Source organism: Numenius arquata, unplaced genomic scaffold (genome assembly GCF_964106895.1).
Source record: "Numenius arquata unplaced genomic scaffold, bNumArq3.hap1.1 HAP1_SCAFFOLD_857, whole genome shotgun sequence".
Taxonomy (NCBI): Eukaryota; Metazoa; Chordata; class Aves; order Charadriiformes; family Scolopacidae; genus Numenius; species Numenius arquata.
This window is the reverse complement of record NW_027414535.1, coordinates 1-54,484: the sequence shown is the minus strand read 5'-3', so window position 1 is coordinate 54,484 and position 54,484 is coordinate 1. Positions and strand designations below refer to the sequence as shown.

The following is a 54,484-nucleotide window of genomic DNA, read 5'->3' as shown; positions in this document are numbered from 1 at the left end:
GACAGCACTCTACAAGACCCTTAGCGACACAACAGAACCTCACTAAAACCCTATGGGCTCCTACGGAACACTGCAGGTGCCTACGGAACCCTACAGACCCCTACGGAATACTACCAGCCACTACGGAAACCTATGGCCCCTACGGAACTCTACGGAACCTGACAGAAACACTGTGCACCCCTACAGGCCCTTGCGGGCACTTGCAGAACTCTGCAGGAACCCACGGAACTTTATGGAAACCTACCAGCCCCTACGGAAGCCTAAAGATCCTTGCAGGCAGTTACGGAACGGTACAGGGCCCTACGGAACTTTACCAGCCACTACGGAACTCTACGGGCCCCTACGGAACCCTGCAGAACCCTCCGGAACCTTACAGAATCCCACACACTCCTACAGACTCCTGCGGGCACTTACACAACCCTAGAGGCCCCTACGGAACACTGCCAGCCCCTATGGAAGGAACCCTACGGGCCCCTACAGAACACTACTGGCTCCTGCGGTACTCTACAGGCCTCTAGGAAACCTACGAAGCTCTACGCAGCCCTGTGGATCCTTACGGAACAGGACGGGCCCCTTCAGACCTCTGCGGGCGCTTATGGAAACCTACAGGACCGTACGGAACTGTACGAGACTCTACAGGCCCCTAGGGAACACCACAGGCCCCTACGGAACCGTACGAGACTCTACAGGCCCCTAGGGAACACCACAGACCCCTACGGAACCCTACACAACCCTCCGGAAACATATGGCACCCTACAAGCTCCTACCAACCCCTGCGGGCACTTACACAACCCTACAGGTCCCTACGGAAATCTACGGGACTCTATGGGCCCCTAGGGAACTCTACAGATTTTGACGGAACCCTACGAGCCCCTCTGGAACCCTACAGAATACTCCAGGACCCGACAGCACTCTACAAGACCCTTAGCAACACAACGGAACCTCACTAAAACCCTATGGGCTCCTACAGAACACTGCAGGCGCCTACGGAACCCTACAGACCCCTACAGACACCTGCGGGCACTTACAGAACCCTGCAGGCCCCTACGGAACCCTACAGGTCCATACAGAACCCCACAGGGCCCTACGGAACTTTACCAGCCACTACGGAACTCTACGGGCCCCTACGGAACCCTGCAGAACCCTCCGGAACCTTACAGAATCCCACAGACTCCTACAGACTCCTGCGGGCACTTACACAACCCTAGAGGCCCCTACGGAACACTGCCAGCCCCTATGGAAGGAACCCTACGGGCCCCTACAGAACACTACTGGCTCCTGCGGTACTCTACAGGCCTCTAGGAAACCTACGAAGCTCTACGGAGCCCTGTGGATCCTTACGGAACAGGACGGGCCCCTTCAGACCTCTGCGGGCGCTTATGGAAACCTACAGGACCCTACGGAACTGTACGAGACTCTACAGGCCCCTAGGGAACACCACAGGCCCCTACGGAACGGTACGAGACTCTACAGGCCCCTAGGGAACACCACAGGCCCCTACGGAACCCTACACAACCCTCTGGAAACTTATGGAACCCTACAAGCTCCTACCAACCCCTGCGGGCACTTACATAACCCTACAGGCGCCTACGGAAATCTACGGGACTCTATGGGCCCCTAGGGAAGCCTACAGATTTCGACGGAACCCTACGAGCCCCTCTGGAACCCTACAGAACACTACAGGACCCGACAGCACTCTACAAGACCCTTAGCGACACAACAGAACCTCACGAAAACCCTATGGGCTCCTACAGAACACTGCAGGTGCCTACGGAACCCTACAGACCCCTACGGAATACTACCAGCCACTACGGAAACCTATGGCCCCTACGGAACTCTACGGAACCTGACAGAAACACTGTGCACCCCTACAGGCCCTTGCGGGCACTTGCAGAACTCTGCAGGAACCCACGGAACTTTATGGAACCCTACCAGCCCCTACGGAAGCCTAAAGATCCTTGCAGGCAGTTACAGAACGGTACAGGGCCCTACGGAACTTTACCAGCCACTACGGAACTCTACGGGCCCCTACGGAACCCTGCAGAACCCTCCGGAACCTTACAGAATCCCACAGACTCCTACAGACTCCTGCGGGCACTTACACAACCCTAGAGGCCCCTACGGAACACTGCCAGCCCCTATGGAAGGAACCCTACGGGCCCCTACAGAACACTACTGGCTCCTGCAGTACTCTACAGGCCTCTAGGGAACCTACGAAGCTCTACGGAACCCTATGGATCCTTACGGAACAGTACGGGCCCCTTCAGACCTCTGCGGGCGCTTATGGAAACCTACAGGCCCCTACGGAACTGTACGAGACTCTACAGGCCCCTAGGGAACACCACAGGCCCCTACGGAACCGTACGAGACTCTACAGGCCCCTAGGGAACACCACAGACCCCTACAGAACCCTACACAACCCTCCGGAAACATATGGCACCCTACAAGCTCCTACCAACCCCTGCGGGCACTTACACAACCCTACAGGCCCCTACGGAAATCTACGGGACTCTATGGGCCCCTAGGGAACTCTACAGATTTTGACGGAACCCTACGAGCCCCTCTGGAACCCTACAGAATACTCCAGGACCCGACAGCACTCTACAAGACCCTTAGCAACACAACGGAACCTCACTAAAACCCTATGGGCTCCTACAGAACACTGCAGGCGCCTACGGAACCCTACAGACCCCTACAGACACCTGCGGGCACTTACAGAACCCTGCAGGCCCCTACGGAACCCTACAGGTCCATACAGAACCCCACAGGGCCCTACGGAACTTTACCAGCCACTACGGAACTCTACGGGCCCCTACGGAACCCTGCAGAACCCTCCGGAACCTTACAGAATCCCACAGACTCCTACAGACTCCTGCGGGCACTTACACAACCCTAGAGGCCCCTACGGAACACTGCCAGCCCCTATGGAAGGAACCCTACGGGCCCCTACAGAACACTACTGGCTCCTGCGGTACTCTACAGGCCTCTAGGAAACCTACGAAGCTCTACGGAGCCCTGTGGATCCTTACGGAACAGGACGGGCCCCTTCAGACCTCTGCGGGCGCTTATGGAAACCTACAGGACCCTACGGAACTGTACGAGACTCTACAGGCCCCTAGGGAACACCACAGGCCCCTACGGAACCGTACGAGACTCTACAGGCCCCTAGGGAACACCACAGGCCCCTACGGAACCCTACACAACCCTCTGGAAACTTATGGAACCCTACAAGCTCCTACCAACCCCTGCGGGCACTTACATAACCCTACAGGCGCCTACGGAAATCTACGGGACTCTATGGGCCCCTAGGGAAGCCTACAGATTTCGACGGAACCCTACGAGCCCCTCTGGAACCCTACAGAACACTACAGGACCCGACAGCACTCTACAAGACCCTTAGCGACACAACGGAACCTCACTAAAACCCTATGGGCTCCTACAGAACACTGCAGGTGCCTACGGAACCCTACAGACCCCTACGGAATACTACCAGCCACTACGGAAACCTATGGCCCCTACGGAACTCTACGGAACCTGACAGAAACACTGTGCGCCCCTACAGGCCCTTGCGGGCACTTGCAGAACTCTGCAGGAACCCACGGAACTTTATGGAACCCTACCAGCCCCTACGGAAGCATAAAGAACATTGCAGGCAGTTACGGAACGGTACAGGGCCCTACGGAACTTTACCAGCCACTACGGAACTCTACGGGCCCCTAGGGAACCCTGTAGAACCCTCCGGAACCTTACAGAATCCCACGGATTCCTACAGACTGCTGCGGGCACTTACTCAACCCTAGAGGCCCCTACGGAACACTGCCAGCCCCTATGGAAGGAACCCTACGGGCCCCTACAGAACACTACTGGCTCCTGCGGTACTCCAGAGGCCTCTAGGGAAGCTACGAAGCTCTACGGAGCCCTATGGATCCTTACGGAACAGTACGGGCCCCTTCAGACCTCTGCGGGCGCTTATGGAAACCTACAGGACCCTACGGAACTGTACGAGACTCTACAGGCCCCTAGGGAACACCACAGGCCCCTACGGAACCGTACGAGACTCTACAGGCCCCTAGGGAACACCACAGACCACTACGGAACCCTACACAACCCTCTGGAAACTTATGGAACCCTACAAGCTCCTACCAAACCCTGCGGGCACTTACACAACCCTACAGGTCCCTACGGAAATCTACGGGACTCTATGGGCCCCTAGGGAAGCCTACAGATTTCGACGGAACCCTACGAGCCCCTCTGGAACCCTACAGAATACTCCAGGACCCGACAGCACTCTACAAGACCCTTAGCGACACAACAGAACCTCACTAAAACCCTATGGGCTCCTACGGAACACTGCAGGTGCCTACGGAACCCTACAGACCCCTACGGAATACTACCAGCCACTACGGAAACCTATGGCCCCTACGGAACTCTACGGAACCTGACAGAAACACTGTGCACCCCTACAGGCCCTTGCGGGCACTTGCAGAACTCTGCAGGAACCCACGGAACTTTATGGAAACCTACCAGCCCCTACGGAAGCCTAAAGATCCTTGCAGGCAGTTACGGAACGGTACAGGGCCCTACGGAACTTTACCAGCCACTACGGAACTCTACGGGCCCCTACGGAACCCTGCAGAACCCTCCGGAACCTTACAGAATCCCACAGACTCCTACAGACTCCTGCGGGCACTTACACAACCCTAGAGGCCCCTACGGAACACTGCCAGCCCCTATGGAAGGAACCCTACGGGCCCCTACAGAACACTACTGGCTCCTGCGGTACTCTACAGGCCTCTAGGAAACCTACGAAGCTCTACGGAGCCCTGTGGATCCTTACGGAACAGGACGGGCCCCTTCAGACCTCTGCGGGCGCTTATGGAAACCTACAGGACCCTACGGAACTGTACGAGACTCTACAGGCCCCTAGGGAACACCACAGGCCCCTACGGAACCGTACGAGACTCTACAGGCCCCTAGGAACACCACAGACCACTACGGAACCCTACACAACCCTCTGGAAACTTATGGAACCCTACAAGCTCCTACCAAACCCTGCGGGCACTTACACAACCCTACAGGCCCCTACGGAAATCTACGGGACTCTATGGGCCCCTAGGGAAGCCTACAGATTTTGACGGAACCCTACGAGCCCCTCTGGAACCCTACAGAACACTCCAGGACCCAACAGCACTCTACAAGACCCTTAGCAACACAACGGAACCTCACTAAAACCCTGTGGGCTCCTACAGAACACTGCAGGTGCCTACGGAACCCTACAGACCCGTACAGACACCTGCGGGCACTTACAGAACCCTGCAGGCCCCTACGGAACCCTACAGGTCCATACAGAACCCCACAGGGCCCTACGGAACTTTACCAGCCACTACGGAACTCTACGGGCCCCCTACGGAACCCTGCAGAACCCTCCGGAACCTTACAGAATCCCACAGACTCCTACAGACTCCTACGGGCACTTACACAACCCTAGAGGCCCCTACGGAACACTGCCAGCCCCTATGGAAGGAACCCTACGGGCCCCTACAGAACACTACTGGCTCCTGCGGTACTCTACAGGCCTCTGGGAAACCTATGAAGCTCTACGGAGCCCTGTGGATCCTTACGGAACAGGACGGGCCCCTTCAGACCTCTGCGGGCGCTTATGGAAACCTACAGGACCGTACGGAACTGTACGAGACTCTACAGGCCCCCTAGGGAACACCACAGGCCCCTACGGAACCGTACGAGACTCTACAGGCCCCTAGGGAACACCACAGACCCCTACGGAACCCTACACAACCCTCCGGAAACATATGGCACCCTACAAGCTCCTACCAACCCCTGCGGGCACTTACACAACCCTACAGGTCCCTACGGAAATCTACGGGACTCTATGGGCCCCTAGGGAACTCTACAGATTTTGACGGAACCCTACGAGCCCCTCTGGAACCCTACAGAATACTCCAGGACCCGACAGCACTCTACAAGACCCTTAGCAACACAACGGAACCTCACTAAAACCCTATGGGCTCCTACAGAACACTGCAGGCGCCTACGGAACCCTACAGACCCCTACAGACACCTGCGGGCACTTACAGAACCCTGCAGGCCCCTACGGAACCCTACAGGTCCATACAGAACCCCCACAGGGCCCTACGGAACTTTACCAGCCACTACGGAACTCTACGGGCCCCTACGGAACCCTGCAGAACCCTCCGGAACCTTACAGAACACCACAGACTCCTACAGACTCCTACGGGCACTTACACAACCCTAGAGGCCCCTACGGAACACTGCCAGCCCCTATGGAAGGAACCCTACGGGCCCCTACAGAACACTACTGGCTCCTGCGGTACTCTACAGGCCTCTAGGAAACCTACGAAGCTCTACGGAGCCCTGTGGATCATTACAGAACAGTACGGGCCCCTTCAGACCTCTGCGGGCGCTTATGGAAACCTACAGGACCCTACGGAACTGTACGAGACTCTACAGGCCCCTAGGGAACACCACAGGCCCCTACGGAACCGTACGAGACTCTACAGGCCCCTAGGGAACACCACAGACCACTACGGAACCCTACACAACCCTCTGGAAACTTATGGAACCCTACAAGCTCCTACCAAACCCTGCGGGCACTTACACAACCCTACAGGTCCCTACGGAAATCTACGGGACTCTATGGGCCCCTAGGGAAGCCTACAGATTTCGACGGAACCCTACGAGCCCCTCTGGAACCCTACAGAATACTCCAGGACCCGACAGCACTCTACAAGACCCTTAGCGACACAACAGAACCTCACTAAAACCCTATGGGCTCCTACGGAACACTGCAGGTGCCTACGGAACCCTACAGACCCCTACGGAATACTACCAGCCACTACGGAAACCTATGGCCCCTACGGAACTCTACGGAACCTGACAGAAACACTGTGCACCCCTACAGGCCCTTGCGGGCACTTGCAGAACTCTGCAGGAACCCACGGAACTTTATGGAAACCTACCAGCCCCTACGGAAGCCTAAAGATCCTTGCAGGCAGTTACGGAACGGTACAGGGCCCTACGGAACTTTACCAGCCACTACGGAACTCTACGGGCCCCTACGGAACCCTGCAGAACCCTCCGGAACCTTACAGAATCCCACACACTCCTACAGACTCCTGCGGGCACTTACACAACCCTAGAGGCCCCTACGGAACACTGCCAGCCCCTATGGAAGGAACCCTACGGGCCCCTACAGAACACTACTGGCTCCTGCGGTACTCTACAGGCCTCTAGGAAACCTACGAAGCTCTACGCAGCCCTGTGGATCCTTACGGAACAGGACGGGCCCCTTCAGACCTCTGCGGGCGCTTATGGAAACCTACAGGACCCTACGGAACTGTACGAGACTCTACAGGCCCCTAGGGAACACCACAGGCCCCTACGGAACCGTACGAGACTCTACAGGCCCCTAGGGAACACCACAGACCCCTACGGAACCCTACACAACCCTCCGGAAACATATGGCACCCTACAAGCTCCTACCAACCCCTGCGGGCACTTACACAACCCTACAGGTCCCTACGGAAATCTACGGGACTCTATGGGCCCCTAGGGAACTCTACAGATTTTGACGGAACCCTACGAGCCCCTCTGGAACCCTACAGAATACTCCAGGACCCGACAGCACTCTACAAGACCCTTAGCAACACAACGGAACCTCACTAAAACCCTATGGGCTCCTACAGAACACTGCAGGCGCCTACGGAACCCTACAGACCCCTACAGACACCTGCGGGCACTTACAGAACCCTGCAGGCCCCTACGGAACCCTACAGGTCCATACAGAACCCCACAGGGCCCTACGGAACTTTACCAGCCACTACGGAACTCTACGGGCCCCTACGGAACCCTGCAGAACCCTCCGGAACCTTACAGAATCCCACAGACTCCTACAGACTCCTGCGGGCACTTACACAATCCTAGAGGCCCCTACGGAACACTGCCAGCCCCTATGGAAGGAACCCTACGGGCCCCTACAGAACACTACTGGCTCCTGCGGTACTCTACAGGCCTCTAGGAAACCTACGAAGCTCTACGGAGCCCTGTGGATCCTTACGGAACAGGACGGGCCCCTTCAGACCTCTGCGGGCGCTTATGGAAACCTACAGGACCCTACGGAACTGTACGAGACTCTACAGGCCCCTAGGGAACACCACAGGCCCCTACGGAACCGTACGAGACTCTACAGGCCCCTAGGGAACACCACAGGCCCCTACGGAACCCTACACAACCCTCTGGAAACTTATGGAACCCTACAAGCTCCTACCAACCCCTGCGGGCACTTACATAACCCTACAGGCGCCTACGGAAATCTACGGGACTCTATGGGCCCCTAGGGAAGCCTACAGATTTCGACGGAACCCTACGAGCCCCTCTGGAACCCTACAGAACACTACAGGACCCGACAGCACTCTACAAGACCCTTAGCGACACAACAGAACCTCACTAAAACCCTATGGGCTCCTACAGAACACTGCAGGTGCCTACGGAACCCTACAGACCCCTACGGAATACTACCAGCCACTACGGAAACCTATGGCCCCTACGGAACTCTACGGAACCTGACAGAAACACTGTGCGCCCCTACAGGCCCTTGCGGGCACTTGCAGAACTCTGCAGGAACCCACGGAACTTTATGGAACCCTACGAGCCCCTACGGAAGCCTAAAGATCCTTGCAGGCAGTTACAGAACGGTACAGGGCCCTACGGAACTTTACCAGCCACTACGGAACTCTACGGGCCCCTACGGAACCCTGCAGAACCCTCCGGAACCTTACAGAATCCCACAGACTCCTACAGACTCCTGCGGGCACTTACACAACCCTAGAGGCCCCTACGGAACACTGCCAGCCCCTATGGAAGGAACCCTACGGGCCCCTACAGAACACTACTGGCTCCTGCAGTACTCTACAGGCCTCTAGGGAACCTACGAAGCTCTACGGAACCCTATGGATCCTTACGGAACAGTACGGGCCCCTTCAGACCTCTGCGGGCGCTTATGGAAACCTACAGGCCCCTACGGAACTGTACGAGACTCTACAGGCCCCTAGGGAACACCACAGGCCCCTACGGAACCGTACGAGACTCTACAGGCCCCTAGGGAACACCACAGACCCCTACGGAACCCTACACAACCCTCCGGAAACATATGGCACCCTACAAGCTCCTACCAACCCCTGCGGGCACTTACACAACCCTACAGGTCCCTACGGAAATCTACGGGACTCTATGGGCCCCTAGGGAACTCTACAGATTTTGACGGAACCCTACGAGCCCCTCTGGAACCCTACAGAATACTCCAGGACCCGACAGCACTCTACAAGACCCTTAGCAACACAACGGAACCTCACTAAAACCCTATGGGCTCCTACAGAACACTGCAGGCGCCTACGGAACCCTACAGACCCGTACAGACACCTGCGGGCACTTACAGAACCCTGCAGGCCCCTACGGAACCCTACAGGTCCATACAGAACCCCACAGGGCCCTACGGAACTTTACCAGCCACTACGGAACTCTACGGGCCCCTACGGAACCCTGCAGAACCCTCCGGAACCTTACAGAATCCCACAGACTCCTACAGACTCCTGCGGGCACTTACACAATCCTAGAGGCCCCTACGGAACACTGCCAGCCCCTATGGAAGGAACCCTACGGGCCCCTACAGAACACTACTGGCTCCTGCGGTACTCTACAGGCCTCTAGGAAACCTACGAAGCTCTACGGAGCCCTGTGGATCCTTACGGAACAGGACGGGCCCCTTCAGACCTCTGCGGGCGCTTATGGAAACCTACAGGACCCTACGGAACTGTACGAGACTCTACAGGCCCCTAGGGAACACCACAGGCCCCTACGGAACCCTACACAACCCTCTGGAAACTTATGGAACCCTACAAGCTCCTACCAACCCCTGCGGGCACTTACATAACCCTACAGGCGCCTACGGAAATCTACGGGACTCTATGGGCCCCTAGGGAAGCCTACAGATTTCGACGGAACCCTACGAGCCCCTCTGGAACCCTACAGAACACTACAGGACCCGACAGCACTCTACAAGACCCTTAGCGACACAACAGAACCTCACTAAAACCCTATGGGCTCCTACGGAACACTGCAGGTGCCTACGGAACCCTACAGACCCCTGCGGAATACTACCAGCCACTACAGAAAAATATGGCCCCTACGGAACTCTACGGAACCTGACAGAAACACTGTGCGCCCCTACAGGCCCTTGCGGGCACTTGCAGAACTCTGCAGGAACCCACGGAACTTTATGGAACCCTACCAGCCCCTACGGAAGCATAAAGAACATTGCAGGCAGTTACGGAACGGTACAGGGCCCTACGGAACTTTACCAGCCACTACGGAACTCTACGGGCCCCTACGGAATCCTGCAGAACCCTCCGGAACCTTACAGAATCCCACGGATTCCTACAGACTGCTGCGGGCACTTACTCAACCCTAGAGGCCCCTACGGAACACTGCCAGCCCCTATGGAAGGAACCCTACGGGCCCCTACAGAACACTACTGGCTCCTGCGGTACTCCAGAGGCCTCTAGGGAAGCTACGAAGCTCTACGGAGCCCTATGGATCCTTACGGAACAGTACGGGCCCCTTCAGACCTCTGCGGGCGCTTATGGAAACCTACAGGACCCTACGGAACTGTACGAGACTCTACAGGCCCCTAGGGAACACCACAGACCACTACGGAACCCTACACAACCCTCCGGAAACATATGGCACCCTACAAGCTCCTACCAACCCCTGCGGGCACTTACATAACCCTACAGACGCCTACGGAAATCTACGGGACTCTATGGGCCCCTAGGGAAGCCTACAGATTTTGACGGAACCCTACGAGCCCCTCTGGAACCCTACAGAATACTCCAGGACCCGACAGCACTCTACAAGACCCTTAGCAACACAACGGAACCTCACTAAAACCCTATGGGCTCCTACAGAACACTGCAGGTGCCTATGGAACCCTACAGACCCCTACGGAACCCTACAGACACCTGCGGGCACTTACAGAACCCTGCAGGCCCCTACGGAATTCTACAGGTCCATACAGAACCCCACAGGGCCCTACGGAACTTTACCAGCCACTACGGAACTCTACGGGCCCCTACGGAACCCTACAGAACCCTCCGGAACCTTACAGAATCCCACACACTCCTACAGACTCCTGCGGGCACTTACACAACCCTAGAGGCCCCTACGGAACACTGCCAGCCCCTATGGAAGGAACCCTACGGGCCCCTACAGAACACTACTGGCTCCTGCGGTACTATACAGGCCTCTAGGAAACCTACGAAGCTCTACGGAGCCCAGTGGATCCTTACAGAACAGTACGGGCCCCTTCAGACCTCTGCGGGCGGTTAAGGAAACCTACAGGACCCTACGGAACTGTACGAGACTCTACAGGCCCCTAGGGAACACCACAGGCCCCTACGGAACCGTACGAGACTCTACAGGCCCCTAGGGAACACCACAGGCCCCTACGGAACCCTACACAACCCTCCGGAAACATATGGCACCCTACAAGCTCCTACCAAACCCTGCGGGCACTTACACAACCCTACAGGTCCCTACGGAAATCTACGGGACTCTACGGGCCCCTAGGGAACCCTACAGATTTTGACGGAACCCTACGAGCCCCTCTGGAACCCTACAGAACACTACAGGACCCGACAGCACTCTACAAGACCCTTAGCAACACAACGGAACCTCACTAAAACCCTATGGGCTCCTACAGAACACTGCAGGTGCCTACGGAACCCTACAGACCCCTACAGACACCTGCGGGCACTTACAGAACCCTGCAGGCCCCTACGGAACCCTACAGGTCCATACAGAACCCCACAGGGCCCTACGGAACTTTACCAGCCACTACGGAACTCTATGGGCCCCTACGGAACCCTGCAGAACCCTCCGGAACCTTACAGAATCCCACAGACTCCTACAGCCTTCTGCGGGCACTTACACAACCCTAGAGGCCCCTACGGAACACTGCCAGCCCCTATGGAAGGAACCCTACGGGCCCCTACAGAACACTACTGGCTCCTGCGGTACTCCAGAGGCCTCTAGGAAACCTACGAAGCTCTACGGAGCCCTGTGGATCCTTACAGAACAGTACGAGCCCCTTCAGACCTCTGCGGGCGCTTATGGAAACCTACAGGACCCTAGGGAACTGTACGAGACTCTACAGGCCCCTAGGGAACACCACAGGCCCCTACGGAACCGTACGAGACTCTACAGGCCCCTAGGGAACACCACAGACCCCTACGGAACCCTACACAACCCTCCGGAAACATATGGCACCCTACAAGCTCCTACCAACCCCTGCGGGCACTTACACAACCCTACAGGTCCCTACGGAAATCTACGGGACTCTATGGGCCCCTAGGGAACTCTACAGATTTTGACGGAACCCTACGAGCCCCTCTGGAACCCTACAGAATACTCCAGGACCCGACAGCACTCTACAAGACCCTTAGCAACACAACGGAACCTCACTAAAACCCTATGGGCTCCTACAGAACACTGCAGGCGCCTACGGAACCCTACAGACCCCTACAGACACCTGCGGGCACTTACAGAACCCTGCAGGCCCCTACGGAACCCTACAGGTCCATACAGAACCCCACAGGGCCCTACGGAACTTTACCAGCCACTACGGAACTCTACGGGCCCCTACGGAACCCTGCAGAACCCTCCGGAACCTTACAGAATCCCACAGACTCCTACAGACTCCTGCGGGCACTTACACAATCCTAGAGGCCCCTACGGAACACTGCCAGCCCCTATGGAAGGAACCCTACGGGCCCCTACAGAACACTACTGGCTCCTGCGGTACTCTACAGGCCTCTAGGAAACCTACGAAGCTCTACGGAGCCCTGTGGATCCTTACGGAACAGGACGGGCCCCTTCAGACCTCTGCGGGCGCTTATGGAAACCTACAGGACCCTACGGAACTGTACGAGACTCTACAGGCCCCTAGGGAACACCACAGGCCCCTACGGAACCCTACACAACCCTCTGGAAACTTATGGAACCCTACAAGCTCCTACCAACCCCTGCGGGCACTTACATAACCCTACAGGCGCCTACGGAAATCTACGGGACTCTATGGGCCCCTAGGGAAGCCTACAGATTTCGACGGAACCCTACGAGCCCCTCTGGAACCCTACAGAACACTACAGGACCCGACAGCACTCTACAAGACCCTTAGCGACACAACAGAACCTCACTAAAACCCTATGGGCTCCTACAGAACACTGCAGGTGCCTACGGAACCCTACAGACCCCTACGGAATACTACCAGCCACTACAGAAAAATATGGCCCCTACGGAACTCTACGGAACCTGACAGAAACACTGTGCGCCCCTACAGGCCCTTGCGGGCACTTGCAGAACTCTGCAGGAACCCACGGAACTTTATGGAACCCTACCAGCCCCTACGGAAGCATAAAGAACATTGCAGGCAGTTACGGAACGGTACAGGGCCCTACGGAACTTTACCAGCCACTACGGAACTCTACGGGCCCCTACGGAACCCTGCAGAACCCTCCGGAACCTTACAGAATCCCACGGATTCCTACAGACTGCTGCGGGCACTTACTCAACCCTAGAGGCCCCTACGGAACACTGCCAGCCCCTATGGAAGGAACCCTACGGGCCCCTACAGAACACTACTGGCTCCTGCGGTACTCCAGAGGCCTCTAGGGAAGCTACGAAGCTCTACGGAGCCCTATGGATCCTTACGGAACAGTACGGGCCCCTTCAGACCTCTGCGGGCGCTTATGGAAACCTACAGGACCCTACGGAACTGTACAAGACTCTACAGGCCCCTAGGGAACACCACAGACCACTACGGAACCCTACACAACCCTCCGGAAACATATGGCACCCTACAAGCTCCTACCAACCCCTGCGGGCACTTACATAACCCTACAGGCGCCTACGGAAATCTACGGGACTCTATGGGCCCCTAGGGAAGCCTACAGATTTTGACGGAACCCTACGAGCCCCTCTGGAACCCTACAGAATACTCCAGGACCCGACAGCACTCTACAAGACCCTTAGCAACACAACGGAACCTCACTAAAACCCTATGGGCTCCTACAGAACACTGCAGGTGCCTATGGAACCCTACAGACCCCTACGGAACCCTACAGACACCTGCGGGCACTTACAGAACCCTGCAGGCCCCTACGGAATTCTACAGGTCCATACAGAACCCCACAGGGCCCTACGGAACTTTACCAGCCACTACGGAACTCTACGGGCCCCTACGGAACCCTACAGAACCCTCCGGAACCTTACAGAATCCCACACACTCCTACAGACTCCTGCGGGCACTTACACAACCCTAGAGGCCCCTACGGAACACTGCCAGCCCCTATGGAAGGAACCCTACGGGCCCCTACAGAACACTACTGGCTCCTGCGGTACTATACAGGCCTCTAGGAAACCTACGAAGCTCTACGGAGCCCAGTGGATCCTTACAGAACAGTACGGGCCCCTTCAGACCTCTGCGGGCGCTTAAGGAAACCTACAGGACCCTACGGAACTGTACGAGACTCTACAGGCCCCTAGGGAACACCACAGGCCCCTACGGAACCGTACGAGACTCTACAGGCCCCTAGGGAACACCACAGGCCCCTACGGAACCCTACACAACCCTCCGGAAACATATGGCACCCTACAAGCTCCTACCAACCCCTGCGGGCTCTTACACAACCCTACAGGTCCCTACGGAAATCTACGGGACTCTACGGGCCCCTAGGGAAGCCTACAGATTTCGACGGAACCCTACGAGCCCCTCTGGAACCCTACAGAGTCCCGAACTCTGGAACCCTAGTCCGAGCTCACCGTTGTACCAGCGTGCGCCTCCGGGGGTCTCTGCGCCTCCTCCCGACCACGTCGATCCTTCACCCCGCTCTTCAGGGTGATGCGGGGCTCTCCTGAGCTCGCCGCGCTACTACCGTGCTCCTCCGGGTGTCGCAGTGCGCCTCCCGACCGCGCCGTATATACACCCCGCTCGGCAGGGTGCCTCCGGTCGCTCTGCCGAGCTTGCTGCGCTACCGCTCTGCGCCTCCGGGTGTCGCTGCACGTCCTCCCAACCTCGATGCACCCTCATCCCGCCCCTCCGGGTGCCGACGGGCGCCAACCCGATCCCGCCGAGCCTTAACCCACCCCTCGGGATGGTGACGGGCGCACGTCCCACCTGCCCGAGCCGCTCCCCCCGCCCTTCGGGGTGCTGACGCGTCCTCGTCCAACTCGCCCGTGCCCTCAGCGCGCTCTTCGGGGTGCCACCGGGCACTGTCCGAGCTCGCCGCTGTACCAGCGTGTGCCTCCGGGTGTCACTGCCCGTCCTCCCGACCCGACACATGCTCATCCCGCCCTTCGGGGTGCCGCCGGGCGCTCTCCCGAGCTCGCCGCGCTACCACCGTGAGCTTCCGGGTGTCGCTGCGCCTCCTCCCGACCCGGCGCATGCTCATCCTGCTCATCGGTTGCCGCCGAGCGCTCTCCCGATATGGCCGCTCCTTCACACCGCTCCTCGGGGTGCTGCCGGGCGCTCTCCCGAGCTCGCTGCGCTACCATCGTGCGTCTCCGAGTGCCGCCGAGCGCTCTCCCGATATGGCCGCTCCTTCACACCGCTCCTCGGGGTGCCGCCGGGCGCTCTGCCGAGCTCGCCATGCAATCACCCTGCGCCTCCGGGTGTCACTGCGCGTCCTCCCGACCCCGACGCACGCTCATCCCGCCCCTCTGGGTGCCGACAGGCGCCAACCCGATCCCGCTGAGCCTTAACCCACCCTGCTCCGACGGGTGCACGTCCCACCTGCCCGAGCCGCTCCCCCCGCCCTTCGGGGTGCCGACGAGTCCTCGTCCGACTCGCCCGTGCCCTAAGCGTGCTCTTCGGGGTGCCGCCGGGCACTGTCCGAGCTCGCCGCTGTACCAGCGTGCGCCTCCGGCTGTCGCTGCGCTTCCTCCCAACTACGCCGATCCTTCACCCCGCTCTTCGGGGTGTCGTCAGGCGCTCTCCTGAGCAAGCCACGCTACCACCGTGCACCTCCGGGTGTCGCTGCACGTCCTCTCGACCCTGACACACCCTCACCTCGCTCTTCAGAATGCCGACGGGCACTGTCCCAGCTCGTCGCGCTACCACCCTGCGACTCCGGATGTCACTGCGCCTCCTCCCGACCCGACGCACCCTCATCCGGCCCCTACAGGTGCGGACGGGCGCCAACCCGATCCCACCGAGCCTTAACCCACCCTGCGCCGATGGGCGCACGTCCCACCTGCCCGAGCCGCTCCCACCGCCCTTTGGGGTGCCGACGAGTCCTCGTCCGACTCGCCCGTGCCCTCACCCCGCTCCTCGGGGTGCCGCCGGGCACTATCCGAGCTCACCGTTGTACCAGCGCGCGCCTCTGCGTGTCGCTGCGCGTCCTCCCGACCACGCCGATTCTTCACCCCGCTCTTCAGGGTGATGCGGGGCTCTCCCGAGCTCGCCGCGCTACTACCGTGCTCCTCCGGGTGTCGCACGCGCCTCCCGACCGCGCCGCATATACACCCTGCTCGGCAGGGTGCCTCCGGGCGCTCTGCCGAGCTTGCTGCGCTACCACCCTGCGACTCCGGATGTCACTACGCCTCCTCCCGACCCGACGCATGCTCAACCCGCTCATCGGGGTGCCGCCGGGCGCGCTCCCGAGCTTGCTGTGCTACCATAGTGCGCCTCCGGGTGTCGCTGCGCGTCCTCCCGACCCGACGCACGCTCATCCCGCTCATCGGGGTGCTGCCGGGCGCTTGCCATGCTACCATCTTGCACCTCTGGAGCTACAGCGCGTCTGCTCGAAATCACCAATCCTTCTCCCCGCTCCTCAGAGTGCCGTCGGTCGCTCTCCCGACCACGCCGCTCCTCTCCCTGCTCCTCGGGGTGCCGCTGGATGCTCTCCCGAGCTCGCCGCGCAATCACCCTGTGCCTCCGGGTGTCGCTGCGCGTCCTCCCGACCCCGACGCACCCTCATCCCGCCTCTATGGGTGCCGACGGGCGCCAACCCGATCCCGCCGAGCCTTAACCCACCGTTCGGGATGCCGATGGGCGCACGTCCCACCTGCCCGAGCCGCTCCCCCCGTCCTTCGGGGTGCCGACGAGTCCTCATCCGACTCACCCATGCCCTCTCTGCGCTCTTCGGGTGCCGCCGGGCGCTCTCCCGAGCTTGATGCGCTACCACCCTGCGCCTCCGGGTGTCGCTGCGCGTCCTCCCAACCACGTCGATCCTTAACTCCGCTCTTCAGGGTGCTGCGGGGCTCTCCCGATCTCGCCGCCCTACTATTTTGCTCCTCCGTGTGCCGCGGCGAGTCCGCCCGATCATGCCGCTCTTTCATTGCGCTCCTCGGGGTTTTGTCAGGCGGTCTCCCGAGCTTGCCGTGCTACCACCATGCCTTTCCGGGTGTCGCTGCGCATCCTCCCGACCCAACGCAACCTCATCCCGCTCATCGGGGTGCTGTCGGGCGCTCCCCCGAGCTCGCCGCGCTAGCACCGTGCGCTTCCGGGTGTCACTGCGCATCCTCCCGAGCCCGACGCACCCTCATCCCGCCCCGACGGGTGCTGACGGGCGCCAACCGGATCCCGACGTGCCTTAACCCACCCCTCGGGATGCCAACAGGCACACGTCCCACCTGCCCGAGCCGCTCCCCCCGTCGTTCGGGGTGCCAAGGAGTCCTCATACGACTCGCCCGTGCCCTCAGTGCACTCTTCGGGGTGCCGCTGGGCACTGTCCGAACTCGCCGCTGTACCAAGCGTGCGCCTCCGGGTGTCGCTGTGCGTCCTCCCCACCCGGACACACCCTCACCCCGCTCTTCGGAATGCCACCGGGCACTGTCCGAGATCACCGTGCTACCACCCTGCAACTCCGGGTGTCGTGCGTCCTCCCGACTACGCCGATCCTTCACCCCGCTCTTCGCGGTGCTGCGGGGCTCTATCGAGCTCGCCGCGCTACTACCGTGCTCCTCCGGGTGTCGCAGCGCGTCCTCCCGACCGCACCGTATATACACCCCGCTCGGCATGGTACCGCCGGGCGCTCTGCTGAGCTCGCCGCGCTACCACTCTGCTCCTCCGGGTGTCGCTGCATGTCCTCCCGACCCCGACGCACCCTCATCCCCGCTCATCGGGGTGCCGCCGGGCGCTCTCCCGAGCTTGATGCGCTACCACCCTGCGTCTCCAGGTGTCGCTGCACATCCTCCCGACCCCGACCCACTATCACCCCGCTCTGTGGAATGCCGACGGGCACAATCCGAGCTCATCGTGCTACCACCCTGCGCCTCCGGGTGTCGCCGCGCATGCTCCCGAACCCGACACACCCTCACCTCGCTCTTCGGAATGCCGACGGGCACTGTCCGAGCTCGCCGCGCTACCACCGTGCACCTCCGGAGCTATATCACGTCCGCTCGAAATCGCCGATCCTTCACCGTGCTCCTCAGGGTGCCGCCGGGCACTGTCCGAGCTCACCGCTGTACCAGTGTGCGCCTCCAAGTGTCGCTGCACGTCCTCCCGACTATGCCAATCCTTTAACCGCTCTTCGGGGTTCTGTGGGGCTCTCCCGAGCTCGCCGCCCTACTACCTTACTCCTCCGTGTGATGCGGCGAGTCTGCCCGACCACGCCGCTCCTTCACCCTGCTCCTCAGGGTGTCGTCGGCCGCTCTCCCGAGCTCGCCGCGCTACCACCCTGCGCCTCCGGGTGTCTCTGCGCGTCCTCCCGACCCGACGCACGCTCATCCCGCTCATCGGGGTGCCGCCGGGCGCTCTCCCGACCTTGCCATGCTACCATCGTGCACCTCCGGAGCTACAGCGCGTCCGCTCGAAATCACCGATCCTTCTCCCCGCTCCTCAGGCTGCCTCCGGGCGCTCTCCCGAGCTCGCCGCGCTACCACTCTGCGCCTCCGGGTGTCGCTGCGCATCCTCCCAACCCCGACGCACCCTCATCCCGCCCCTCCGGGTGCCGATGGGTGCCCATCTGATCTGCCCGACCCGCTCCCCCCACCCCTTGTGGTGCCGACGAGTCCTTGTCCGACCCGCACGTGCCCTCACTCCACTCCTCGGGGTGCTGCCGAGTACTGTCCGAGCTCGCCGCGCTACCATCGTGCGCCGCCGAGTGCTCTCCCGATATGGCCGCTCTTTCACCCCGCTCCTCGGGGTGTCCCCGGGCACTCTCCTGAGCTCGCCACGCTACCACCCTGCGCCTCCGGGTGTCTCTGTGCGTCCTCCCGACCCGACGCACGCTCATCCCGCTCATCGGGGTACCGCCGGGCGCTCTCCCGACCTTGCCGCTCTACCATCGTGCACCTCCGGAGCTACAGTGCGTTCACTCGAAATCACCGATCCTTCTCCCTGCTTCTCAGGGTGCTGCCGGGCGCTCTCCTGAGCTCGCCACACTACCACCCTACGCCTCCGGGTGTCTATGTGCGTCCTCCCGACCCGACGCACGCTCATCCCACTCATCGGGGTGCCGCTGGGCGCTCTCCCGACCTTGCCGCTCTACCATCGTGCACCTCCGGAGCTACAGCGCGTCTGCTCGAAATCACCGATCCTTCTCCCCGCTCCTCAGAGTGCCGTCGGTCGCTCTCCCGACCACGCTGCTCCTTTCCCTGCTCCTCGGGGTGCCACCGGGTGCTCTCCTGAGCTTGCCGCGCAATCACCCTGCGCCTCCGGGTGTCGCTGCGCATCCTCCCGACCCCAACGCACCCTCATCCCGCCCCTACGGGTGCCGACGGGCGCCAACCCGATCCCGCCGAGCCTTAACCCACCCTTCGGGATGCCGACGGGCGCACGTCCCACGTGCCCGAGCCGCTCCCCCCGTCGTTCAGGGTGCCGAGGACTCCTCATCCGACTTGCCCGTGCTCTCAGCGCACTCTTCGGGGTGCCGCCGGGCGCTCTCCCGAGCTTGATGCGCTACCACCCTGCGCCTCCGGCTGTCGCTGCGCGTCCTCCCGACCCCGACCCACTATCACCCCACTCTGCAGAATGCCGACGGGCACTGTCCGAGCTCATCGCGCTACCACCCTGCGCCTCCGGGTGTCGCCGCGCATGCTCCCGAACCCGACACACCCTCACCTCGCTCTTCGGAATGCCGACGGGCACTGTCCAAGCTCGCCGCGCTACCACCGTGCACCTCCGGAGCTATATCACATCCGCTCGAAATCACCGATCCTTCTCCCCGCTCCTCAGGGTGCCGCCGGGCGCTCTCCCGAGCTCGCCGCGCTACCACCGTGCACCTCCGGAGCTATATCACATCCGCTCGAAATCACCGATCCTTCTCCCCGCTCCTCAGGGTGCCGCCGGGCGCTCTCCCGAGCTCGCCGCGCTACCACTCTGCGCCTCCGGGTGTCGCTGCGCGTTCTCCCGACTGCGCCGCTCCTTTCCCTGCTCCTCGGAGTGCCACCGGGTGCTCTCCTGACCTCACCGCGCAATCACCCTGCGCCTCCGGGTGTCGCTGCGCGTCCTCCCGACCCCGACGCACCCTCATCCCGCCCCTACGGGTGCCGACGGGCGCCAACCCGATCCCACTGAGCCTTAACGACCCCTCTGGATGCCGACGGGCGCACGTCCCACCTGCCCGAGCTGCTCCCCATGCCCTTCGGGGTGCCGAAGAGTCCTCCTCCGACGCGCCCTTGCCCTCACTGCACTCTTAGGGGTGCTGCCGGGCAATGTCCAAGCTCGCCGCTGTACCAGCATGCGCCTCCGGGTGTCGCTGCACGTCCTCCCGACTACGCCGCTCCTTTCCCCGCTCTTCGGGGTGCTGTCGGGCGCTCCCCCGAGCTCGCCACGCTAGCACCGTGCGCTTCCGGGTGTCACTGCACATCCTCCCGACACCGACGCACCCTCATCCCGCCCCTCCGGGTGCCGACGGGTGCCCGTCTGACCTGCCCGACCCGCTCCCCCCGCCCCTTGTGGTGCAGACGAGTCCTCGTCCGACCCTCACGTGCCCTCACGCTGCTCCTCGGGTTGCCGCCGAGTACTGTCCGAGCTCGTCGCGCTACCACGCTGCTCCTCCGGGTGTCGCAGCGCGTCCTCCCGACGGCACCGTATATACACCCCGCTCGGCAAGGTGCCGCCGGGCGCTCTGCCGAGCTCGCCGCGTTACCACTCTGCGCCTCTGGGTGTCGCTTTGCGTCCTCCCGACCCGACGCACCCTCATCCCGCTCATCAGGGTGCCGCCGGGCACTCTCCAGAGCTTGCCGTGCTACCATCGTCTGCCTCCCAGTGCCGCCGAGTGCTCTCCCAATATCGCCGCTCCTTCACCCCGCTCATCAGGGTGCTGCCAGTCACTCTCCGAAGTTCACCGCGCTACCACCCTGCGCCTCCGGGTGTCGCTGCGCATGCTCCCGAACCCGACACACCCTCACCTCGCTCTTCGGAATGCCGACGGGCACTGTCCGAGCTCGCTGCGCTACCACCGTGCACCTCCGGAGGTACAGCGCGTCCGCTCGAAATCGCCGATCCTTCACCGTGCTTTTCAGGGTTCCACCAGGCGCTCTCCCAAGCTCGCTGCGCTACCAACCTACGCCTCCGGGTGTCGCTGCGTGTCCTCCCGACCACACCGCTCCTTTCCCTGCTCCTCGGGGTGCCCCCGGGTGCTCTCCCAAGCTCGCCGAGCAATCACCCTGCGCCTCCGGGTGTCGCTGCGCGTCCTCCCGACTACACCGATCCTTCACCCCGCTCTTCGGGGTTCTGCGGGGCTCTCCCGAGCTCGCCACCCTACTGCCTTGCTCTTCCATGTGCCGCGGCGAGTCCGCCTGACCACGCCGCTCCTTCACTCCGCTCCTTGGGGTGTCGTCAGGCGCTCTTCCGAGCTCGCCGCGCTACCACCCTGCGCCTCCGGGTGTCGCTGCACATCCTCCCGACCCTGACGCACTCTCACCTCGCTCTTTGGAATGCCGATGGGCACTATCCGAGCTCGTTGCGCTACCACCCTGTGCTTCCAGGTATCGCTGCGCGTACTCCCAACCACGCCGCTTATTCACCCCCATCAGCAGGGTGCCGCCAGACGCTCTCCCGAGCTCGCCGCGCTACCACAGTGCGCCTTCAGGTGTTGCTGCGCCTCCTCCCGACCACGCCGCTCCTTTCCCCGCTCCTCGGGGTGCCGTCGGGTGCTCTCCCGAGCTCGCCGCGCTACCACCGTGTGCCTACGGGTGCCACTGTGCGTCCGCCCGACCCGACGCACCCTCACCCAGCTCCTCGGGGTGCTGCCAGGTGCTATGCCGAGCTTACCGTGCTACCACCGTGCGCCTCCAGGTGCCGCTGAGCGTACCTAGGCCCCTATGGAACCCTATGAAACTCTATGGAAACTGACGGAACCCTACGGATCCCTAGGTGAACACTACGGAGCCCTACAGGCCTGTACGGAACCTTGCGGAACACTATGAGACTTTACAGAACTCTACGGAACCTTACGGAACCCCACGGAACCTTACGGAACCCCACGGAACCCTACGGGCCCCTAGGGAACACCACTGGGCCCTGCGGGCACTTATGGAATCCTACAGGCCCCCACGGAACACTACCAGCCCCTATGGAACCCTACGGAACCCTACGGGCTTACAGGGCCCTACGGAACACTACAGTCCCCTACTGTACTCTACAGACACCTATGGAACCCTATGGAACCCTACCAGCCCCTATGGAACCCTAAGGAACCCTATGGGCACCTACAGGATCCTACGGAACATTACGGGCCCCTAGAGCACTCTACGAGGCCTTACAGAACCCTACTGAACTCTCCGGAACCCTATGGAACCTTACGGAACCCTACGAAATCCTGTGGGCCCCTACAGACCCCTGCGGGCACTTACAGAACCCTACAGGACCCTACGGAACACTACGGGCCACTAGGGAACTCCACGGGCACCTACAGAATGCTACGGGAGCATGTGGAACCCAACGGAACCCTTCGGAATGCTACAGAACCCTACAGACTCCTAAGAAACACTACAGGGCCCTGCGGGCCCCTACTGGCTCCTGATGGCACTTACAGAACCGTACAGGCCCCCATGGAACCCTACCAGCCCCTACGCAGCCCTATGGAATGCTACAGACCCCTACACTACTTTACGGGCCCCTACAGAACACTAGGCAACTCTACGGAACCTTACGGAACTCTACAGAACCCTAAGGAACCTTACAGGCCCATACCTGTAAGGTAAGGTTCTTTATAGAACCCTATGCAACTCTACAGAACCTTACGGAACACTGTGTGCCCCTGCGGAACTCTACAGAACCCTACAGAACCTTAAGGAACCCTACGGGCGCTTACCATTCTCTACAGAATCCTACAGGTCTCTAAGGAAATTTACAGAACCCAACAGACCCCTATGGAACCATACGGAACCTTACACGCCCCTACAGAACACTACAAAACCCTGAGGGCCCCTACGGAACCCTACGGAACACTATGGGCCCCTACGGAATCTTATGAAACCCTACGGATCCCTACAGATCCCTGTGGGCACTTACGGAACCCTACAGGCCCCTGTGGAACCCTATGGGCCCCTACTAAACTCTACAGGCACCTACAGAACCCATGCGGGCTCTTATCGAACCCTACAGGCCCCTACAGAACACTATGGGCACCACGGGCCCCCACTGGCCCCTGCGGGCTCTTGCGACAACCTACAGGCCCCTACGGAACCCTATGGGCCCGTACGGAACTCAATTGGCCCGTATGGAATCCTACTAAACCCTACAGGCCTCTAGAGGCCCTAACTGATCCCTGTGGGCATTTACAGAACCCTACAGGCCCCTGCAGAACTTTACAGGATTCTACCGGCCCCTAGGGAACACCACAGGTTACTACTGAACCCTACAGTACCCTACAGGCACCTACGAGCACCTACAGTCCCTTACAGTACTCTACAGGCCCCTACGGAACCCTACGGAACTCTACGGAACCTTACGGAACATTATGGAAACCTACGGGCACCTACAGACCCCTGCAGACACTTACAGAACCCTACAGGCCCCTATGGAACACTATGGGCCCCTACGGAACTCTACAGGCCCCTACGAAACCCTAGGGAACTCTACAGAACCCAACAGAACTCTACGGAACTCTACGGAACCCTACAGAACCCTACAAGCCCCTAGGGAACACTACGGAGCCTGCAGGCACCTACCGGCCCCTGAGGGCACTTACAGAACCCTACAGGCCCCCATGGAACCCTACAGAACCCTACCAACCCCTACAGATCCCTACGGAACCCTATGGGCCCCTACAGAAAACTACCGGCCCCCACGTTACTCTACGGGCCCCTACGCAACACTAGGCCACTCTATGGAACCCTACGGAACCTTACGGAACCCTACAGACCACTACAGGGCCCTACTGAACACTATGGGCCCCTACGGTAGTCTACGGAACATTATGGGCCTGTACGGAAGTCTATGGGCCCCTACAGAACCCTACGGGCCTATACAGGTCCTTACAGGCCCCTACAGAACTCTACAGAACCATACAGAACCCTACAGAACTCTACAGAAACCTACGGGTTCCTACAGACCGCATGCGGGCACTTACAGAACCCTACAGGCCCCTGCAGAACCTTACGGAACCCTATGAGCCCCTACAGACCCCATGCGGGAACTTATGAAACCCTACAGGCCCCTGCAGAACATTATGGGCCAGTACGGAACCCTACAGGCCCCTACGGAACACTACGGAATCCTACAGGCACCTAAAAACCCCATGCGGGCACTTACGGAACCTTACAGGTCCCTATGGAACACTACGGGCCACCATGGAACTCAATGGGCCCCTACAGAACACTACGGCACCCCACAAATCTCTATGGGCCCCTACAGAACACTATGGGGCTATACTGGCCCCTACTGGCCCCTGCAGGCACTTTCGGAAGCCTACAGGCATCTGTGGAACCCTACAGGCCCATACATAACTCTATGGGCCCCTGCATAACCCTAGAGAACCCTATGGGCCCGTACAGAACTCTACGGGTCCGTACAGAACCCTACGGAACCTTACAGGCCCCTACAGGCCCTTACAGGCCCCTGCGGGCACTTACTAAACCCTACAGGTCCCTACGGAATATTATGGAACCCTACGGGCCCCTACAGGCCACTACGGAAAACAACGGGCCCGTATGGAACCCTACAGAAGTCTACGGTACCCTATGGAACCTTACAGAACCCTACAAGGCCCTACAGACTTCTGTGGGCACTTACGGAACCCTAAAGGCCCCTACGAAATCCAACAGGACATGTACAGAACTCTACGGGCCCCTACGGAACCCTACAAGCCCCTGAAGACCCCTGCGGGCATTTACGGAACCCTACAGGCCCCAGCAGAACTCTATGGGCCCCTACGGAACCCTACTAAACCCTACAGATCCCTGTGGGCATTTAGGGAACCCTACGGAACTCTATGGGACTCTGCGGGCCCCTAGAGAACACCACGGGTTACTACTGAACCCCACATGACCCTACAGGCACCTACAAGCACCTACAGTCCCTTACGGTACTCTACGGACCCCTGTAGAACCCTACGGAACTCTACGGAACCCTACAGAACATTACGGAACCCTACAGGCACCTACGGAACACTACAGAATCCTAGGGAACTCTACAGGCCCCTACAGAACCCTACGGAACTATACAGAACCCGACAGAACCTTATGGAACCATACGGGCCCCTACAGACCCTTGCAGGCACTTACGGAACTCTACAGGACCCTATGGAATACTACAGGCCAGTACGGAACTCTACAGACCCCTACGGAACCCTATGGGACCCTATGGGCCCTTACAGACCCCTGCAGGAACTTACAGAACCTTACAGGCCCCTACAGATCAATACAAGCCCTTACAGAAAACTACAGGCCTCTACAGGCCCCTGCGGGTACTTACAGAACCCTACAGGCCCCCACAGAACCCTACGGAACTTTATCAGCCCCTTTGGAACCCTACAGAACCCTATGGGCACCTACAGGGCCCTACGGAACACTACAGGCCTCTACGGCAATCTACGGGTCCCTACAGAACCCTGTGGCCTCCTATGGAACTCTACGGGTCCCTACAGGCACCTGCAGGCACTTACGGAATCCTAGAGGCCCCTACAGAACACTACGGGTCCCTACAGAACCCTACAGCCTCCTATGGAACTCTACGGAACCCTACAGGCCCCCCCAGAACTCTTTGGAACCCAATGGGTACATACGGAACCCTACTGACCCCTACAGACCTCTACAGGCCTCTATGGGCATGTAGGGAACACTATGGGTCCCTACGAACCCCTACAGACCCCCATGAGAACCTACGAGGACCTACAGGCACCTACAGAACCCTACAATACACTAAGGAACACTGCGTTCAAATACAAAACACTAAGGACCTCTACAGACCCCTATGGAATTCTACGGAGTCCTACAGGCCCCTAGGGCACCCTACGGGCCCCTACAGAACCCTACAGACCCCTACAGAACTCTACAGGCCTCTACGGGCCCATAGGGAACACTACAGGCCCCTACAGAACCATATAGAAACCTACAGACACCTACGGATCCCTGCAGAACCATACGGAACCCTATGGAACCTTACAGGCTCCTACAGACCCATACAATAAATTATGGAACCCTACCGACCCCTACAGGCCCCTACAGAACCCTACGGTCTCATATGGAACTCCACGGAACCCTACAGGGCCCTTCAGAACTCTTTGGAACCCAACGGGCACATACGGAACCCTACAGACCCCTACAGACATCTACAGGCCTCTACGGGCCCCTAGGGAAAACGACGGGCCACTACGGACAGATACACACCCCTATGAGAACTTACGAGCACCTACAGGCACCTACAAATCCCTACGGAACCCTATAAAACCCTGCAGAACCTTATGGGACCCTACAAGCACCTGTGGATCCCTGCAAATCCCTATGGAACCCTATGGGCACATATGGAACAGTATGGACCCCTACAAACCCCTATGGAAATCTACGGAATTCCATGGGCCTTCACAGACTCGTACCGGACACCTACAGAACCCTACCGAACCTGACAGGCCCCTACAGAACCCTACGGAAATCTACAGAACCCAACAAGACCCTACGCAACCCTACAGAACCATATGGAACTCTACTAAACCTTACAGGCCCTTACGGACCCCTACGGGCACCTATGGAACCCTACAGAACCCTAAGGAATACTACATTCAAATACAAAACACAATGGACCTCTATAGACCCCTATGGAATTCTACAGAATCCTACAGGCCCCTACGGAATCCTACGGGCCCCTACAGAACCCTATGGACCCCTACAGACTTTACAGAACTCTACAGGCCTCTACGGGCCCCTAGGGAACAAGACAGGCCCCTACAGAACCCTACGGAACCCTACAGGCCCCTACCAAACCCTACCAAACCCCACAGAAACCTACCAGTCCCTACGAGCCCCTATGAAACCCTACAGAACCCTAAGGACACCTATGGAACTCTACTGGACTCTACAGGCCCTTAGGGAACACCACAGGCCCCTACAGACCCCTACGGAAATCTACAGAATTCTACGGGCCCCTACCGACTCATACCAGACATCTACGGAACTCTACCGAACCTGACAGACCCCTACAGGACTCTACAGAACACTATGGAACCCAAGGGGCCTCTACACAACCCTACAGAACCATATGGAACCCTACAGGCTCCTACCGACCCCTATGGGCACCTACAGAACCCTACCAGCCCCTATTGGCTTCTAAGAACCCTACAGAACCCTGTGGGCCCCTACAGGCCCCTACAGACCCCTGCGGGCACTTATGGAACCCTACAGGCCTCTAACGGAACCCTACGGGCCCCTATAGAACCCTATGGACCCCTACAGACTCCTACAGAACTCTACAGGGCCATAGGGAATAATACAGGCCCCTACGGAACCCTACGGAAACCTACAGACCCTACAGGCCCCTACCGAACCCTACAGACCCTATAGAACCCTACCAAACCCTACCAAAACCTACCAGCCCCTATGTGCCCCTACAGAACCCTACAGACCCTACAGAACCCTACCAGCCTGTGTGAGCTGATGCAGGCAGGACGCAGGAACAACCACAAAACCATGGATTAAGGGCAAAGAACAAATTTAATCTCAATACCTCATGGATCAGGGAACCTCTGAAGCAGCACCCGGGCAGAGGCAGGCAAGCAGGGGACGCAGGCACCGCAGAGCGGGAGTCCTTATTAACAAGAGAGTCCTTGTTAGCAAGGGAGTGAGAGAGCAAGAGAGCTCCCACTTGCTGTTTGGGCCTGTATTTCAAGGATTCCAGCAGGCAGAGTTTTCCGCTGTGCTTTGATCTCTTCAACAGCAGGGCAGGAATCTCAGGCGTGTTCGATAAGGTACCCCTGAGCCCATCCCAGGCCTGTGTTATCTAAGCGCAGATGTTCTACTTGTTGAGTGCACAAAACTAAGCAACAATTAGTGTGATATATGTGTTTTCCAGCACCCCACATGCGAGTCACTTGAGCATATTTACAGTCCTCCTCACCAATCTTCTGTTACTTTCCCACATTCCACCCCCTTGCTTAAGAGACCACTTCTGCTGGGATTGACAAAGCTGGAGATGTTCATTTAGGCTTGCAGGGTGTAGTACAGACTAACTTACAGAGGCATGTAAACATATATAAAAAAAGGAATAAACATATCTCTACAATAATGCTTTGAATCAGGTGTCCTGTTCCTCCTATCCAGGAATTAAACCCCTCAACCAGCCAGGCACCACCAGTAGGTTGTTCCATTTGATGCATTCAGTCCTGGACAGTGTTGAATGTTGTGCTCTGGGCTGGCTGTTTCAGCAGTTACGTTGAAGCAACATGTTTTCAAAGTCGAAGCAGCATTTCTGGTGTCCAGGGAGGAAATTGTCTACCATCAGTCAATTTGTAGTGTTCATTGGCACATAGCCGTTACCTACTCAGAAAAGACAGCAATGAGACATTAATATCAAAGTCAATTAGCACAGTATAATTCTATAACACAGCTGCTGGTGTTGATGCACCACTAAATAAGTTGTCTACAGATCTGCAGCTGTTAATCTTCCCTTAGTATAAAATGCAGAGAAGTTAGTTGCAGTAGAGGCTAACCAAATCTAAGTGTTTACATACTGATTTTGCAGAGATGTATCCAGGGCATGTCCTTGTAGTACCAGACTACAAAGCATGATGAGCCAACCTGTGACAGGGGAGGAAAACAGCAGTGGCATCTCCTTCCAGTGATACATACGTGCTGCTTCAGCTCCTTCGGCTACCATTACTTTGGGGTTGATAACCTGATGTGGGGTAATTGCCCACACGGATTGTAGAGCTATGGCTTGTGCTTTTTCAGATTGAACTTCAATTCGATGTTGGGTTTGCAACACCCGTAACAGCATTCCAATGCTATCTCCTCTAGAGAAGGCACACGTATTCGCCGAAGACACCTGAAATACAAAAACTCGAGAATCTGATATTAACAAAGGATGTAAAATAAGAGGAGAAGTTGGGTTATGATGTACAGCGGAACCTTGTAATGCCTTGGACCAAAACCCTACAGGTTCTTTCTGATTTTTCATCCCAGTCATCTGCCACAATCCTGAGACTGTATCATCTGGAATTGTTACTAATTCAAATGAATATCCTTGCTTAGGAGTGTATAATTATACACTCATGCATGCTCAATCAAAGCATCTTTGCAGGCATCAAAGGCTTCTTGTTGTTGCTTGGTCCCCTGCCAGACAACTTTCTTCCTAGTTAATTTCTGCCAAAGGCATATTAATATGACCAAATGTGGCATAAATGTTCTCCAATACCCTAAAAGTCCTCCAAAGGTCTGTAACTGTTTTACTGTGATTGGTACAGGAAATGGCTGCCTTGTTTGCTGTACCTGATTTGGTATTTTTCTGATCTGTCCAAACTATTCTCAAAAATTGTAGAGTAGCACTAGGGCCCTGTATTTTCTTTGGATTATTTGCCCAACCTCGGTCCTGCAAATGAACTTTTAGCAATTCGGCAGCTGCTTCACTTTCTTGTTGTGACACTGCCATAATCAATTGATCATCAATATAATGATAAACAGTAACTGTATCCGACCACACTGCTAAATCAGCTGCTACCATTAGGTGGCAAATGGAGGGACTGAGTTTGTATCCCTGAGGCAATACTTGTAAAGTATATTGCTTTTGTTGCCAGGCAACATCTTGCACTGAGATGTCAGCCGGGGTGGAGGGGGGGTGAGGAGTTGGTGGTGGGGCTGGGGGTGGTCAGCTTTTTTGCGTAAACGCTAACTTTTGCCACCAGGGAAACATTTCTGATGTTGTGATCCCATCTATCCCTGGTTTTGGGATACCGGCTTGTACAAAATCATTCCACATTTGTTTCCTTGTCACCCATGCTGTAACTCCTTTCCATTTTGCTGCCTCTCCTTTATTCACCACCCACACAGAGGGTCCCGAAATCACAGCCCCAGTTTCCCTCATGGTATTTGCTAGGGTGCCTACATTACCCATAGCGTTTGTCACTGCTGGTATAATCACGGGGTTTACTGAGGCAGGCGCTCCTCTCAAAAAATGCATTTTGATACTTTTTGTCACTGCTACACTGTCCAGATTGGATCCTGTAACTGACACATGAGCCATCCTCATCTGCTGCACCAAATACCTTCCTCCATTAAACACCAGTTTCCGAGGGACGACACTAATTCAACAGGTTCTGTATATGCTGCTAAAACTGCTGCACACAACCACTGATACAACATCGGGGCAATAATGTCTCATCTGTCAGGACCTCTGACATTTTGCAGCTGAGCATATCCTTGTTCTATCTGATCATCAATGGCTCTAGGGCTTAGAAAATCTTTTTCACTCACTGATAAATGGATAGAAGAAGCTCCACTATCCCATGCTTGCAGATGTTCTACTTGTTGAGCTCACAAAACTAAGCAAAAATTAGTGCCATATATGTGTTTTCCAGCACCCCGTATGTGAGTCACTTCAGCGTATTTACAATCCTCTTCTCCAATCTTCCATTACTTTCCCACACAGCCCATATGGTCTTGTAGGGAACCCTACGTGACCCTAAAGAACCCTACAGGCACCTACATGCACCTACGGATCCCTACAGAACCCTACAAATACCTAAGGAACCCTACGGGCACGTACTAAACACTACGGACCCCTACAAACCCCTATGGAAATCTGCGGAATTCTATGGGCCCCTACAGACTCATACTGGACACCTACAGAAACCCACCGAACCTTACAGGTCCCTACAGAAACCTACGGAACCCAACAAGCCCCTACAGAACCATACGGAACCTTACAGGCCTGTATGGACCCCTACGAGAACCTACTAAACCCTACAGACGCCTACGGGCACCTACAGACCCCTACAGAACCCTACCAGCCCCTACGGGCCCCTATGGCACCCTACGGACACCTGCAGGCACTTACAGAACCCTACAGTTCTCTATGGAAACTTACGGGCGCCTACAGAACCCTATGGTCTCCTATGGAAATCTACAGAATCCCACAAAACCCTACAGAACCCTACGGTCTCCTATGGAACTCTACGAAACCCTACAGACCCCTACAGGCCTTTACAGGCCTCTATGGGCCCCTAGGGAAAACTACGGGCCCCTATGGGCCCCTACAGACCCCTACAGAACCTATGAGAACCTACGGGCACCTACAGACACCTACAGAACCCTACGGAACCCTAAAAAACACAACATGCAAATACGAAACACTATGGACCTCTATGGACACCTATGGAATTATATGGAATACTACAGGCCCATACAAAAATTTACAGACCTTTACAGAACTGTACAGGACTCTACAGGCCTCTAGGGAAAAATACAGGCCCCTACGGAGCCCTACAGACCCCTAATTAGTGAGGACTCTCGCTCTGTCATTTCATTTGAGAAAAGGGATAGACATTTAGAAAATTCTGATTGCGAACAATGGGAAACCCTATCCCAAAAGGGGAAAAGGGTACTAGGCCAGGAGTTAACAAAGCTCATGCACAGAGCTTTAAACCAGAAGTGGAGAGGGAAGGGGATAAAACCAGGCCCACTGGTAATGAGCCTGGGGGTAAAGGGACAAGGATGGGTGTGAAATCGGGAGCCCAGCTCAAGCGCATCTACACTAATGCACATAGCATGGCCAACAAACAGGATGAGCTGGAAGCCATCGTGCAGCAGGACAGCTATGACATAGTCGCCATCACGGAAACATGGTGGGATGACGGTCACAACTGGAATGCTGCGATGAGTGGCTATAAGCTCTTCAGAAGGAATAAGCAAGGAAGGAGAGGCGGGGGTGTGGCTCTGTACATTCGGGAGTGTTTTGACTGTATAGAGCTAGATTCCAGTGACGATGAAGTTGAGTGTTTATGGATAAGGATGAAGGGGAAGGCTAACAAGGAGGATTTTGTGCTGGGAGTCTGCTATAGACCACCCAACCAGGATGAGTAGGTTGATGAAGTATTCTATAAGCGGCTGGCTGAAGTCTCACAATCGCCAGCCCTTGTTCTGGTTGGGGACTTCAACCTACCAGATATCTGCTGGAAATACAACACAGCAGAGAGCAGGCAGGCTAGGAGGTTCCTTGAGTGTATGGAAGATAACTTCCTGACACAACTGGTAGGAGAGCCTACCAGGGGAGGCGCCTCGCTAGACCTACTTTTCACAAACAAAGAAGGGCTAGTGGGAGATGTGGAGGTAGGAGGCTGTCTTGGTCTTAGCGATCATGAAATGGTCAAGTTTTCAATTCTTAGTAAGGTAAGGAATGGGGTTAGCAAAACCTCCACCTTGGACTTCCAGAGGGCGGACTTTAGCCTGTTCAGAACCCTGGTTGGGAGGGTCCCTTGGGAGATAATCCTGTGGGGCAAAGGGGTCCAGGAAGGCTGGACGCTCTTCAAGAAGGAAATCCTAAAGGCCCAGGAGCAGGCTGTCCCCATGAGGTGCAAAATTAAAGGGCGGGGAAAATGGCCGGCCTGGTTGAACAAAGAGCTTTTGATGGGACTTAGGGAAAAAAGGAAGGTTTACCACTTTTGGATGAAGGGACAGGCAACTCGGGAAGAGTACAGAAGGGACAACGCATAAGTCTATGGGGACGGATGGGATTCACCCAAGGGTATTCAAGGAGCTGGCAGGAGAGCTCACCAAGCCTCTCTCCATTATCTATCAACAATCCTGGTCAACAGGAGAGGTACCAGATGACTGGAGGATGGCCAATGTGACGCCCATCTACAAGAAGGGCCGGAAGGAGGATCCGGGAAACTATAGGCCTGTCAGTCTGACCTCGGTACCAGGAAAGATCACGGAGAGGATCATCTTCAGTGAGCTCTCACGGCAAGTGCAGGGCAGCCGAGGGATCAGGGCCAGCCAGCATGGGTTTATGGAAGGGAGGTCCTGCTTAACCAACTTGATCTCTTTCTATGACCATGTGACCTGCCTTCTCGATGCGGGGAAGGCTGTGGATGTTGTCTACTTGGACTTTGGTAAGGCCTTTGACACCGTCCCCCACAGCGTTCTCCTGGAGAAGCTGGGGAATCATGGCATAGACAAGTGTACTCTTCACTGGGTAAAAAACTGCCTGGATGGCCACGCCCAGGGAGTTGTAATTAATGGGGTGAAATCCAGTTGGCGGCCGGTCACTAGTGGTGTCCCTCAGGGCTCAGTCTTGGGGCCAGTCTTGTTTAATATCTTTATTGATGATCTAGATAAGGGGATTGAGTGCACCCTTAGTAAGTTTGCAGATGACACCAAACTAGGTGGGAGTGTTGATCTGCTTGAGGGTCGGAAGGCTCTACAGAGGGATCTGGACAGGTTGGATCAATGGGCCAAGGCCACTGGGATGAGGTTTAATAAGGCCAAGTGCCGGGTCCTGCATTTCGGTCACAACAATCCCAGGCAATGCTACAGGCTTGGGGAAGAGTGGCTGGAAAGCTGCCCGGCAGAAAAGGACCTGGGGGTGTTGGTGGACAGCCGGCTTAACATGAGCCAGCAGTGTGCCCGGGTGGCCAAGAAGGCCAATGGCATCCTGGCCTGTGTCAGGAATAGCGTGGCCAGCAGGAGCAGGGCAGTGATGGTGCCTCTGTACTGGGCCCTGGTGAGGCCTCACCTCGAGTGCTGTGTTCAGTTCTGGGCCCCTCACTACAGGAAGGACATTAAAGTGCTGGAACGTGTCCAGAGGAGAGCCACCAAGCTGGTGAGGGGTCTGGAGAACAATTCATACGAGGAGAGGCTGAGGGAACTGGGCATGTTTAGTTTGGAGAAGAGGAGGCTGAGGGGGGACCTCATTGCCCTCTACAACTACCTGAAAGGAGGTTGTAGAGAGGTGGGTGTTGGCCTCTTCTCCCAAGGGAATAATGACAGGACCAGAGGAAATGGTGTAAAGTTGCAGCAGGGGAGGTTTAGATTAGATATTAGGAAGAATGACTTTACTGAGAGAGTGGTCAGGCCCTGGAACAGCCTGCCCAGGGAGGTGGTGGAGTCGCCATCCCTGGAGGTATTTAAGAAATGTGTAGACATGGCACTTCAGGGCGTGCTCTAGTGCCTGAGATTGTTGGTTTGTGTCTGTTTGTGGGTGGGTGTGGTTTGTGGGTGTGGGTGTTTGTTTTGTGTGGGTTTTTGTTTTGGTTTTGGTGTTTGGTGGTTTTTTTGTTGGTGTTTTTTTTTTTTTTTGGTGGTGGTGGTGGTTTTTTTTTTGGTTTTGGTTTGTTGTTTGGTTGGGGTTTTTTTGTGGTTGGACTCGATGATCTCAAAGGTCCCTTCCAACCAAGAAGATTCTGTGATTCTGTATGTCTAAAGGATGAGACATGCACAATCAGTCCTTTCTCTCCCTGAGCTCAGTGTTCAAAGTTTAGCATGCTATTGACCACTGACCGAGGATCTGTTGCAGCGAGGAATCTCTGAACCTCAGGGAGTAGCCTTGAGCAGGCGTCCCTGCTCAGGGGAAGATCCTGGCATGCAGCCGCTGCCATGCAGGAGAGCTCAAAGGGCTCTTGGGTTGTCCACTATTTATAGAGTAAGATAATTGACCTCTAGACATATCTGCATGGCTACAAGATGTCTAGGTCCCTGTTTCAGACAGCGTTTGGCCATGTCGCCAGCCATCCCCCAAAGTCCAGCTGTGTTCCCACTGACAGTTATGGCTTGAGCAGGAGCTGGGCAGGGGACAAGGAGGAGAGCACACCGCCACAGGCTACAGTGTACGGCTGCTGCCTTCTTTCCTGCACCCATGCATGGACTAGAAGAGAAGTGCAAGAGTTTACCATTTTGGTAAAACTTCAGGTCAACATTTAAGGTCAGGAAACCGCAGGTGGAAGATAACCCTGATAACTCCAGTAGAAGCGACCAATGTGGAAATGGCAGTACTGACCCTTCTGCTCCTCCTACGAGCTCTTCACCAGCCACACAAAGAGGCAAAACCAAGGATCAAGAAATCTGATCGGACGAGAAATTGCCCCCCCCAAAAAATGTTCCAGAAATCTATTTGAAATACGGATTCACATCCACTATCACAGACGATGAACCTCACCCCAAGCACATGTGGTGCCTTGAGACAGGAGTTAAGGATGGCACAAAGTCGCCACCACCAGCAGACGTTCAAACCCAAAGCATCCAGAACACGCTGACAAACCTCTACCATTTTTTCAGCGTCGTTTCAAGTCACGTGATACTCAGTCCAGGACTTTCCAAAGTGTCACTAAACTGAACAATAGCAGCCTCTTTGCAGGTTTCTGATTCAAAAGCAAAAACCAAAAAGCCACGTGCCCTTGGGGAAACCTTTGTCCTTTCATGTGCCTGGTAACTTCCTATGGCTCTTCCTCAAGGCAGGAGAAGTGACCAGGAATTTGCAAGTCCACACAAATCATTACTCACGAGCCAGGAGTCCTCTCAGAAGTGTCCGTTAGCGTCCGGCAGTCTTTCTCTGGGAACTGCAAGTCCTCCAACCAACTCTCCAGAAATGAGTCAGACCACACCAGAAGTGACTGCCCGATCTGCACGTAGGCATATTAGACCAGAAACGATGGTTTCAAGATAGAAAACACAACACGATCCGCCAGAACAGCAAAAATCAACCAGAAGAAACAATGTACACAAACCAAAGGTCCTCATCCAAACCCTAAAAAGGCAAACAAGCTATAAAAGGTCCTCCACACAAAAAAGACCACACAGAACACAAGACAAGGTACAAATAACCTAACCCCAGGAACCCAGGGCCAACAAACCCAGACGCTGTCCATAAAAATAAAGTGCTTTAATCATAACTCACTTAAACTCTGGCATCCCATAACCCTGCCACCCCATAACCCCAGCAAACTGTAACCCCAGCATCCCATAACCCTAGCACACTGTAGCCCTACGATATCAAAACAGTGAGCACAAACTCCCTGGAAATCTCTGCCAGGGCCTCCAGGTGGCCCCGGGTTTCAGACATCACAACTTTGAAGTGGGAGTGGGACAGAGCCACCGGGGTGTCACCATCATCCATCATGCCCCGAAAAAGTGCCTGGGTTCAACACTCCCAGGGAGAAAGGCTGAAGCACTCGGAGACTTGGAACCAGCCAGCCATGGCCATGGGGCTTCAGGTCATCGTTTCTGTGTCAGAGCCACCAGGCAGATGACCCCGTCCTCCTTGAGACACCCCTTGGGGCAGCTGTATCCAGTGCTGGGGCATGGGATACGGCCTTGGCTCTTCCCGGGTGCAGGATCTCACACAGGGGCACTGGGAAAGCCTACTCAGGCCTGGATGCCTGAGAAACATCTCTGCACTGCTCCATATCTCACCAAAGCCAGGGGCGGAGGAAGGCTGCTTTGGTGGCTTCCCAGAGAACCAGCTCACTTGGGCTGTTCCGCAGCCACCAGGCACCTTTACTGTCAGGCAAGTCTCAGTGTTGCTCTGCCATTGGCTGTCACCTCCTTGCAGGACACTTTCCAGCACAGGGTACGTCTCTGCTTGGTCTCCCTGGGGACAAAGGTCAGAAGGGAGGGATGGGGTTTGCTTTGCCCCCGTTCCCAGTGTGTCCCAAGTGCCACCCCCAGATCAGCTGTGTGACATGGGCACCCCATACGAGCTTCAGACGTGGGTCAGGACAGTGGCAGGGAGCAGGCAAGATGTCCTGCAGTGCTCCCAGTGCTGGCAGAAAGCAGCGCTGGAGACAGCGGGGAGAAGCCCAGGGCCACCGGCAGCAGGGCCCGGCAGGGTGCAGCACCCACAGAAATGCCCTGGCATGGTGTGAGCCATCTCTCAATGGACAAGTCTTTAACCAGCGGGCCTAAGAAGAGGGACAATTGCCCAGAATTAAGCGGTGCTCAAGTTTTTGCAGGCAGTATGGTTTTCTGAGCTGCTGGGTGGCTCCATTCCCAGGGAGCGCTCAAGAGCCAAGGTGCTGCCTGTCCCCACCGGCAGGCGGTGGAGTGTGCGCAGCGGGAGGGAGCGGTGGTTGGTGCGGCTGTTGGGTGGATTCAGGCTTTAAATCTGCCCGGCCAGGTACGGCTGGTTCCTTTTTCCTTGCAGGTTGTATTTAGAGCTTAAATGTTGGGGTTTTTTTGAAAAGCAAAACCAACAAGCAAAGAAACAAAAACCAGCTCAGCAATCCCCTCCCCCTCCACCCCCCAAACTGGGCTTTTTATCCCCAGTCCTGGCCACTCTGAAAGGCAACGTTCATGTCCCATGGCTCCTCTCCCTGATCAAGAGTCCTTCCCCAGCTTTCCTGGAGCCCCCTTAGGGACTGGAAGGGATCCTGAGGTCTCCCCGGAGCTTTCTCTTCTCCAGGGATGAACGATCCCAACTCTCTCAGCCTGTCTTCATAGGAGAGGGTCTCCAGCCCTCGCAGCATCTCCGTGGCCTCCTCTGGACTCGTTCAAAGAGGTCCATGTCCTGCCTGTGCTGAGGACTCCAGAGCTGGAGGCAGTGCTCCAGGTGGGGTCTCACGAAGGCAGAGTAGAGGGGCAGAATCCCTTCCCTTGCCCTGCTGGCCACGCTTCTTTTGATGCAGCCCAGGATGCGGTTGGCTTTCTGGTCTGCCAGCACTGCATGTGGCTCACCGTGGTTTTGGGGAGACAGATAACAACACAATAGCCAAGGGCTAACCTGAGCTAATGGATAGAAAGGACTGATTGCACGTGTCTCATCCTTTAGACAGAACCCATCGAGCAAGCCTGGGACTAGGATTGGATTCAACCACACCCAGACTCCTCTCCAGGAAGGAGTTTAGAAAGCCAGGGGGTCCTTTCTGAACCTGGTGACTCGGCGGGAGGGTCTCTCTGACAGCTCTGTCTGAGCCTGACCTCTGTGTGATAAGGGACCAAGTGTCCCTTGCCATCCCATCTCCTCAAACACCCTCCCATTTACTATCAAACTTGGTTAAATCCCTGCTTGATCTCAATAAATTAATCACTGCTTCTCTCTTAGGAGTGAGGTTCATCTCTCTGTCCGCGACACAGCTAAAACCGCTTTTTCTTGCCGGCCATAAAGGCGCCTCTCGGCTGGGAGCCCGAGAAGGACCCCACCTTCCAATTGTGGATTCCTCCTACGCCATCCTAAGGCTGCTCACACCCTCATCTTTACAGTCAAAAAAACCTTTTGGCTTTGGCCATGACATGGCCTGGTGCCCTTCCCTTTGGAGTAGTTGTAGACACACGCTCCCCGTGCAAGTGCGCTTAATGCCTGTTTATGAGTGGAGTTTGCACTATTGGCTACAACTTTCAGCTGGTTTCTGTCTGGTTTCTTCTACCAACAGAGCCACTTGTCCAGGCGAGGTCACTGGCACTCAAGTTCTCTTGCGTGTGTCTACAAAGGCATGGCTCTTTCCACAGGAGCTTCTACTGTGCCCCAATCTGCTGGCCAGCTTCTTCCCCAGGGCTCGTTCCAAGCCCGCGCAGCAGGACGCAACCGCTGCCTGCCAGGATTTCTGCATGTCCCACAGGAGCTGGGTGGGGATAAAGCCTTTTTGAGCTTTCCATGGGAGACGGGGAGGACCAAAGCTCTTGTCTCCCAGCTTGGCTTGGTCTGGGCAGGCAGCATGAAAAGCCCATGGCGCTCCCAGACACTCCTGCCCTGGGCTGTGAGCTGTGCCAATGGCAGCAGAAAGGTCTGGGGACACTTGGCACATTGGCCAAAGTGTTCCTGCTGCTGCCCCAAGTGTCACCAGCCCCAGCCCTGGCAGCTGGAGAGCAGTGTTTCACGCCAGCAGGGCAGTGGAAGGTAGAGGTGCCTCCTCTGAGAGGAGGCTGCCACACTTTGGAGCAGGCGTGCTCTGGTGAGGTCAGGCTGGGAGCCTTTGCTGTCTTCTGGCCTTCACATGCTCCTCCTGCTCACGGACAGCCCCAGCACTGGGGAGAATCTCTCCTCCACAGGGATTTCCAGACACGGAGGTTGTTCCTCCCTCCTGGTGAGAGCACGCACTGGGGCTCTGTTGACAGAGAAGCCAGTGGTGAGCGCTCCTGGTGGGATGCAGCTCCCTGGGCCGAGGCTCGTGCTTGTCTCTCGGCCCCCAGGTCTGATCCCTGCCTTCCCTCCACCCAAGCTGTGCCTCCAGCCCTTGGGAAATGGGGGTACCAAGGGAGGGTTTTACCACAGCCGGGAAGGTCCCGTCAACACGTCAGGGAGGTTTTCTTCCTGGCTCTTGCAGTTACAGGTTTCCAACCGACCCAGCCAAGAAGTTTTCCAAGGACGCGTGGCCAAGGGAGGCGCAGGGCTGAGCTCTGATTGCTGTGTCTGTCCTCAGGCAGGCACCAGGAGCTTTCAGGTGAGGAATGGGACTGTTCCAGGCTGAAGGGAGCAGTCAGGATCCAAACCCTGGTTTCTTGAAGGCAATCAGCTGAGAACGTGCGCTTGGAGCCGTCGTGGTGGATCACCCCTCGGTTTCACTGCTGTCCTCTAGTCCCACTCTTTCAGTGCTTTTGGTGAGGTACAAAAATTAGAGGGCTTGGAGGGGCACATCGTCCTCACCCCCATTCCCACCTCCCCCCCAGCCCCAGGTGGACAGACAGACTCTCTGGGGCTGCGTTGTTGGATTCAACGCGTGTCAGATCTCCAGCGTGAGGCGGGCTGTGGACAGCCAATGGCTGCAGGTGCCTGGGGCTTGACCAGTGTCACCTGGAAGGGGAAAAGGGCAAAAAGGGACCACGGGAACTTGTTCCCAAGTCTGTCGATTTGTCATTTCTCCCTGTACATTGCTGTAGGTGAGCCTTGGAGCACTCAGCTCGCAATACTTCCTCCTCTCCTCCCCCTCTTCCTCCGCCTTCACGGTGTTGGAAGGTACCATCATTTAGATTGATATTTCTAATATTTTAAGGGGATTCACTTAAGTTCAATAAGTATATACCGACTTTAATTAATAAATGACAACAGGCAGCATGTTTTGGACACGGGCAGTGACAGGCCCTGGGGTGAAAGCACACCAGCAGTGACAGTCCCAGGGGTGACAGGACACCGGCAGTGACAGGCCCTGGGGGTAACAGGAGGGACACCAGCAAGGTGGATGTCTCCTACTTGCCCTTCGACGGGCAGCAGTGCCTCCTCACCTTCAGGTCACCAGACCTACAGTGGAACCAGATCGACCTCCACAAGCGGCTGGACAGCGGGGAGCTGACGGACTCCATGGAGAAGCCAGGGAGCGCTGGAGGCCGGTGGGAACTGGCTCAGCCAAACCTGGGGAGAAGGGACAGGGGCTGCGGGCTGCTCCTCTTTCCTCCTCCTCCTCCTCCCTCACCTCTGAAGCCCCCCAGGATCCCCCATCCTGCAGAGAGTGTGGGCTTCCCCCCACTGCTGCCCATGATTGCCAGGGGAACGTCCCAGCCCCTCCTGAGCCCCTTGCATCTGCCCAAACTGGCCGGGGAGAGGGCAGGGGGCTGCCGGGTGCCACCAAGGGGGGCTCTGCCTGCCCCACGATGTCACCCAGGGGCCTCTGACTGCCCCATGATGTCACCAAGGGGGTTGTGCCTCCCTGCCACCCTATAAAAGGGGGCACAGGCCCCGTGGGAGCAGGCAATGGGCACTGGGCACCGCAGTCTGGCATTTCTCAGCTTCTGCCACCCCAGCAGTCTTGGGGATCCCGTCACTGGGGACCCAGGAGGACACTGGGGATCTGCATTGCGGTCCCGTGCTGGTGACTCGGAGCGTCGCGGTCACACCGGAGCCGGTGCTTGGAGTGCTCTGACGTACCCCTGGGGCTCACCCAGCCCCACTCCTGACTCTTGTGGTGGGGACTCGGCGGGGTCTCTAACACACTGAAGATGAAGCGGCTCTGGGTAGGTGACTGCTGCACCCACCGCTCTGCCCCGCGGTGTGGGGTGCTGTGGGGGCTTTGGGGGCTGCAGTGTGGGGCCGGGAGCTGTGCCCATCTCACCCAGCTCCTGGGGGTCTTTGCAGAGATGCTGTAAGAAGTCTAAGAGAGAAACAAGGGAGGCGAGCACACAGTGGGAGGAGCAGAGTGGTGAGTGACCCTGGCACCGAGTGCCCTGCAAATGGCTGACACCCCAGGGAGCCCTGAGCCGGGGCTGTGCCAGGGGCTGCCAGCCACTCACTCCGTCTCCTCCCTCCACAGCCTCTCAGTTGGCAGAAGGATCAGGGCTCAGGTGGTCACTTGAGAAGCGGTGAGTGAGGGGGAGACCCCCAGCTCCTGCCCCAGACCCTCACCCCGTGCCCTGCCCCCGCCTGCGCTGGGCAGCCCTGCCCGCCGGCCAAGGAGGGGGTGCTGCCCGCGGGTCCCGCCGCAGGGGCCAGGGTGCAGCGGGGTCTCTTCTCTCTCCTCTGCAGGGCCAGTGTGGAGGCGTCGAGGAGGAATCGCCTGTCCCCACAGGGCTCTGTGTTGGCCCTCCCATCAATTTATCATTCAAGTTACGATGGCCCCCCGCACACTGCACTGCCTCCCTGCCCTCCCTCCCAACAATTTATCATTTAAACATGGATGGGTCTATGTACCCAATGTCTCTCCCAGACTCTGACAGCTCCCTGCCATCTTTATCCCATTTCAGCATCGATGGCCCTCTTTGCTTCCCAGCCCAGATGGACTCCCAGCCCCCCCAGGACAACAGAGATAGCCTCTGTCCCCTCTGTGCTCTGGCCAATGAGGAGCGCCAGAAAAACCCAGGGGTTCCCATCTCCTCTTCCGAGAGCTCCCTCAACTCCTTCTCAGAGCTCCAGCCCAGGGCGGCAGCGGAGCCCACGGGACGGGAGCGTGGCCGGGGGGGCCCGGGACTGAGCAGGGTACTATGGTGCCTGCAGCAGGTCTGCGCCCGGCTGTGGGGCTGCCTGACAGACTGATGGAGGCACCACTGCCGGAGCCCCAGTTCTGCCAGCCCTGCAAGTGGTGGCAGCTCTGGGCCCAAAGAGAAACACTTCCCATAAGACTCAGTGGCCAAGGGGTGTGGGTCCAGGAACCGCCCTGGGTGACCCTCATCTGAAATGTTAAAGAAATAAAGGTTTTTGTCTGTCACTGTTGCTGTGGTTCATCCTCCCATCCCCCGGCCATGGGTGCCACCCCATCAGTGCCCAACCCCAGCCAGATGGGCTGGAACCACTGGCACGCACCAGACCGGGGGGTGGTGGTGGCTGGTAGCCCAGTGGGTGCGCTGGGGCCTGGGGAGCCAAAAAAACTAATAGAAAAATCAAAAAAACCCAAAATTACCTGATCTGGGAGGTTATTTTGGGCTGTTTGGCACCAAAACAAGAAAAAATAAAGACTGAAAAATAAGGGAAATAACTGAAAATGAAAAAGTTAGGCAATTAAAAACCCGCAAAAGTTAAAATTTTCTGTCCTAGGCAGCTCAAGACGTCTGTTCCATCCAAGTCCCTCAGCCACTGGGGAAAGGAAGAGGATTTCATGCGGCCAGGGCATTAGGATTAAAAGGAGGCTGCATCCTCCGGCCATTAGAGAGACCCCCCAGGGCGATGCCCCAAGGGACGCTCCCTTTATTCCAATCAGGTCTTTGCAGGACTCCTCTGTCTCCTTTGTGAACACCCACTTCTGGTTACAGCATTTTTTGCACAGGGGGATGTCCCGGAGGCCACTGCAGGGTATCCCTGAGGCCACCTCTCCTCCTCAGGGGTGACACCGGCTCAAACATTCCTCTCGGGTTTGGAAATTGTTCTTGTTCCCGCGGCAGCCCCCGTAGATGAATTCCTGGCAGGTCCCATTGGCCGGGGAATAGAACCAGCGGGGGAAGGCCGCCCAGCACGGCCCCGTCACCCAGGGGGCAGCACAGTGCTCTGGGGGGTGACAAGAGGGGTGACAGTGAGCATGGACACACACACACACACACACACACACACACACACAGAGCCCAGAGATGCCCAAGTTTGGGGGGGCAGAGGGTCGGGGCTTTTACCCATGAAGGAGGTGTCAACATGGTTGGAGCGGTGCTGGGGCTGTGACAGAGCGGGGGAAAAGAAAAGGAGGGGGAAAAGAAAAGGAGGGGGAAAAGAAAAGGAGGGGGAAAAGAAAAGGAGGGGGAAAAGAAAAGGAGGGGGAAAAGAAAAGGAGGGGGAAAAGAAAAGGAGGGGGAAAAGAAAAGGAGGGGGAAAAGAAAAGGAGGGGGAAAAGAAAAGGAGGGGGAAAAGAAAAGGAGGGGGAAAAGAAAAGGAGGGGGAAAAGAAAAGGAGGGGGAAAAGAAAAGGAGGGGGAAAAGAAAAGGAGGGGGAAAAGAAAAGGAGGGGGAAAAGAAAAGGAGGGGGAAAAGAAAAGGAGGGGGAAAAGAAAAGGAGGGGGAAAAGAAAAGGAGGGGGAAAAGAAAAGGAGGGGGAAAAGAAAAGGAGGGGGAAAAGAAAAGGAGGGGGAAAAGAAAAGGAGGGGGAAAAGAAAAGGAGGGGGAAAAGAAAAGGAGGGGGAAAAGAAAAGGAGGGGGAAAAGAAAAGGAGGGGGAAAAGAAAAGGAGGGGGAAAAGAAAAGGAGGGGGAAAAGAAAAGGAGGGGGAAAAGAAAAGGAGGGGGAAAAGAAAAGGAGGGGGAAAAGAAAAGGAGGGGGAAAAGAAAAGGAGGGGGAAAAGAAAAGGAGGGGGAAAAGAAAAGGAGGGGGAAAAGAAAAGGAGGGGGAAAAGAAAAGGAGGGGGAAAAGAAAAGGAGGGGGAAAAGAAAAGGAGGGGGAAAAGAAAAGGAGGGGGAAAAGAAAAGGAGGGGGAAAAGAAAAGGAGGGGGAAAAGAAAAGGAGGGGGAAAAGAAAAGGAGGGGGAAAAGAAAAGGAGGGGGAAAAGAAAAGGAGGGGGAAAAGAAAAGGAGGGGGAAAAGAAAAGGAGGGGGAAAAGAAAAGGAGGGGGAAAAGAAAAGGAGGGGGAAAAGAAAAGGAGGGGGAAAAGAAAAGGAGGGGGAAAAGAAAAGGAGGGGGAAAAGAAAAGGAGGGGGAAAAGAAAAGGAGGGGGAAAAAAAGGAGGGGGAAAAAAAGGAGGGGGAAAAAAAGGAGGGGGAAAAAAAGGAGGGGGAAAAAAAGGAGGGGGAAAAAAAGGAGGGGGAAAAAAGGAGGGGGAAAAAAAGGAGGGGGAAAAAAAGGAGGGGGAAAAAAAGGAGGGGGAAAAAAAGGAGGGGGAAAAAAAGGAGGGGGAAAAAAAGGAGGGGGAAAAAAAGGAGGGGGAAAAAAAGGAGGGGGAAAAAAAGGAGGGGGAAAAAAAGGAGGGGGAAAAAAAGGAGGGGGAAAAAAAGGAGGGGGAAAAAAAGGAGGGGGAAAAAAAGGAGGGGGAAAAAAAGGAGGGGGAAAAAAAGGAGGGGGAAAAAAAGGAGGGGGAAAAAAAGGAGGGGGAAAAAAAGGAGGGGGAAAAAAAGGAGGGGGAAAAAAAGGAGGGGGAAAAAAAGGAGGGGGAAAAAAAGGAGGGGGAAAAAAAGGAGGGGGAAAAAAAGGAGGGGGAAAAAAAGGAGGGGGAAAAAAAGGAGGGGGAAAAAAAGGAGGGGGAAAAAAAGGAGGGGGAAAAGGAGAAAATGAGCCATTTTGGGGGGGTCAGGTGTCAAAACGATCAAAAAAGCCCAAAATAACCCAATCTGGGGGGTGGTTTGGAGGGGTCAGGCATCAAAACAATCAAAAAAACCCAAAATGACCCAGTTGGGGGGTTGTTTTGGGGTATTTGATGCCTAAACAATAACGTGACCCAACCTGGGGGTTTGTATTGGGTTTTTTGCCACCAAAGCCATAAAACGACCCAATTTTGGGAGTTATTTTTGGGTTTTTTACCAAAATAGCTGTAAAAGCCCCTGATTTGGTGGGTTGTGGTGTGCTCACTGCACACGTCACGACATTCCCTCTCGCTGGGAAAGCTGTTGCTGTTGCCGTCTCAGCCGCCCTAGGTGAAGCTCTGGCAGACACCAGCGCTGCCATTGAACCACCAATGCGGCACCGAGGCCCAGCACCAGCCCACGACCAGCAGCAACAAGCACCGCTCAGTGGGCAACTGCCACAGGCTGGTCACCCCAGGCAAAAAATGGCATTTCCTGGCCTGAAAACTGGATTTCCTGGCCCCGAACCTGTATTTACCCACCCAAAAATTGGATGTACCAGCCCCAAAATGGGACTTACTGGCTGCAAAATCACATTTACCTGCCAAAAATGGCATTTACTGGCCCAAAAATGTGATTTATAAGCCCAAACCCCACATTTACTGGCCGTTTCTTGGGCCAGTAAATCCCATTTTTTGGCAGGTAAATGTGATTTTGCAGCTAGTAAGTCCCATTTTGGGGCTGGGAAATGTGGTTTTTGGGCCGTGAAATGCTGTTTTTCACCCAGGGTGACCGGTCTGCGGCAGTTGTCACAGAGCTGTGCTTGTTGCTGCTGGCCGTGGGCCGGTACCGGGCCTCAGTGCCCGCAGCTCCCCCCCCATCCGGTTCGCCGCCATCGCTTGGGATGCGGCGCCGGAGGCGGAGGGGCAGTGGGGGGGGAGGGGCGTGGGAGGGCCTTGAGGGATGGGGGAGGGGCTGTGCTGGGGAAGGGGGAGGGAGAGCGGGGAGCGCCCCTCGGCCCCCCCGGGTGACCTATAGAGCCCACAGCTCCCCTATAGCACCCACAGCTCCTCTAACCCTATAGACCCTTATAGCCCCCTATAGTATGCCTAACCCTATAGCCCTGCGGAATAATTCCTAAAATATAATTTTTATTAAAAATATATAGCATTGTTCATGCATTAAGGAAAGAGATAAAATGGAAACGTTTCCAGGGTGGAACACAGCGGCAGCTGGTATGCGAGGAATCCGCTACATCTATGACTCCCTGAACAATATTGCTTGCAAAAGCAACACGGAGGATGGAGTGGAGTGAAGATTCCACGGCCAAGCTCTGTGATTACACAGCAGATATGGGAACAAGGTGATCCTATGGAACTGATAAGCCGCATACTTGCTACCCTGAGCCAACAGTCTGTCAAATTTTGATGAAATGCTGTCCTTTGTGCAAACTTTGCTCATTATAATGTCATTATAATACCAAAACACACCTCCAGCCCGAAGGCTGCCCGCTTCCAAGGTGCGACCACTCCTCCTTGAGTCTGCGCCCTGAATTTTTCGTAAACTCTACCTTTAAATGTGAGGCGAGAGAATTTTACACCAATCATAATAAAGGTATTTATGACTAGAGTCACTCAAACTCCACCTTGAAGGTAAAAAATAATATAAAAATAGCCCGAGAAAGGGGGGATGCTGGGGAAGACACCATCGTAAACAAGTCAGGGAGGACCCCATCACGGACTGCCTCTGACTCCCGGGACCAGTCGAGGGGCTGAGCCTTTCTTCCCCCCCGTAGGGACGCCTTTGGGTGAGACTTAAGACTATACCGAGTGCTTCCTCGGGGAACTTGGAAATCTCTCTAGAAGGTTACCTTTTTACATTTATAGCCAGGCTGTATTGTTTGGAACTTTGGCGCGCGCTTTGTACCATTAACAATATTTTTACTTGCACGTGCTTTGCAGACAGTGTATTTATCACCAGCAAACTATAAGAACCTTTATATCTGTTGCTTAAATAAACTGCACTACTTAAGTAGCTAGCCATTTCGGTTTCTCATTGAACACGACCAAACACTGGAGAGTGGCCGTGCTAGTTCATGAGCATGACTAGACTGAAGGTGCGTCCACTATTAGTGTATCCAGAATCATGATAGTTTAATATATTAAACATGACTGGACTGATAGCGGTGAATTGGGCATCACTCAGGATTTAAACCCAGCCGCCCCGAGCCTCCCACCTCGGTGAGGAGTCTTAGAACACAAGGGGGTTTATTTTCTGCCAAAACTATTTTGCCTCTTGACGCAACAAGCCCCCCATAGCACCCACAGCTCCCCTAACCCTGTAGCCCCTATACCCTCCTCTAACACCGGGGGCATGGCGCAGCACCTTTTCCCACGCTGCATGCAAATGAAGGGGCGGGGCTTAACCTCAGCACCCCGGGGGCAGGGCAGAGCTTGTTTGGGTTGTCCCTTATCCCCCCCCCGCCAACACACCAAATTTTCCTGCGGGAGGAGGGAAATATGGAGACCCTCCCACCCCAGGGCATGTCCCAGATCCAGGGTGGGTTTCTCCGCAGAGATTTGGGGTGCTTGGGGAGGGAGAGGGCCCACACACACAGCCCCCTCCCAACCCTACCGGGACCTGGAAACCCCATTTTGTTGTGCCCCATACCCCCCACCCCCAAAAGGGGCCTTATCTAGGGGATCCCAGCCCCATCAAAGAGCTCCACCCCCCCTCAGACCTCTCCTCTGGCCCTTTTGGGGTGCCAGCCCCTCCAAAGAATTCCGAGCCCCCCCAGAGCGTGGGTCACATTTCCCTTTATTCAGGGAAAAAACCAACCAGCCTCAAACATACAAAAAGGAAAAAACCCCGCCCCAAACTGATCAATTAAACCTTAAATGTGGTTGATTCCATGCGACAATCATAAACACACACACCCCAAAAAGCAAGGGGATGGGGTCCCCCAAAATCACTGGGACCCTAACCCCAAATTCACTGGGGACCCCCCGCAAAATCACTGAAAACTCCTAAAAAAAAGCACTGGGGGCCCACCCTCAAAACAATCTTTGGAAGCCCCCCCTAAAAAAATCACTGAACCCCCTCAAAAAATTACTGGAAACACCCTGTCCACCCCCCCCCCAAAAAAAAAATCATTGGGACCCCCCCAAAAAGCACCAGAAACCCCTCAAAATCCCTGGGACCACCCCCAAAAATCCCTCGGATGATCCCCCCCCAAAATTCCTGAGACCTCCCCCCCCAAAATCAGTGGGACTCCCCCCACCCCTCAAAATATTACTGGGACACCCCCCACAAAGGCACTGGAAATCCCTCAAAATCCCTGCTCCCCCCCTTAAAAAAAATCCCTGGGCCCCCATCCCAAAAAATCCCTGGGAGAGGCTCCCACCCCCTCTGAATACCGCTGGGAAGAGCTCGGAAAGGGGGAGACCCCTCCAAAAATGGGAAGAGAGAGGGAGGGGGGGCCTTTAATCCCCCCCCCCCAGCGATTTCCCCCCTTCTAATAATTCCTTCCCCCTCCCAGTTATTCCCCCCCCTCCTTTTTTCCTACAAAAGAATTAAAAGAAGCCCCGCCACAGGAATTCAAGTAACTATAAAGAAGCCACCAGGTGCCCAAAATGTACCAGAAAAATCATTTGGGAAGGAGGGAGGGGGTGTCTCCCGCTGGGAGGGGTCCCCAGAAAAGGGGGTGCCCCCTCCCCCCTCAGAGGGTATCTGCATTGCTCATGAGATACTCCTTGTCATCACGGTGGCTGCAGGGCTCCACAACCTTTGGCAACTCCAGTTTGTCCCAGCAGCTCTTGAGGGCAGCCTTCATCATGTAACCCACCAAAATGAGGGCCGGCACGGCCAGGATGAGCCACAGGATCCACCCTGCGGGGGGAGGGACACCCCAAAGGGTCAGAGGTGCCATCAGGGTGGCAATGATGTCCCCAAAGTGGGGGGAGGAGGGCAGTGCGGGTGGCACTTACCTTTCAAGGAGAGGCAAATGCTGAGGAAATCAGCGCCGGTGCTGCCGGTGTCACCTAAAAGGAGGGAAAAGGGCGTGAAACGGGGACAGGGATGTCACCAAGGCCACTGCGGGGTGCCCCCGAGGCCACCTCACCTCCTCGGGGGTGACACCGGCTCAAACATTCCTCTCGGGTTTGGAAGTTGTTCTTGTTCCCGCGGCAGCCCCCGTAGATGAATTCCTGGCAGGTCCCGTTGGCCGGGGAATAGAACCAGCGGGGGAAGGCCGCCCGGCACGGCCCCGTCACCCGGGGGGCGGCACAGTGCTCTGGGGGGTGACAAGGTGGGGGGACAGTGAGCGTGGACACCCCCCCCGGAGATGCTCGAGTTTGGGGGGGGCAGAGGGTCGGGGCTTTTACCCGTGAAGGAGGTGTCGACGTGGTTGGAGCGGTGCTGGGGCTGTGACAGAGCTGGGGAAAAGGAGGGAAAAAGCAGAAAATGAGCCAATTTGGGGGGTGGTTTGGGGGGGTCAGGTGTCAAAACGATCAAAAACCCCAAAATGACCCAATTTGTGGAGTGGTTTCGGGTATTTGATGCCAAAACAATAAAATGACCCAACCTGGGGGGTTGTATTGGGGTTTTTGCCACCAAAGCCATAAAATACCCCAATGTGGGGGGTCATTTGGTGGTTTTTGCCACTAAAGCCATAAAATGACCCAATTTGGGGGGTTATTTTTGGGTTTTTACCAAAATAACTGTAAAAGCCCCCGATTTGGTGGGTTGTGGTGTGCTCACCGCACACGTCGCGACATTCCCTCTCGCTGGGAAAGCTGTTGCTGTTGCCATTGCAGCCACCGTAGACGAAGCTCTGGCAGATGCCAGCGCTGCCATTGAACCACCAATGCGGCACCGAGGCCCGGCATCGGCCCACGGCCAGCAGCAACAAGCACAGCTCTGTGGCCAACCACCACAGGCAGTCAACCCGGGTAAAAACAGCATTTCGCGGCCCAAACCCCACATTTCCCAGCCTAAAAATGGGAATTACTGCTGAAAACCCACATTTACCTGCCAAAAAATGGGATTTACCAGCCCAAAAATGGGAATTACTAGCCTAGAAATGCAATTTATTGGCCTGAAAACTGGCATTTCCCCACCTAAAATAGACTTACTGGCAGAAAAATGGCATTTCCTGGCCTAAAAATGGGACTCACAGGCCCAAAAATGGACATTTCCCCACTAAAAAATAGGGTTTACCACCCAAAAATGGGATTTACTGGCCCAAAACCCAAATAATAATAAACCAAAGAGCCAGAAACTTCCCAGTTTTAGGCAAAATTGAGCTTAAATCCCAAAATTTGGGCTTTCCTGACCTCCCCCTCGGCACAATGGGGGGGCCCTGAGAGCCACGTGATGAAATAAGATTTTTTAAAAAACACCTAAAAAAGCCAAATTTGGGGCTCCGAAGAGAAAATTGAGACACACACCCCCCTGAGACCCCCCAGGTGCCTTCAGAGCCTTGCCTCAATGCTGGGACCCCCCCCCCCAAAGGTTCAGGCTGCCCCCAAACCCACAGTACCCCCCAGGAACCTTCAGAGCCCCCCCATCCCAAAGCAAGGACCCCCCAAAACCCTCCCAGGGACCCCCCCCCCAGAAGGTCAGGATCCCCCCACACAGTGTCGCTCCAGCAGCCCCACCACAAGGACACCCTATAGCCCCTTCGGGAGCCCCCTGGAAGGTCAGGACCCCCTCAGGGCCCTTATAGAGCCCCCTTCCCCCAAACTCCCAGCCCCCCCGCAGAGCCCCCCAAAACCCACAATCTGCCTCCCAGGAGCCTTCAGAGCCCCACCTCAAGGCAAGGGCCCTCCCAAACCGTCCCAGCCTCCCCCCCAAAGGTCAGGACACCCTGAGGGCCCCCCCCAAGGAACCCTCAGAGCTCCCCATCAAGGTGAGGACTCTCCCCAGTGACCCCTTCAAACCCACAGTCTCCCCCCCAGAGAACCCTCAGAGTCGCCCAAAGTGGGGACCCCCCTGAAACCCACCCAAGGACCCCCCAACACACCCCCAAAGGTCAGGACTCCCTCAGGGCCCTTACAGAGCCCCCCCAAACCCACAGTCTGACTCCCAGGAATCTTCAGAGCCCCCTCTCAATGCTGTTACACCCCCCCTCCCGCCCCCCAGGGACCTGCCCAAAAGTCAGGGCCCCCCAAACCCACAGGCTCCCCGTCAGAGTCCCCCATCAAAGTGGAGACTCCCCAAAAGCCACCCAAGTACCCCTCAACACCCCTCCAAGGTCCTCCCCCGTAGGTCAGGATCCCCTCAGAGAGCCCCCCCAAACTCACAGTCCACCCCCCAGGAACCCTCAGAGCCCCCCCTCAGTGTTGTGACCACCCCAGGGACCCACCCGGCAGATCAGGAGCCTCTTAGGCCCCTCGGAGGCCACGACCCCCAACTTCCTCCCCTCAGGATCCACCTCCCGGGCCCGCCCGCCCCCCGGTCCTCCTCAGGTCGCGGCCTCCCCCCAGAGGGCCCCCACACCCCGCGCCCACACCCCCCTTAGCCCCCCCGGGGCCCGGTATTGGCCGTTACCGGGCAGGGCGGACCCGTCGGGGCCGGGCCGGGCCTGGCTGGGGGCGGTGGGCAGCGAGAGCAGCAGGAGCAGCAGCGGGAGGAACCGCCCGGCCGCCATAGCGGCCGCAGAGTCACACAGGTACGCCCCGCCCCGCCTGCGTCACACAGGTGCGCCCGGCCGCGCCCTGCCAGGCCCCGCCCCGCCGACAGGCTCCGCCCCCCGTCCCGCCAGCCCCCGCCCCTCCGGTAGGCCCCGCCCCGCCGCCAGGCCCCGCCCCGACATTAAGATCCGCCCCGTCTCCAGGCTCCGCCCCCGCCCAAAAGGCTCCGCCCCTATCCCGGGCTTTGCCCCCCCCACCCCAGGCGCTGTGGCTAAACTCCGCCCCCTCATTTGCATGCGGCGCGGGAAAAGGCGCCGCGCCACGCCCCCGGTGTTAGAGGAGGGTGTAGGGACTATAGGGTTAGGGGAGCTGTGGGTGCTATGGGGGGGCTATCGGGTCAAGCATGCTATAGGGGGCTATAGGGGGCTATAAGGGGCTATAGGGTTAGGGGGAGCTGTGGGCGCTATAGGGGCTATAGGGTCTATAGGGTTAGAGGAGCTGTGGGCGCTATAGGGCACTATAGGGTCTATAGGGCTAGGAGAGCTGTGGGCGCTATAGGGGCTATAGGGGAGCTGTGGGCTCTATAGGTCACCCGGGGGGCCCGAGGGGCGCTCCCTGCTCTCCCTCCCCCTTCCCCAGCACAGCCCCTCCCCCGCCCCTCAAGGCCCTCCCACGCCCCTCCCCCCCCGCCCCCTATAGCCACCGGCTCCCGCCGCCCCCCCCCTCCGGCGCCGCATCCCGAGCGATGGCGGCGAACCGGCTAGGGGGGCGGCGGGGGGGGGGAGCCGCGGGCCGCCCCCGGTCCCCCGCCCGCAGCCCCGGGCTCCAGCGGCGACCGGCCCGGGCCACCGTCAAGTACAACCGGCGGGAGCTGCAGCGGCGGCTGGACACCGAGCAGTGGATCGACCGGCGGCTGGAGGAGCTCTACCGGGGGCGGGTGGGCACCGGCACCGGGACGGGGATGGGAACCGGGAAAGGGAACGGGGATGGGAACGGGAACAGGGAACGGGACGGGAAACGGATGTGAAAGGGACCGGGGATGGGAAGGGGGACGGGAAAGGGACTGGCACCGGGAAAGGAACTGGGGACGGGATGGGAGAAGAACAGGGGATGGGAACGGGACCGGGAATCGGGGACGGGACCGGGGATGGGACCGAGGATGGCCGCGGGAACCGGGGACAGGGAACGGGGAATCGGGACGGGACCGGCACCGGGACGGGAAAGGGATGAGAATGGCACCGGGAACAGGGGACGGGGACCGGGACTGGAAAGAGACCGGGAACAAGGAAACGGAGACGGGACCGGGAACCAGGGCCCGAGACCGGGGAACGGGAACTGGGGGCATGGACAGCACCGGGAACGGGAAAGGGAAAAGGACCGGGACCGGCACTCGGACTGGGACTGGGGATGAAGATGAGACCGGAAACCGGGGACGGGGACAACGGGAAAAGGACCGGGAACGGGACAGGGATCGGGACCGTAGGGCGCTCGTCCCGGTCGGAGAGCGCCCGCGATGCTCGGGAACGGGACCGGGGACCGGGACCGGGAGCGGTTGGGAATGACCCAGGGGTGGCACCGGGACCGGCACCGGGATGGAGAGCCGGTGACGGGACGGGAAAGGGATGTGAAAGGGATCGGGGATGGGAACGGGACCGGCACCGGGATGGAGACCGGGACCGGCTGGAGAGTTCCCGGGTCCGGGACCGCATGACGCCGGTCGCGGGTGGAGTTCCCACGCGGGATGCTCGGTTCCGGGACATCCCCGGGGGCCCGGGTGCGACCCCCCCACCCGGTGCTGGGCCCGGTCCCCCGTGGGAGCCACACAGAGGGACCCGGGGGGGGGTGGAGGTGGCGGACAGATGGGAAGTGACAGATGTCCCGTTATCCCGCTGTCCTCGGGGGGAAGGAGGGGGACACGAGTGTTGGGGACACACGGAGGGGTGGGGGACACGACACCCGGTGGGGTGGGGAAACGTTGGTGAGTTGGGGACACGCCGGGTATATAGGGAGGGTTGGGGACACGCGGGACGTGGGGGAGGGGTGGGTGAGGACACATCCAAAGGGGGGGGGGGGGGGGGGGGGGTGCGTGGAAGCTCGGGGAAGGGTTGGGGACACTCAGTGCACACGGAGAGCTCGGGGACAGGCGTTGGGGGGGGGACATGGGACACACGGGGTGCCGGATGGCCTTGGGGACACCCACGGGTGTCCGTGTTCCCCCCCCCCCCGCGGTGGCAGGAGGGGGAGATGCCAGACGAGGTGAACATCGACGACCTCCTGGAGCTGGAGACGGACGAGGAACGAGCCCAAAAGCTGCAGGTGGCTTTTTATTTAGGGGGACACCCCACACGTGTTTTGGTGGGACACATGCATGACACCCCCCCTCACAACCCCCCTCTCTTCCCAGGGCATCCTGAAGTCATGCACCACCAACACCGAGGTATGCACCCATTGGGGGGGCTGTCCCCAAGGGGGGGGCACGCGTGGGGTGGTGACACGAGTGGGGGGGGCATGCTGTCACCAACCCTCCCCCCCCCCCCGCATCCTCCCGGCTCCGGCTGCTCCAACCGGCCTTTAAAAGGCAAAAATATTCGTCTCCGGCTTCCCCCCGGGGGGGGCCTTTTCCTCCCCGCTTATCTCCAGCAGCAGCTTGGGGAGGGGGGTTAACTATTGGGGGGGGGCTTTAATTAACCCTTCCCCCCTTAATTAGCCCTCCTTAATTTAATCCCCCCCCCTCCCCCCCCCCAGCAGGATTTCATCCGGGAGCTCCTGGCCCAGCTCAAGGGGCTGCCGAAGCAGCAAGTCCTCCAGCACCCCAGCCCGGAGGAGGCCCCCCCGCCGTGACCCC

At 57.4% G+C, this 54,484-nt stretch overlaps 2 protein-coding genes across 2 annotated transcripts; one reads left to right on the top strand and one right to left on the bottom strand.

Annotated features, from left to right (window-relative positions):
• Positions 1–43,133: 43,133 nt before the first annotated feature.
• LOC141478060 (carboxypeptidase inhibitor SmCI-like) lies at positions 43,134–51,656 on the bottom strand. The gene is made up of 7 exons (XM_074167197.1): positions 51,557–51,656; positions 49,766–49,924; positions 49,390–49,440; positions 49,128–49,298; positions 48,994–49,047; positions 48,746–48,895; positions 43,134–43,300 (listed from the first exon to the last, which is right to left on the bottom strand). Exons 1-7 carry the CDS (start codon positions 51,654–51,656, stop codon positions 43,134–43,136), a joined length of 852 nt encoding a protein of 283 aa, XP_074023298.1.
• A 728-nt stretch (positions 51,657–52,384) lies between these two features.
• Positions 52,385–54,480, top strand: PPP1R14A (protein phosphatase 1 regulatory inhibitor subunit 14A). Its single transcript, XM_074167198.1, has 4 exons — positions 52,385–52,576; positions 53,875–53,955; positions 54,044–54,076; positions 54,388–54,480. The coding sequence occupies exons 1-4, from the start codon at positions 52,385–52,387 to the stop codon at positions 54,478–54,480; spliced, it is 399 nt and encodes a 132-aa protein (XP_074023299.1).
• Positions 54,481–54,484: the final 4 nt, after the last annotated feature.

Bases quoted from the DNA above. Each gene is read 5' to 3' on its own strand.
- PPP1R14A (XM_074167198.1), top strand. From the start codon at position 52,385: ATGGCGGCGAACCGGCTAGGGGGGCGGCGGGGGGGGGGAGCCGCGGGC. The intron at 52,577-53,874 runs GTGGGCACCGGC...CCGCGGTGGCAG, and splicing joins AGGAGCTCTACCGGGGGCGG to GAGGGGGAGATGCCAGACGA. The intron at 54,077-54,387 runs GTATGCACCCAT...CCCCCCCAGCAG, and splicing joins CATGCACCACCAACACCGAG to GATTTCATCCGGGAGCTCCT.
- LOC141478060 (XM_074167197.1), bottom strand. From the start codon at position 51,656: ATGGCGGCCGGGCGGTTCCTCCCGCTGCTGCTCCTGCTGCTCTCGCTG. The intron at 48,896-48,993 runs GTAAGTGCCACC...CTCCCCCCGCAG, and splicing joins CATTTGCCTCTCCTTGAAAG to GGTGGATCCTGTGGCTCATC. The intron at 43,301-48,745 runs GCAATGCAGATA...GTCACCCCCCAG, and splicing joins TGACAAGGAGTATCTCATGA to AGCACTGTGCTGCCCCCTGG.